Raw genomic sequence first — 72,089 nt, forward strand, 5'->3', positions numbered from 1 at the left:
CTTTGTGGACACGGATATTAGAAGAGAAATTCGCAAAAAAGAATGGCTTGGCACGAAAATTTTTGATGTACGACTTAAAACTAGACGTTAACCCCCATATGGTACCGGTCGGAGAACCAAAGGTGCTACCGCCGATGGGTAGACCACCTACCAACATGGATAGGAAGGAAGAAAGAAAAATTTTAGGTTGCAATGAGTACCGTAAAAAAACCGTTATTGAGTCATAAAAGAGACTTTTCTCAACACGAGTATCAAGACGCTAAATATGAAGAGGCGCAGGTTCCAAAGAAAAGGGGCCGACCAAAGAAGGGAAAAGCGGGACAAGTAGCGCACAAGCTAAGACAAATGTTCCAAATGTTCCTTCACAAATTGAGCATGAAGAAGCACCGGCTAATAGGAAAAGGGGTCGACCAAAGAAGGGAGAAAGCGGGACAAGTAGCGCACATATGGTCCTTTCAAATGATCCAGTCGCTCCTTCGCAACATGAGGATCCAATCGATCCTTCTCAAGAAAGTCAAGCGCCAACAATAAACGATGAACCAAACGATCTAATCGTTCCTTCTCAAGAGAGTCAAGCGAGTACAACACGAGTATCAAGGATACGTGCATGGAAGGGACAAGCAAGACAAATGGGTTCTATGGTGACTCTAAGGGCCGCTCTTGGTGATGGAAGCACGCCTAGGGATGAACGAGGTAGACCCCATCGAACGTGTTACACCATATTCGAGGAGTTTTATTCGAAACTTCTTGAATTCATTAAGCCCTATGTTTTATCTACCGACGATGTGGATGCGAATGGGAATTGTGGTTATCACGTTGCATCGGAACAAATAGGTCATATAAGTTTGGCGGACGATGAGAACCTAACCCAATGCCAATATTTTAGAAAGACGCTGGCCTTGCGCCTACAAGAAGACAAGGATTTTTACATTTCAATGATGAAGGAATGATCAAGAAAGGATAAAGAAGTGATATTTGATGAAATGGTTGCTAGTGTACAAGGGACAAATGGGAATGGACCAATTACCTCGGAGTATTGGATGAGCATGCCTCTATGTGGTCATCTTCTGGCGAAAACGTGGAGTTGTGTTGTTCATTTATTTGTTCAGGGAACATATTATACATACGCCCCCAAGTACACCATTTGGGATGAATCACTTAAGAATTGGAGAATTGTTTTATTCAATCCTAACAACATACACTATATCGGCCTTAGGCTACGTGAAGATTGTTCATTACCACCGCTGTGTAGGTTTCATCATGACTCAGAGCTCACCAAGAAATGGATTGAATACGATCCCAACATGAAGCGTTGGGAAGAGTTAGTCTAGCCGGATCAAATGAAGGGTCTTCAAGTGTTGGAATGAGTATTTTCCTTTTGTTAAGAACTTGAACTATCGGATGTTTATATTTTGTCGCTTTCATATATTGTATGTTGCAAACCGAACCAAGCTTAATGAATGAAAGTGATTTGTCTTTTTTGGGTACGTTGGACTCATTAAATTTGTTACATAATCGGTCTTCTAATACGTTTTTAACGTCCGATTGCGGAGGTAGTTTGTTGCAGCTTTACAGAAACGGTTTATACTACAACCGTTATAAACCGATTCTGAATTCAAACAAGAATCGGTTTACGCAGAAACTATTATAAACCGATTCTGAATAAAAACTTGTGTGGGATTCTTTCAGAATCGGTCTTTGAGGACGATAATGTAATCCGATTTTGGAAAGAAAAAGTTACAGAAAAACACACAATTTTTAACTCGGTAATCGGATTACATATGGTCCAACATGATCCGATTGTCTTCCATAATCGGTCTTTTTGAATGACAATGTAATCCGATTTTTGAAAGAAAAAGTTACAGAAGAACAAATAATTTTTAACTCAATAATCGGATTACATATGGTCTAACATGATCCGATTGTGGACCATTTCCACTTTTCATAAACTCTTAAAATTAAAACTAGCACGGTTCTATTTCTTAGTGTGAGCTTCAACTATCAATGCCGCTTCGAAATGATAAAACCGCTCTCCTCTCCAAGCGGTATATTCATCATGTGCCGCGAACCTATGTGTCTAGCGAGTTGTACTTGAGGCATAATTTCCTAACATGAATCGTCCTTGAACAAACGTGGTCTGGTTCATAATCATATCGTGGTTTCTTGCTCGTCTGTTTAACGAAAGGACCCCAACCAACTTGAAGCCAAAATATACTCTCACGTTGATGTTCTTTGGGAAGATCCTTGACTATGTAATAATTTTTAACCCATTCAGTCTCTTCCTCAACATCTTTCATTCTTTCCCTTAGTTGGAATTTCTCTTGACCTCGTTTCTTTGCCTTGAGTTTCTCTTCATATTTTGTCGCAACCGATGATGATGATATGGTTTATTTTGTAGTTATTTGTGTGCTTAACACTTCATCCATTACACTAATATATTTGTTAGGTGATGAAGACGAAGTTGCGTTTGTAGTTGTTTGTTCGCTTCTTTTGCGTATCTCTTTTTCCATTACCGTAATTGATTTGGTTGTTCGCTTGCATCTTCTAAGTATGTGTTCGATTGAATTGGTAGTTGATAGTGATGGACTTGACATCTTCTAAGTAGTGTATGACAGAGAATAGTTATCCTCTTTATATACACAAAGTACCAACGGCTATAATTTCAATTTCAAAAAATAGCCGTTAACATTCACAATCGGATTATATAGATGCAATAATAATCCGATTGTTGATTTCTCTACAAATCCGAACTTGAACCCGAAATCGATTGATGTGTGCATTAACGTAAACTGATTTTGGTTGATGTTCACCCAGAATCGGGTTATGTAGGTGCACAATAAAAACTGATTGTTTGTAACATCAACCACAACCGGACTAATATGGTGCACACATAAACCGATTCTGGGTGGATTTTCAGAAAATTTGATGAGTGAATTTCAAAGAGTTAGAGGTAAATCATTGTAGAGTACCTCTTAGAAGGAATGGATTAAAGGGATTTAACTCAATCACTTGAATTGTTTGTTTTTGGGTTTTTTTTTTCAAAACCCAAAAAGAAATTAGATTTCAATTGTTGTTTGTGATTGATTAGGTTTTAGTTTTGATTTTGATGGAAATTGGAAAAAAAAATTGAGTTTTGATTACTGATTTTTGTATTTGTTAATTAAGTGATTATGATTTTGTATTAGAATAATTAAAGTTTCTTTCAAGGTTAATTTAGTATTTTTACCATCATTTAGACACCCCATATCCTACTCTTTAGGTTAATTGAAGTAATTGATAGGCCCAAATTAATCACAGTAGACCCCAATTTATCTAGGCATTATAAGGTCATGAATTCCTAGCGAGCAATAAAGACATTATTGCCGGGTGTAATGATAATATCGCTTTATTGTCGGGTATAATGATAGTATCGCTCGATTTAATGACTAGCGTCAACGACTAGTTCTTTCTCGTCTATAAATAGTAATTTTCATATTAATATCTTACACCAAAAATTTTACACAACTTTTTTTTGTATTTCCCTCTTTGTCAATTTAAAAATTTTCAAATGGCCGAGTTACAACCCCAACTTGATTTGGCAACATAGCTTGACTTTTCTGAAGTAGTACTTGAAGGTGTTGTTAAGAAGATATGTGATAATTATAAAGAAATAAGTAAAAAACAAAGAAGTCTTCAAGTTTGGGATATTAACCAACTCAAACCTGCAGCTAAGAAAAGGCCAAGAAGAGTTCAAGGTAAGGAAAATCAAGGCAAAGCAAATTTGAAGGCAAAGAAGAAGATAAACAACGGAAGTTTCGTTCATGAGCGCATTGGAAGTTATGTGAAATGCAAAAGATGAACAAGATGAAGAACATTGTCCTAGATTTTATGTTTAAAGTCTATATATTAAATTATTATTGTCTAGTTTTATGTCTTGTAAAATGACTATTAATGATTAATTCGAAGTTTATCAAAAAAACTCACTTGTTTATGAATTCGAAAATTTGACTCATATTGTTGACAATTAAGCTTATATTTTATTCTCAATTCATTCTTACATTAAAGACTTACACTTACAATTTATTAAACTAAGAAAAGTATTAAACTTTTTCTTTGGCTTAAGTTGACAATTAAGAAATTAAAACATAAACTTTTGATTATATCTGGGCAACATTTTTGAAATCTCAAAACAACTTCCATATTGTAAGTGTTTTCCGTAGATGTGAAGCCACTCGCCCTTACATTTTGCTTCAATGTCCATCATGGTTTCACCACTCCTCATGTTTTCAGCCTCGAGCATTACTAAAGCAACATACTTACTAATTTCCTTACTGATTGTATTGAAGCGATGACTCAACAAGTGGGCATCGCGATTGTTGAGGTTAATTGTTTGTTCTTGAAATATTTCAAATATGTTTTACGAAAATGGTTGGGCATGGAGTGCTCCACCGATGATAGGACGATCAGTAAAAAAAAACATAATTCCTGCAAATACATTCATTTTCCGCAATAATAAATTTTGGTAATCGCCTTCTTATTGGGTTGGATTGGGTTGGTTAACAACTCATTGATTTTTGACAATATGTTGGTTTTCTATGAACTCAGTGTTCATATTTTCATCTATGCTCTTTGAAGAATTGGAAGAGTGATGAAAAGTATGGAAGATGTGTGAGATTGAGAAATTCTATAGAGATTTAGAAATTCTGGTGTGAGTTGAAATTTGAACTTGAGTATTTATAAGAGGGGGAATTCCTGGCTGTTGGATGGAAAACATCTGAGCGATGATCTAACCAACGAGCGTTATTAAGACCATATAGAGGTGAACATCGCTTGTGGAAACTCCATCGTGTATGCCTATGTGGTATATTTGACACGTCGACACATATATCTGCCACTTTGACATACCCATAGTGGGTGCAAAAGTGAAAAATTCCGGTGTTTGACATGTGCATAGGAATAGGCCTAACTGAGATCTAGCAATTTAAGCTGGGTTTGATAATGTTTTTAAAGCAAAAAAAAAAACTTTTAAAACGTATTACGGTAATAATTTTTGATAATGATGTTTGGTAAAAGATTTTTAAAGTGTTTTTTTTGTGAAAAACACTTCCAACAATCCCAAATTTTTGAAAGTTGGGAGGAGGAGCTTTTAAAATCTACAAAAATATACTCTTTTCTAAATATTATTTTTTTTCATTCTTTTTTTCTTTTGCATATCACGTAATTAAGAATGCTCCACTAGAGCAACAGAATTACCTGAGTTAGAATTGTGGCACGCACCTCACTGTTTCATGGTACTCCCTAAAGGGATCGAGTACACTACACTACTGAGGTATAGCGTCTAGTTAGTAATTTGGGGTACGAAGAATAGTTCGGGACGATAAATGTTCGAGTATTATACGGATTCGGATAATTCAAATCGATCTAACATTCGGTAAATTATTTGTTGTTCGACAGTAACTCGAAAAAATATAGTACGTTTATAATTTGTTTTTGAGATATGAATTTGGTACGCAAAATTCAGCATATATATATATATATATAATAATTTGTAGTAAAACATTAGGGAAAGAGATAAGATGCAAAGACAAGAAGGAGAATATCTTATTAGAGAGATAAGGGTAAATGCATTACATAGTTTCCTTTATATAAAACCCTAGGAATCTAGTTGGACCGCACCCCCGTGGGCCGTAGGCCCTGTAACACTCCCCCTTGTGCGGTTCAATAATAAAACTTTATACATAGTGCTTCACACATAGTTCTTCAAATGTCAATCTCTCCTTGATGACTTGTGCCGAAATCAATTGCCTTAGTAAAACTTTGACAAGGAAAACCCAGTGGGATAAAACCTTGGTACAACTCTTTACATGTAGTACTTCACATGTTGTCTCTCACTTTACATGTAGTTCATCACATGCAATACGATCTTCAAAGATCGATGAGTCTATGTTAATTGCCTCGTTAAAACTTTGTCAAGGAAAAACCCAGAGGGACAAAACCTTAACTAAAGAAAAAGAATACAATATTAAGTGAACCTAGAACATAGTTGGATATGTATACGTTGCCTCATTAATTAAAACCTTGACAAGGAAAACCCAGTGGGATAAAACCTTGACGAAGGGAAAAGAGTACAACGTGACAGATGCAAGTAAGGGTGATCCGTTGCAGATGATCACTTTGCTCCGTTGAAGTTGACTAGTCGCTTCACAACTCCCGAGGAAGAAAATACTTGTAGGAAAGACAATAGTCTTAGCTGGGGAATTACATTCTCGGTGGTTGTTGTTGTCTCATTAAAAACATTGCCGAGTAACAAAACCCTGTGGGAAAAAGTAACCTCGGTGGAGGAAAATAGTTCAACACACCATTAGATGCTCCCCCTGATGTCGGATAATTTTCATTAGTCTAATGCAGTCAGAAGAAGTTTATCACACTTTACTTTAGTGACTTGAATGTTTATAAGACTTTGTTGTTGATTCTGGAAGTTACATTGCTTAACAGACTATCGCGTTTCATTTCTTTGATTTAAATATTTTCAGTAATATCAACGCGGTCTTCATGTCTTCAACGTTCAACATACTTGATGCTTTTAGTATTGTCTCGCTAAAAACCTTGTCGAGTAACAAAACCCTTTGGGAAAAACTATTCTCGGTCGAAGGGAAAAAGAGTACAACACAACTTCAATTTCGAAGTAAAATATGTCGACATCATATCCTTGGATCCTCCCCCTGATGTCGGCATCTTCCCATGATTACTTTCAGAGTTGTCCCAGACTGTTCCTTTAGTCATGTACTTTTCGAAACTGAATATCGGTAATGACCTAGAAAATAGTCTACCGTATCTCCCCCTGATTACTTTCGTTGGAGAGGAGATTATTGTTCCTTCATAATCAACAACCTTTGGATTGCAGTTCCTTTAGCATTCCTTTTATGTCTTTGCAGGGATAAAACAAACTCATGTCAATGGTTAATTTTAAGTACATGATTACATTCACTGTACCGTTCCAATGACGTTGCATTGGCGTTGAGCTATATCTAGCTAACAAGTTCCCTGAGGATGTAAAATTCTATCGAGTACATTATTATACTAAGTACAACAATGCGTCTATTGTACTTAGATATGGGAATTTCATCTCCCAACACATCTTCGTCATATTCCTTTGGACGAAATGGTTACTTACTTACATTTGAACCTCGACTAATCATGGGAGTGCTATCAGGATACATGTCTTTGTTAAATTTCCTGACAACTTTAGACATATGCAAACTGGTGGAATAATATACCACAAGCTCAGTATTCGTTCGAGCTTTCCCCAGATTTTTCATCTCAAATTTGGATTTCAAATAGCTTTTAAGGTCTCTTATTACATCAAGAGTACCCATCATGTTTGTACCATCGATATAGATAGCTACAGTTCCAAATCAGGAACTTTCTTGTGAATACGCAAGTAAAAATACCTTGCTTGTCTATCCCCTCCAAATCAAATAGTCACTCAGACAAGTATACAACATCCGCCTGATTGCTTCAATCTATAAGTGAGCGTTCTATCTAAATGTAAACGCACTCTGTGGTTTAGAGTCACTTGATTTGGTCAACAAAAGGCTTATCAAGTACTTTTGTAAATATCTTTTATCTCTTGATTCTTTCAGAGATTAGTAACAACCACATACATATGCTGCATTTCAAGTCCTTTTGAAATTACCAAGCTAACTAAGTAGCAGAACGCTATACCGTTCACTACAAGAGAACAATTCCAGGGTTTGTGAGAAACCTCGTGCCACAAGGTGAGTCTTTATACTTTAATACTCTTTTCTTCTCATTATGATTTGTGAAAAATTAATCATGTATGTGCAATAGGTTTTACACTTGGTTGGTTAGCACTACCACACCAAATGCCTATATATTTGTTAAAGAACCAAGTTCTACCTGGATTGTATAGGCCAAATATGCTCTTCATTGACATTAAGCAACAAGGAGTTTGGTTCGATCTCATCTTGTTATATTTTCTTAAGCAAGTATATATAAAATTAATCATCAATATGCTCGCATGATCTTTCCATTGACTCGTGCGCATTCTCATAATCCACTTGGGATGTCATTGTTATATGGAATCATTAAACTTCGGAGCGTCCTCCAGTTTGATTTATCGACATATTCAGAGACAATATTATGAAATGATTTCTGATGATATAAATAAGTTGTTCCTTACTCACTTACTTCCTTTCTAGGCGAGCATTGATCGAACCAAGTGGTCTCTCCAACTTCCTTTATGGAGCCACGGCCTCAACCACACTTCCACTAAGTGTAGTTGCAACACCTAAGTCTATGGTGTATATCCCGTATTGAGGATTTGTAACTTTGCAGATAGGTTTGCAGCTGGTATGTGTGATCTCATCACTTTTGCAACATCAGTGTACATTCTGAAAATCGAATATTCTTTATCACTTCACATTTACATTTGTGGAGTACAAGAATCAATATGAGACACAGTGGGTACACATCACGACAATTCCTGGCGTTCCTTTAGAAAATACTTTTTCTTATCTACCCCTAACGACGGTAAGACTTTCTCGTTAAAGTGATAACCCGCAAATCTAGTGGTAAGAGATCTCCTGCCAAAGATTTTAAAATACGGATAATTGTTGGAAATTCTTGTCCAACATAATCACTTAATCATTTTGATGACCCATCATAGTACGATGTGGAGTTGTAAGGGCACATATATAGTGCAACCAAAAATGCGTAAGAACACAAAATGTCAGGCTTATATCCAGTTACCAACTGGTACGCAAAGAATGGTTGACCAATTGTCGGTCTAAAACGAATAAGTGAAGTTGCGTGTAATATTGCATATTCCCCAAGCAGTCAAAGGTAGGTTTGTACGCATAACCATGCCTTAGGCACCATATGTAACCTTTGATGATAGCCTTTGCGAGACCATAGGGTATAGGATGCTCTACATTGATCCTATTAAACATATTATTCACGTTCCTAGTATGGGATGTGAATGTGTCAGATGTATTATTAGTTTCCGAATAATTCGGTAAAATTCGTGAATCATACATGAGTAATACGACGGTTTATGGTCTAGCGATCCTACAAAAGTAACAAACAAATATTTTTTTTTGTTGTTGTAAGGCGTTTGGTCCATGTGTTCGGGGCCCATCTATATGTAATCAGGATTCACCTAGCATATAAATAAAGGCTTATTCCTATGGTTCAGAGGAAAGAATTTATCGTGAGAATACTGTTTTAGAGTCCAATGATTTAAAAATAATATTCTTACAGGGGTGTATTGAATAAGGAATTATAAAGAAAATAAAGATTCCCGAAATTTCCATTGTATTCAATTCGGAATTATTTGGATTCCTTAAGTTTCTGAGGTATTTAATTTTATGAATATTAGACTCCATAAAAACCCGAAGCCTTCAATTGTTAGGGACCCAAGACTTTTGTGGAATCTTATGGAAATTACAAGGCAAAATATGTACATTATTTTCTTCCATAAATCTCAACCCAAGACATAGGACTTGCGGAAACTTACGGATTCTCATATATTGCTTATAAACTAGCACCACAACCACCCCTGCTACCATCACCCCTACCTCCACCAGCTGTCATACCTCCAACATCACCCTTCCACCAGTACCGCTATCTGTACCACCACCACCACCACAGTCAGCATTCCCGTCGCCAACATCTCCTTTACCACCACCACCACTACTACTACCAAGATCATCTCTACCTCCACGAGCATCGCTTCCACTAACACTGCCCCCACCAAAACCACCACCATCACCACCGTCATCCCTTCCTCCATCACCATTGGTCCACCGCCACAACCAACATCACTTCTACCACAACTACCGCCGCAACCACCATCACTAGCACCGCCGCCAACTCTACCGACAATATATCCCCATCAAAATAATTTTTATATTAGAAATTTATAATATTCGTTACTTTCCCATAAAAGAATCTAATATAATCTATTATATTCCATGAGACTTTTCTAGTTTCTGGCAAAACCAAAATACATTTTTATCCATATAATTCCTAATCCAATATACCCCTATTAGAGAAAGAAAATCGATTCTCAGAGATTTTAAATATGAGTGAGGATGTACAACCTTATTATAACCTAGAAGAAGCAATTGATCATTTTCAGGAATCGGGCGATCTAGAAATTAGGGAAATTGTGACTAGTCTATCTAGAGAGATTGAAAACTCTAAGTTTTGGGGTTATTATCATTCTTCATGTGTTTTGTCGTTGATTTTTAAGAAGATCCCTCACTTGGAACTTGAAATATTTGCCTCTTATTGTAGGGCTTAGAGCCCATAGGTGTGCGGTCCAAAACAAATGTCTTTTGGTTTTCCCATCTCCATGTATATACATGTAATATATCCATGTAACCTAAGATCTCGAATCAATAAAAATTCTTCTCTTCCTTGTCTCTTTGCTTTTCCCAATGATATACTGGAAAACGTTATCATGCAGAGCTCTAATCCTGTCACAAAATAGAGAATTTTTTGTTTGTTTGTTTTGATCATCGTCAAACAGTGATTTTTTTTTTTTTGGAAAGGCTCCATCGTAATCTGATTTTGGTACGTTTGTCCATTCATCCGTTTGTGTAAAGGTAAACGGAGACAATCTATCCTTTTCTTATTTTATTTTAATCAGTGAACTGTTACTGTGATGCTATAATTGAGATCCTAGTTGTGTACTATTGGCGATTTTGGTATGTATATGCTATGCTCTAATTTCTAAACCAGATGATGTGTGATTGGTAGTCATAAATTTTTTTATCATGTTTTGCTTTGTCTCACATACATTATGATACGAGAAATTTCCTCTTTTGACTATTTTCTCACATGATGATTCTGGCATATGTGAAATCCCATAATCATAATTGGGTGATTAACATTTGGTTAGTAATCTGTTTTCCCTGATTGGCATATGGGAAATCCTATAATCACAATTGAGTGATTAAACATTTGGTCAATAATCCGTTTAATTTCATAATATAATGATGATAATGATGTATTTCGTGCGTGATTGGTGCGTGATTGGTGCGGCCGTTGGAATCCTCTGGGAACGAGGAGAAAGGAAATCTCTGAAATATGTCCAGTGGGAAACGAACGTTTGTGCGAGAGAAAGAAGACGGATCCGATCCGATCCAGGCAACATGACCTGATCCAACTCAGTCCAGTCAACTCGGTCCAACTCGGTCCGGACAATCCGACCCGGTCCTGTCCTGTTTTAGTTTTGGGACGTGTGCGACTAAGTATGTAGCGGTTCTGTCTATATACGGTGGGAACCAAAAATGTGAGGTATGTAACTAAAGACCGAATATTCGTTGGGCTTATTTATTTGTTTCTACAACATTTTTTTTTCTCAAGATAAGTCCACATGATATAAACGGTCAATTTAAGAATTTTGGTCTTAATGCTATTTGTTCTCTTGAATATGATATTTGCTATAGTTGAATGGTGCATTTTGTTTAATTGGTTGTACCAATTCAATTCCGATGTATTTATTTGGGGTTTAGAAGTACTTGAGCACCATTGTTGTGTACTTGATATTTTCTTCCCAAAATTTGAAATGTTCCGTGGGATGCAATCCACTGGATCGACTATTAAGAGTCGGTATTTTCAAAAGATACGTTGCAAATAAAATCACATGTATTCCAATTTTTGTGGAAGAACTCACAAAAGATGATATGAGTCAGAAAATTTCAATTTATCTACTTCATTTATAATACTAACGAACCGGTATATGTTGAAGTATGACGACAAGAGAATTAATTATTTTTAGTAATATATTCAACCTAAAGTAAGTGGTTGAGATTTGTAGTGAGATTCTCTTGGCCTATTGAGATAAAGAAATTTCTCAAATAAAGCTAAATGTAGCAAAATTGAAAATGAAAAGTACCCCGAAGTAATAAGGGTTAGACGTAATGACTCATATAAAGCGTGTGAAAAGGGTCTTATATATCATGAGACAAAAATGTATTTTTTTTTCCCAACAGTAATGACACCAAAGCATAGGTATCAATTGAACATGGGATCAGCTAAAATGTAATGCTAGCTCCCATCATAAATAAAAGAGATGGAAATGCACCTGGTCATAGATGTTGGTATATATAATGTAATATGTACATGTATCATAATAGCAACCAATTTTCACATCAACTTTAATGACAACAAGAATTTTGCCTGGCCAATTGACTATCTTATCGAGCGCAGCACTGCTCATTTTTTTCAAGATAGAACAAAGACGTCGCAAAATCTCTAGATGTACCAAGAGATAATCACACCTTGTTAAACTCCCAAGTAATCCGTGCAAATGGATATCATGTGGAACATCAAAATGATGAGAATGTAATTGATTGCATCTTTTATAGTTTCTAATATATTTGGAAGGAAATATATTTTAGAGAAATGAATGAGTCAATCTAGTGCAATATAATTCACTATAATATTTGGATTATTGAATCCATATTGACTCCGACTATGAAATGTTGGAAACTGACTCATACGGGCTTTGGGTATAACCATAAAGAAACTTTGGTTGTGACATGATGATTGTTTTGAAAGAACTCATACAAATATCACTTTATTTGAGTGAACGAAAATGGGAAAAAGATTGACAGAATGCAAGGTGACGGCATATCTCTCAATAAGTGTTTTCTAAATTACTAGATGCACAACCCCCCTTCCCATTATGCTTTTAGGTAAGAAAGCATATCAGTCACTTTTACAATGTCTTCAGTAAAACAGGATCGAGACCATCCTAAGATGCAAATGGTAAAAATTCCATATTACAAAGAAAACAAGGTGAAATTTAGAAAAATATTCATGCAGAATGCAGACCATAAAAGTGACTTATGGCTCTGGTGAATGTTTTGACATTTTGGACTAGTTACAGTTCCCAAGAAATTTGCGTTTGGAAAACTACTAGCACATATTTTATATGTAAGGGCTCACCACCCCTTGTAAATGCGAGTGAATGTACATCAAAAGGACTTGATGGTTATTGCATGTTTAATAGGATCAGTTCATAGCATCCTATTGTAGATGGGGAAAAACGATTTGCTGGTTTTTAAGGAATTGAGGAGACGACCGTACGGAGGAGACTCCTCAAACCGAGCGAAATGTTAAACCTCACACAGATGCACTGCTGCAAAGGGGGTGCTTTATATTCGAGAGATCAATCTGTAGTACTCCGGCCTAAATCAAGACAATGACCGTTCCAGAGTAAATTCGGTCACAAGAGAGGATGGGTTGATCTGTAGGAGGGAAGCTGGGAAATGTGTGGAATCAATGGTAATCAAAGATTGTGGGTGTGTGAATTATGAATATGATAAGCTTTGAATGATTGAAATTGCTCAATTGAGAGTAGTTGCTCAATTGATGAGTTGATGATCTCGTGTTGTCGATGAGACGTGAGATTGATGATACTGTTGATGCTTCAATCATGATTCAGAAACTTATTTATATTGCTGGAATTTTAGACACCATGATCCCATGAAGTGTGACAGTTGATGGAATCAAGGAGTGGGAAAGTGGAGATCGTGTTTGAAACCAGTTGCTCAACATGTGGAGACTTGGTCGATTTTCCACCCACTACCTCGTGAATTCCTTCAACTGACTGCACGACTTTCTCACATTCCATCACGTGTTTGAACACACGTGCCGTAGACCGCCAGACCAAAACCCTAAGTGATATCCCCCCAAAGTGACACGATTGACGTCTCGTGGTATATTAGTCAATTGATGACTTCGTGGTTTGATGGGACGATGAGTCCATGTAGTTACTGAGTTGAACATGATGTTCTGAAACTCATGAGTTGAACATGTCATGAGACAGAGGTATAGTTCTTATGATGAAGTGAGCAAGTATTGCTCATTCGATGGATCGTTGAATATTGATTGTTGAACCAATATTCCTTGGTTTGAGAAAATATTTATCATCTGATCAAGTGTTGCTCATGTGATGAATTGTTGAATATTTGATCGTCTGAGCATGTGTTGCTCATCTGATGGATTATTGGCAGTGTACCAAAAATATTAATTAGAATACTGGTCGTCGAACCGAGCATAATTAATAAAATTAATGACCATGAGGCCGTCGTAAAATTATTAAGGTTGGAATCTGGAATGATGATCCTTGGATTCAGAAACCCTAATTTGATCAATTGATGATCAATTCATGGATCGTCATAAGTTTAACCATAGGACGAAGGAGGGAGCGACTATATGGGACCGTGGATAAACCATGTAGTGTCCATACGCTCACGTGAGCAAATACGAAGAACTCCTGAAGAGTTGACGATTTGTTGGTGGAAGAATGATTAAATGCTGGCTTAATCATTTATTCAAAAATGCTCATCTGAGCCTTAGGTGAGAAAACCTAATTAATTATGACGAGGCGAGGGAACGACCATGGAGTCATGAAACTGGCCCTGGGTTGTCACGTGACTGCTTGACGATCACTTCATGAAAATGCAAAGTGTTTGGAAGAGTTTTGGACCTAATACGAGCAATTGTGCAAATTAGGTCAAAACTGTGAAAATTGATGGGACCGGCTTCCGTGAGCCAAAGAGCCAATCTTGGTCGGTCAAGATAGAATGCTCGTGTCCCCAAGGCGTCCGCGTCTCAGTCCTGGGAATTTTGATATTTTCTGGCGTGCAATTGATCATCCATTCAAGAAAATATGCCAAAATTAGGGTTTCGACGAAACTGAGGAAAACACCATGAGATGATGAAAAATAATTATAAAATAAGGAATGAGGAGGCGTGAGACCGCCGTGGTCAAGGCATGGTCGTCCGGTCGTGACCACGGTCCCTTGGTGCCTTTTCCTTAATTTTATAATATTTTGATGATTTTATGAAAAATTCATGAATTTTGAGAAATTTGATGAATTTAGGGAGTTTCCATGAATTGAAGGAGTTTTCATGAGTTCATGGAAGCAAAATATTAAAATAATAAAAACACGGGCGTGTGGGGCCATGGAGGCATGGTCGGCCGGCTATGGACCGGTCCCACGAGTTTTTCATAATTTTTTAATATTTTTAGGTATTTTTGATGATTTGAGGGAATTTTTCCTAATTTGAGAGAAATCCATAAAATCAAGGAATTTGATGAATTCAAGGAAAAATAGGATAAATAATAATAAAATAATAAAGCAAAGGGCGTGTGGGACTGGCTAGGGCATGGCCGGCCGGCTAGTGGCCCGGTCCCACAAGTTTTCATTATTTTATTTTATTTTATTATTATATGATGATTTGTGCAAAAAATACCATGAAATCAAGGAGTTTTTTCATGAAATTAGAGAAATAATAATAATAATAATAATAATAATAATAATAATAAAATAATAAGGAACCGTGGGGTGTGGGGTCGGATGGGACCAAGGCATGGACAGTTGGCCAATGGTCACTCCCCACACTCCTTTCCTTAATTTTATATTATTTTTTATGGATTTATGGAAGTACCACGAAACCGAGGAGCTTCCTCGAGACGAATGAGATTTGATCAGATGAGAGAATTTTCATCAAATCATGGAAAATAATAAAAATGTATTAAAAATATAAAACTGGCGATCACGGCACGGTCGGTAGGTCGTGTGTCCGTGTTCCCAGCAGCTTGGTCAATATTTTTAATTATTTATTATTTTCTTCCCTATTTTGCATAGGTTCATCGTTTCGTTGTATTTTGAAATACTCGTTCGTGCGGTGACTATTAGTGTATCGTCGTTGAATACACTTTCATCATTTGGATCGGGGCTTACTTAGAGGTAGCTCAGACACCCGGTTGTTGATTATTTATTACTAATTGTGGAATTCAGTGGAGAATAATTCACAAAACGGAGTAATAAGATGTTTATTATTAATTTATAGGATCAGCTGAGGATTCGACTACGAATTTAGAATAATAAAGTGAGCGTTACCATTCCATGGGATCGTAGATTCGACCATAGAATCGGAGTAATTAAGATTTATCTATTACCATTTATGAGACCAGTTGTGGATTCGATCATGAAATCGGAGTAATGAGATAATATAGTTAATGCTATTCTATGAGATCGAGCCGTGGATTCGATCATAGAATCAGAACAATTGTTTATTGACATTCCATGGGACCAGTCGTGGATTCGACCATGGAATAGGAGCAATTGTTATTGCCATTCCATGGGATCAGTCGTGGATTCGACCATGGAATAGGAGCAATAATAGATTATTCTGGGAATTCAATAGTGAATGTCACGGCAGAATTAATCTTAATTAGGAATAATTAACTTTGTGGCTCTATACTAGCAGAACAAGCTGTCTAGGAGCATTAATTATCCCGATATGAGCTTGTCGGTAAGTCATATCCTTTATATATTCAGGGTAAACTCGTTGTTTGTTCCTGAAGACGTTATCGCTCTATACTAGCAGAGCAAGCTGTCTAGGAGCCGTCCATCTCGTGATACTATATAGAAATAATCACTGAAAGTGTTCAGTATTCATGAGATATGCCGTTGTCCAGTCGTGAGACTACATATCTACATGTACTTTGAGAGAAAGTACTCTCCGTTGAGAATTCATGAGAGACCCGTGCCTCGATACTCACGTCTGATTGCTGGATCATAGGCTCGTATAATCACGAGTTTACGATTTTATCCCTTGTTGAAAATCCACCATCTACATTAAGTCCCCTGCTTACTGAGGAAAACCATGTTCCTCAGTCAGCATTAAATGGTGATTTTCCGGCCATAAATTATACAAGTAATTGAACTTAGTCGTAAGTTAGGACATTACCGAATTTCGAGAATATGAGAAAACCATGACTTGATGAAGGCTTCAGTGCCATGATTAGAGCATCATTTGATGAGCATAAATTGGTGTAAACCGCTGGTTTGGACGATGGAACCTTGGTCGTTTAGGATTTGCGGGCCGGGCCCAATAAGGAAATCCTTGTGAAATTAGGTTTTGGAAATAAAATTTGGTATAAAAGGAATTAATCCTTTTCTTTTTTTTATTTCTTCTTCACACACACGGCCAGCACCTTCTTCACCTCTCCATCACCTTCACGTCAGCAGCGAGTGGAGGAAAAAAAATTGCCGGAGCTTCGCCGCCGTTCGACCGCCGCCGATCGTCCGTTCGGCCAATTCCGGCCACCGACCAGGTAAGCCCGTTTTTTTTTTGTTTTTTTTCTGATGTCCATGAGTATCATGGGTTGTTCATGCTTTGATCATGATGAAGTTATATACATGTGTGTATATTAGTGTGAGTTTTATGAAAAAAAAACCATCGTTTTTGAAAACGTATGTCCGTTCGATCGTTAGTTTTGAAAACTAACTATAATCCCCGATTTAGGAGAGATTTTTTTCTTTAGTATATGAACCTAGGTCCAGTGATAAAACTTAGTGTATGAGCTTTCATGTGTACCACGATTTTATCATAAAAGGAGTAAATTTTCACGAAATCGAAATAATCCTTCGTTTTAAAGGCAAATTACGACGACTCGAAGGGAAATTCATATGATGAACTTGTGTCCAATGATAAAATTTTTCTTATGAGATTTCATGTAAATACAAAACTTTATCATATGTATGAGATGTGAGCTTTCACAGTATTTTGAAATAAACCTTCGTTTTAAAGACAAATAACGACGATACGAAGGAAAAAAATAGTTTGTTTTTTTTACATATATGCAGCCGTGACATATATTGTGCAAAATATGATGATATATTTTATTTTCATGAGTTTGTTTTCATTAAATAAAATCCTTGAGAGTTCATGTATGCAAGTTGCATTAATTGCTGCTTTTTTCGAAAAATCAAAGCGTGTGTTTTGAGGAACCTTCGAAGATAGACGATATATTTATGATGAAATATTTTATTGCTATAAACTTTATAGGTCAGTTGTGTGAATGCTCACATTATGAAAATTTTGTCTGTGATTTCATGAAAAATCAATTTCGGAAATTAAATAAAGTTTCGTTCGTTTTTGCAGTTTCGAAGAGGCGAACGATTTTGAGGTGTTAACTCTTACGACATAACTACTACCATTAGTAGAATTGTAAAGAGGTAAGAGTTCAGAGTTACCTTTTTTGCTGATGTTGGTTTGTTTACATAGTAGTAATATTTGATCTTCCGGTTCCAGAAAATGTCGACCAACAATAATACCAATTACTATTACTGGTATTCCTCTTCTTCTTCCTCTGGCTCTTCTGATGAGGATTACGATGCTTCTGTAGCGAAATCAAAGGCTAGGGTTACCCATGAAGGGGCGAAGCCTAATGTTCCCTTGGGTGAGCGAAGAGTCTCTTTTGGTGAACTCAAGAAAAGAGGAGCTGAAGACAAAAAGGAGGATGCCCGTCAACGTGAGAAAGATCTCACCTGGCGTAAGAGACAGAGGGTTGAGGAGAAGCATCGATTCTTGGATGGAGTGCCTTATGATTCTGATGCTGATGCTTCTTAAGAAGATATCACATGGGAACCATCCGAGCGTTACATCAAGCCTGACCGACATGAAAGAGAGCATCAGAGGATGATGAAGAAAATTGAAGCTGAAGCTGCAGCAGAAGATGACTCGGATTCAGATGATGATGATGTTATCTTCCGTCCGCCGGACTTCACCAATGATTCTGACAGTGACTCTGAAGAAGATGATTCCGAGAAGGATAGTGACGATGAATCTGACAATTCGGATGAGTTCGACGAGTAGTTTTACTTCCATCTTCTTTAGACGTTAGAGCATTCCCTTTTAGTCTTCATAGTGGATATCTTTCTTTTGACTGTTTAAATGACTTTACTTCAATTAGACTTTTCTTCTGAATGATGAACATTTTGTTAACGTCGATTTCTTCTAATCCATGACATGGACCAATGTCCATACATCCAAATTCATCATGACTTGTCGATTTTCATGAGAAGTAACATAACACACGGTTGAGAATTTCTGACGTGTACAAGGATGCGTGGCCTATCCTTTTACCCGTGATGTTCAGTCCCCAGTGCGTTATTTTCCTCAGCGTCTTCAGTATCGATCTTTGAAGCCTATGGTTTCAGTGAAACTCGTAACTGAGTCGACTATTCGCGAGTGATGACTATCGCCTGATATATATATCTTCAAGACTCCAAATCTATGATCCACGCAAATATTTATTCCATTCCTGAGTCAGTTTCATCGTGCAGAGAAGTTTTTGATCCTACCTCCTTGCCGTCATGTCGAGCAATAGCATTTCTTCTCAAGATGATCTTCAGTCGAAGCGTGAAATAGCAAAGTCTATCTTAGTAAGTTGTACATTTCTTCTTCTTCTTATCCTTTCTTGTCCCTGTTCGATCGAGATTGTTGATCACAAGAGAATGATTTGACATAGGACTGTAAGAAGAATGCTACTCCTCATAATGCTAGGCCTAAGCGGACTGTTAGATCTCCTGCCCGGTATGGATCGGCTCGTGCTGAAGCTGGATCGTTTGTAAGTAAACCTATGACTCTTGAGATTGTACTGAGTCCCGGGATTAACACTCCTTCGTTTCATCATAGGCGGATGTCCGTGTCGTCGTCGATGCTAAACGAAGAAAGAGTGGAAAGTCCGTGACCGTGGTTGAGGTTGAGGAAAGCAGCAACCATGCATGTGAAGATTCTGCAGGATCCTTGGAGACTGGAGACAGTGTCCATGTTCGTGAATACCCAACCGCTGGACTCTTATTCTAAGCTCCATTGATTAATACCTTCCCAGACAATGAAGTGGTCGGTGGATTCGTGATTCCCAAATGTCATGCGCCTCTGTACACCAAGATTTGGAAGAGGTATGGTCACATTACTACCACAGAAGTGTGGAAAGGTTTTCTTCCAACTCTTTTAACCACGGTAGCGGGGCTATTGCCGATCATAGAGGAAATGAACCAGATGTATTTGCGAGACGTCAAAAACCATGAACTGCACAAATGGGATGAAATGATCTCGAATTGTGAGATATTGCGATTCAATGTAAGCTGGATCTGTCGTCGTCTTGAGATAATCAAGGTTCATAAGGCGGCAGAGGCTGCCGATGCAATTTCCATGAAAGCTGCTTTACTGGATGAGGAGAGGATACTGTCTCTGGAGTCAGCAAGGGTTGAGAAAGCGGTCGAAGACTTGAAGGCAAAGACTAAGATTTTTCAGAAGAAGCTTGACGAGGCTTCTTACAGGGATTATCTGTTGCTGGGTGGTTTGCTCTGAGTGAGCATTTGTGGTTGTTGCTTTTTAAATAAATCTGTGTTTCTAGTTAGGTGAAACAGTTGATCATGGTATGAACGAATTTTGCTCATTTATGAAATGTTTAATGAACAAAGGAGCATTCGCATGCTCTTTGGAGGAATGAAATTACATTTTTGAAAATGCTTGAAATGATGAAGAGGTAGTTTGTTTCGTGGATCACGCATAATAAGCTTTGAGCCATTTACCATTGATGATGTTTCCTTCCTTTCCTCCATTGATTGCTAAAATTTTGTGGTATCCGCTAGACACTTCTTTGATAACCACATACGGCCCTTCCCATTTAGGAGAGAACTTAGGAGTAAATATGTCCTGTTGAATGTGCTTTGCCGTCTTTAATACCAAATATCCTACTTGAAATGTTCGAGGTCTTACCATTTTGTTGTAGGCTTTGGAGATCCTCTGTTTGTAAGATTCCACATATTTTTCCACCTTGGTTCTCCTTGATTCAAGCATATCTAGCTCAGAGATCCTTGATCTGAAGATTTCAGCCTCATCCCATTGTACACCACTGGATGCTGCAATCCTGGCTGAGGGAACTTTGATTTCTGTCGGAAGTATGGCGTCGGCTCCATAGACAAGGGAATATGGCGAAGTACCGATCGATCTCCTTGGTGCAGATCTGTAAGCCCATAGAGCCATGGGTAATTGCTCATGCCATGATCGAGGATTGTCATGAATCGTCCGACTGATAATCCTGATCAAAGTCTTGTTGGTACTTTCTGCTTGACCATTTCCTTGTGGATAGTAAGGTGTGGAGAAGATTTGTTTGACCCCATATTTATTGAGCAGCTTCTCAACATCTTGATTGGCAAAAGGAGTTCCGTTATCTATGATGATATGCTTAGGAACTCCGAATCTGCATATTATGTGCTCTTTAATGAAGGCGGCAATCGTAACTCCAGTGGTGCTTCGAAGAGGAATAGCTTCGACCAACTTGGTGAAGTACTCTGTCGCAGTGATGATGTATTCATGTTGTTTTGAAGATGCTGGATTGATCTTCCCAATGATATCTAGTCCCCAGTTGTAGAAAGGCCACGGACTATTCACAGAATTCAACGGGAGATAAGGAGTGTGGATGAGATTACCATGGGTTTGGCATTGGTGACACCTCTGAACATGTGCGGCTGCATCATCTTCCATGGTTGGCCAATAATATTTCTCATGAATTTGAACAAATAGTTTCCTCTTTCCTTGATGTTCTCCATCATGTACTTCCTTCAGGATTTTAGAGATTTCATGTTCGGCTAAGCACCTCAGTAAATTCCCACTAAAGCTTTTGCGGTATAAGATCCCATCGAGATAGACGAATCTCTTAGATTTCTGAATGAGTTTGACTGCTTGCTTCTTTTCCAGTGGTAGTTCGTTATCCCGGAGGTATTTGATGTAAGGCTCATTCCAGTCCCCAGTGCGGTGGACTGTCAAAACCTCCAGGTGATGAGGAGGTGTTTGGCAATCAGGACAAGATCCTTGTAAAGCTCTTGACTGAGTTTCCATGGATGGCCAGTAGTATCCCATTCTTCGAAGCTTTTTGTAAAGTGTTACCACTAACGTTTGCCCGCAGATTTCTTCATGTATGCGCTTGAGTTGTTATTCCGCTTCGTTGCTCCCAAGACATCGTGATAGAGATCCATTAGGGTTTCGATAGTATAGTCCTCCATGGAGCAAGAAGTAGTTCTTCAATTCTTTGAGGCTGATTTGGCCTTCTGAAACAGAGCTGCTCAATTCATGAATGATGGGTGCTCGCCAATCGTTTGCTGGAATGTCTTCTATCTGAGTGAGCCAAGTTGAAGATACGGTACGCCTATGTACAATGATATTTTTCTCTGCTCCTTCGAATTGCAGCTTGGAGGCGAGAGTTTCTAGGCAATCAACACGCCTATTGTTAGTCCGTCCAGTATGGACGATCGTTGCGTCAGCAAAATAGGTCAACAGTCGCTGAGCTTCGGTTCTGAATGGAGCAAGTGTTATTTTCTTGAGAGAACACGTCCCATTCATCTAGTTGACCAATAATTTTGAATCCCCCCTTATCTCAAGGTGTGTTGCTACTGCTTGCTTGGACAAGGATAATCCTAATAGGAAGGCTTCATATTCTGCTGAGTTGTTGGTGCAGTGGAAATCTAACTTGAACGAATGTGAGAAAACTTTACCAGATGGAGACACCAGTACTATGCCCGCTCCTCCGGTGTCACTACTAGGGGTGGCAGATCCATCAAAGTATAGAAGCCATGTTTCTTCCTTGATGACCAAGATGTCTGGGAATTCGCCGGGCACTTCTTCATGTAGTGTTGTTGTGTCTTCCCCTGGAAAAGCAGCGAGCAAGTTTGCGACCGCTTGACCTCTGATGGCTTTAGGTGGCGTGCAAGCTATGTCAAATTCTGACATCTGGAGTATCCACTTCGCTGGTCTCCTATCAAGGCTGGCTTTGATAGCAAGAACTTTATGGGATCAGCTTTGGAGATGAGTACGACCCTGTTAGATAGTAAGTAATGTCTGAACTTCTGGATTGCATGTACCAATGCCAGGCATGCCCTTTCGGCCTTTGGATATCGGAGTTGAGCATCTCTCATTGTGCGGCTGAAGTAGTAAATCGGTCGTTCGACGCCTTCGTCGTCTTCCTGAGCGAGGAGTGCGCCGATGGCGACGTCACTGGAGGCTGTGTAAAGAATCAGAGGTCGTCCCTGCACTGGAGACCTCATGAGGTACAATAATATTGTTGTATTTTATGGAAAGCTTCTTGTTGAACAGCTGTCCAGGTGAAGCTTGCTCCTTTTTCAGCAGAGGTGTGAAAAGCAATGAGTTGAGCTAATCCAGGAATGAAGCGTCGAATATAATTTACCTTGCCCATAAAGCTCTGTAGTTCCTTCACGGTACGTGGAGGAGGCATGGTGGTAATAGCTTTTGCCTTGTCTGGGTCGACTTTGATCCCTTCAGCCGTGACCAGGAATCCTAAGAATTTTCCGGAAGAAACTCCGAATGCGCACTTTAAAGGATTCATTTTTAATTTGTATTCTCTGCATTTCAAACACCTGCCTTAGAACTTCGAGATGAGATGCTCGAGTCTTCGATTTTACCACCACATCATCAACATAGTCTTCTACTTGCTTGTGCATCATGTCGTGGAATATGGCAGTCATGGCTCGTTGATAGGTGGCACCAGCATTCTTTAATCCAAAGGGCATCACAGTGTAGTGAAAATTCCCAATGGGAGTACGGAACGCAGTCTTGTTGGCGTCATGTTCATACATCTTGATCTGGTTGTACCCACTATAGCCGTCCATGAATGAGAACATACCGTGACCACTGGTTGCATCGACGAGCATGTCAATGTTGGGTAGAGGAAAATCATCCTTTGGACAACATTTATTCAAGTTCCTGAAGTCGACACAACATCTGATTTGACCATTTTTCTTCTTAACAGGTACCACATTTGCTAGCCACGTTGGATGAAGAATAGGCTTGATGAACCCTGCTGCCAACAGTTTCGAATTTCGACCTTGATTTGCTCCTCGACTTCGTGTCTAAATTGTCTGGGCGGTTGTTTGACAGCTTTGGAACCAGGGACGATGTGCAGGTGATGGGTGACGAGTTTGTCATCCAGACCCGGCATTTCTTCGTACGTCCAGGCGAAGACATCTTGATATTCTTTCAACAATTTTATCAGCTCGGTCCGCTCCTCTGGTGATAGTGCTGAACTGATCAGGATTGGCCTTGGATCGTCTTCAGTCCCAATGTTGATTGTTTCAAGATCGTCAGTGGTAGAGTCAGTGTCGTCCTGTAGTTTCGCGGGGCATCTTGGACTTCTTCTTCAAGTGATAGCTCACTCTGACACGATTCTTCATGGTGGGGAGACTTTTCATCGTTCTCCGCGATTAATTGCTAATCTTTCCGTCGGCGATAAATGACTCTCCCGTCTTCATCTCGATCGGTCGTGAAGTTTGACCCTGGAGTTGAGACTTGATCATTATGGCGTTTAGTCGGTGTGGTAGGTAACTTGATCATTTTAGCAGCTGAGGATGACGGATCGTTATCAGCCTTCTCGATAGTCTTCCAGCTTGGAAGTGGAGTACTGCGAATCCTGCTTGGAGGTTCCGGGACGCCTTTTTGAGATTCAAGGAACTCAGTATCATAGACGGGAGCATAAGGAGATGATGAAGCCGGAATGCGAACGATCTTGTTGTCGAGCAGGGCCTTCATGCATTGATGGTATGTTGAAGGAACCACCTTGTTATCATGGAGCCATGGGCGTCCCAGTATTATGTGGTAGTCAGGTTCTTGCTCGATCACATGAAACTTTGCTTTCGATCGAATCGGCCCAACCCTCAAATCTATGTATGCATATCCATATGTATGGCTTTGACTTCCTTCAAATCCTGTCATTAGGATGGGATAGCGAACGATTTTACCTTGTGGGAATCTGGCCATCCTGAGAGTATTCATAGTGACAATGTTGGTGGAAGCACCGGTGTCGACAAGAGCTCTTCTAAATTCGGTGCCTTTGATGAAACCAGTGACATACAATGCTCGGTTGTGTCCTTCATCCGTCATGCGATCTTCTTCTCCAAAAGAGATGTTGTCGCTCGAATGCCCAGCCACTAGGGAGACTTCTGATGGTGTTGGTGGCGTTATTTGCACGCTGGATGATATCTAGTTGAGTGCTGAAAATGTGTCTGTGTGATGATCCCTGGAGAAGTGTAGGAGTTCAAATAGAGTTCAAATAGGTTATTCAGAGAGTGGAGGTATTGATTGGGAGAGGATCTGTGTACTCCTTCAGTCCCTAGTTGAATCTTGTGTAGATAAACCTTCTCTTTGAAGATGTGCTTCAAAATATTGCAGTTACTTGTTGGATGATTGATGAATCCATGAAGATGATAGTACCTGCGGTTCTCCATCTTGCTTCAGTTGGCTCTGTTTGATGAACATAAAGTTGATTGTATCATCTTGCACCCAGACTTCCGGTAACTCGATCACTTCAGGGAGGTTTGAGTCTGTCCGATCATTTCCCGTTTGTTGATGCTAGGTCGAGGTTTGTGCATCTTGGTTATCCTTCCTTTTTGCTTTTGAAGGAGCTGAGGTATGCTTGCACGGCGGTTCGATTTTTCGTTTGCTCCCTTCTGCAACAGCGTTTGTGGAACGCTGGAGGTTGTACTGCTTGTTGATCAAATGTCTTGTACCTCGAGCGCGGTTCTTCAGCCTTTGTAGCTTTTGTTCTTTCCAGTAAAGCGGGTGCAGTAGTCGTCGATCTCTTCACCGCTTCATGAAGCTCTGAGAAGGTATGGAAACGTAGATTTTCCAACAAAGCTCTGTAAACTGGGATCATGTTGTTGATACAGAAGTCTACCAGTTGTTTCTCTGTGACGCTTGGATCATGACAGTCCAGGGCCTGGGCTCTGAATCTTTTCACATAATCATTGGGATGTTCATCGCTCCTTTGAAGCATCCTTCCTAGATCAGAGAGAGTGACTTGCTCTGACACGAAGAAGTATTTTCTGTAGAAAGCATTAATCATCTCTCCCCAAACGGTGATACTCCCCGGTGCGTTGTACCAGGTGTATGCTCTACCTCAGAGACTTCGAAAATTCCTTTAGACGGACGACATGGTTGTGCTCGTGTTTGCCCGAAACCGAGAAATGTGTTTTTGAGTATTGCACGTTCCATCATAAAGAATGAATGTTGGAGCGGTATAACCTTTTGGGAGAGGAATCCTCCGTATGGCAGCGAGATATGAAGGTTGACGAAGATGGACAGATGATATCTTGTCTTTTCCTCGATGTTCAAAAGAGTGCTCCAGGTCTTCACGAGTGATTGATGAAACTTGCAGGTTCCATTGCTGAAGAGTCATTTGCAGCTTTGCGGGATTCTTCATCATGTACAACATGGATTGGAGAGATTTCAGGATCAGCAGTTGAAGATGTTTCTTTAACTTTTCCTTTCTCGCGCTGAGGCTGAGTTCGTTCAGATGCAAGCTTTTCTGTGAGAGTTTTGGCATAAGTACACAACTCTTTCTGTGCTGCAGCCACGTCAATCTGAACCTTCATGAGATCAACAATGGCAGGCTGATTTCCTCTGGTTTCTTCAGGAGATCAACGAAGAGTAGATTGTTGATGGCGCAAGTGCCGTCACTTGCAGGGGTGATCACTGGAGCACCAGTCCTTGGAGCAGTAGTAGTAGCAGGTTGCGTCGAAGGAGCGGAATTAGCGGTATCACTAGAGCTTGCAATATTAGGATCGGGTTTGAACCCATATTGGTAGACCTAAGACCGTCCATCCTTGTGAGAATTGAGATTGCAACCGAGAGAATGATCTCCCACTGTGGTCGCCAATCTGTAGATGGGGAAAAACGATTTGCTGGTTTTTAAGGAGTTGAGGAGACGACCGTACATAGGAGACTCCTCGAACCGAGCGAAATGTTAAACCTCACACAGATGCACCGCTGCAAAGGGGGTGGTTTAGATTCGAGAGATCAATCTGTAGTACTCCGGCCTAAATCAAGACAATGACCGTTCCAAAGTAAATTCGATCACAAGAGAGGATGGGTTGATCTGTAGGAGAGAAGCTGAGAAATGTGTGGAATCAACGGTAATCAAAGATTGTGGGTGTGTATATTCTGAATATGATAAGCTTTGGGTCATTGAAATTGCTCAATTGAGAGTAGTTGCTCAATTGATGAGTTGATGATCTCGTGTTGTCAGTTTGACGTGAGATTGATGATACTGATGATGTCGATGATTCAATCATGATTCAGAGACTTATTTATATTTCTGGAATTTTAGACACCATGACTCCATGAAGTGTGACAGTTGATGGAATCAAGGAATGGGGAAGTGGAGATCGTGTTTGTAACCAGTTGATCAACGTGTGGAGACTTGGTCGATTTTCCACCCACTACCTCGTGAATTCCTTCAACTGATTGCACGACTTGCTCACATTCCATCGTGTGTTTGAGCACACGCGCCGTAGACCGCCAGGCCAAAACCCTAAGTGATATCCCCCCAAAGTGACACGATTGACGTCTCGTGGTTTGTTAGTCAATTGATGACTTCGTGGTTTGATGGGACGATGAGTCCATGTAGTTGCTGAGTTGAACATGATGTTCTGAAACCCATGAATTGAACATGTCATGAGACAGAGGTATAGTTCTTACGATGAAGCGAGCGAGTATTGCTCATTCGATGGATCGTTTAATATCGATTGTTGAACCAATATTCCTTGGTTTGAGCAAATATTCCTCATCTGAGCAAATGCTGCTCATGTGATGAATTGTTGAATATTTGATCGTCTGAGCATGTGTTGCTTATCTGATGGATTATTGGCAGCGTACCAAAAAATTAAAGTACTGGTTGTTGAACCGAGAATAATTAATAAGATTAATGACCATGAGGTCGTCTTAAAATTATTAAGGTTGGAATCTGGAATGATGATCCTTGGATTCAGAAGCCCTAATTTGATCAATTGATGATAAATTCACGGTTCGTCAGAATTTTAACCATGGGACGAAGGAGGGAGCGACTACATGGGGCCGTGGATCAACCATGTAGTTTCCATATGCTCACGTGAGCAAATACGAAGAACTCCTGAAGAGTTGACGGTTTGTTGGTGGAAGAATGATTAAATGCTGGCTTAATCATTTATTCAAAAATGCTCGTCTGAGCCTTAGGTGAGAAAACCTAATTAATTATGACGAGGCGAGGGACCGACCATGGAGTCATGAAACCGGCCCTGGGTTGTCCCGTGACCGCCTGACGATCATTTCATGAAAATCCAAAGTGTTTGGAAGAGTTTTGGATCTAATACGAGCAATTGTGCAAATTAGGTCAAAACTGTGAAAATTGATGGGACCGGCTTCCGTGAGCCAAAGAGCCAATCTTGGTCGGTCAAGATAGCGTGCTCGTGACCCAAGGCGTCCGCGTCTCAGTCCTGAGAATTTTGATATTTTCTGGCATGCAATTGAGCATTCATTCGAGAAAATATGCCAAAATTAGGGTTTCGACGAAACTGAGGAAAACACCATGAGATGATGAAAAATAATTATAAAATAAGGAATGAGGAGGCGTGAGACCGCCGTGGTCAAGGCATGGTCGGACGGTCGTGACCACGGTCACATGGTGCCTTTTCCTTAATTTTATAATATTTTGATGATTTTATGAAAAATTCATGAATTTTGAGAAATTTGATGAATTTAGGGAGTTTCCATGGATTGAAGGAGTTTTCATGAGTTCAGGGAAGCAAAAAATATTAAAATAATAAAAACAAGGGCGTGTGGGACCGTGGAAGGCATGGTCGGCCGACTAGGGCCCGGTCCCACGAGTTTCCCTAATTTTTTAATATTTTTAGGTATTTTGGTGATTTGAGGGAATTTTTCCTAATTTGAGAGAAATACCATGAAATCAAGGAATTTGATGAATTCAAGGAAAACTAATAATAAAATAATAAAACAAAGGGGCGTGTGGGACCGACTAGGGCATGGACGACCGGCCAAGTCCCGGACCCACAAGTTTTCATAATTTACTTTATTATTATTATTTGATGATTTGCAAAATACCATGAAATCAAGGAGTTTTTTCATGAAATTAGAGAAATAATAATAAAATAATAAGGAACCATGGGGTGTGGGGCCGGTTGGGGCCAAGGCATGGCCGGTTGGCCAATGGTCACGCCCCACACTCCTTTTCTTAATTTTGTATTATTTTTTATGGATTTATGGAAGTACCATGAAACCGAGGAGGTTCATCAAAACGGAGGAGATTTGATAAAATGAGAGAATTTTCATCAAATCATGGAAAATAATAAAAATGCATTAAAAAATATAAAACTGGCGTGGGATTGACCACGAAACGGTCGGTCGGTCATGTGTCCGTGCTCCCAGCACCCTGGTCAATATTTTTAATTATTTATTATTTTCTTCCCTATTTTGAATAGGTTCATGGTTTCGTTGTATTTTTTGAAATACTCGTTCCTGTGGTGACTGTTAGTGTATCGTCGTTGAATACACCTTCACCATTTAAATCGGGGCTTACTTAGAGGTAGCTCAGACGCCCGGTTGTTGGTTATTTATTACTAATTATGGAATTAAAAGGAGAATAATTCACAAAACTGAGTAATAAGATGTTTATTATTAATTCATAGGACCAGCTGAGGATTCGACTACGAATTCAGAATAATAAAGTGAGCATTACCATTCCATGGGATCGTAGATTCGACCATAGAATCGGAGTAATTAAGATTTATCTATTACCATTTATGAGACCAGTTGTGGATTCGATCATGAAATCGGAGTAATGAGATAATATAGTTATTGCTATTCTATGAGATCAAGTCGTGGATTCGATCATAGAATCAGAACAATTGGTATTGCCATTCCATGGGACCAGTCGTGGATTCTACCATAGAATAGGAGCAATTGTTATTGCCACTCCATGGGACCAGTCGTGGATTCGACCATGGAATAGGAGCAATAATAGATTATTCTGGGAATTCAGTAGTGAATGTCACGGCAGAATTAATCTTAATTAGGAATAATTAACTTTGTGGCTCTATACTAGCAGAGCTAGCTGTCTAGGAGCATTAATCATCCCGATATGATCTTGTCGGTAAGTCATATCCTTTATATAGTTAGGGTAAACTCGTTGTTTGTTCCTGAAGACGTTATCGCTCTATACTAGCAGAGCAAGCTGTCTAGGAGCCGTCCATCTCGTGATACTATATAGAAATAATCACTGAAACTGTTCAGTATTCATGAGATATGTCGTCTTCCAGTCGTGAGACTACATATCTACATGTACTCTGAGAGAAAGTACTCTCCGTTGAGAATTCGATGAGAGACCCGTGTCTCAATACTCACGTCTGATTGCTGGATCAAAGCTTCGTATAATTACGAGTTTACGATTTTATCCCTTGTCGAAAATCCACCATCTACACTTGGATTCAGAAACCCTAATTTGATCAATTGATGATCAATTCATGGTTCGTCAGAAGTTTAACCATAGGACGAAGGAGGGAGCGACTATATGGGACCGTGGATCAACCATGTAGTGTCCATATGCTCACATGAGCAAATACGAAGAACTCCTGAAGAATTGACGATTTGTTGGTGGAAGAATGATTAAATGTTGGCTTAATCATTTATTCAAAAATGCTCGTCTGAGCCTTAGGTGAGAAAACCTAATTAATTATGACGAGGTGAGGGACCGACCATGGAGTCATGAAACCGGCCCTGGGTTGTCCCGTGACCGCCTGACGATCACTTCATGAAAATCCAAATTGTTTGGAAGAGTTTTGGACCTAATACGAGCAATTGTGCAAATTAGGTCAAAACTGTGAAAATTGATGGGACCGGCTTCCGTGAGCCAAAGAGCCAATCTTGGTCAGTCAAGATAGCATGCTCGTGTCCCCAAGGCGTCCGCGTCTCAGTCCTGAGAATTTTAATATTTTTTCTGGTGTGCAATTGAGCATCCATTCGAGAAAATATGCCAAAATTAGGGTTTCGACGAAACTGAGGAAAACACCTTGAGATGATGAAAAATAATTATAAAATAAGGGATGAGGAGGCGTGGGACCGCCGTGGTCAAGGCATGGTCGGCCGGTCGTGACCACGGTCCCGTGGTACCTTTTCCTTAATTTTATAATATTTTGATGATTTTACGAAAAAATCATGAATTTAGGGAGTTTCCATGGATTGAAGGAGTTTTCATGAGTTCAGGGAAGCAAATAATATTAAAATAATAAAAACAAGGGCGTGTGGGACCGTGGAAGGCATGGCAGGCCGGCTAGGGCTCGGTCCCACGAGTTTCCCTAATTTTTTAATATTTTTAGGTATTTTGATGATTTGAGGGAATTTTTCCTAATTTGAGAGAAATACCATGAAATCAAGGAATTTGATGAATTCAAGGAAAACTAATAATAAAATAATAAAACAAAGGGGCGTGTGGGACCGTCTAGGGCATGGCCGGCCGTCCATGGTCCGGTCCCACAAGTTTTCATAATTTATTTTATTTTATTATTATTATTTGATGATTTGTGCAAAATACCATGAAATCAAGGAGTTTTTTCATGAAATTAGAGAAATAATAATAAAATAATAAGAAACCGTGGGGTGTGGGACCGGTTGGGATCAAGGCATGGCCGGTTGGCCAATGGTCACGCCCCACACTCCTTTCCTTAATTTTGTATTATTTTTTATGGATTTATGGAAGTATCATGAAACCGAGGAGTTTCCTCGAGACGGAGGAGATTTGATGAAATGAGAGAATTTTCATCAAATCATGGAAAATAATAAAAATGCATTAAAAAATATAAAACTAGCGTGGGACTGACCACGACACGGTCGGTCGGTCGTGTGTCCGTGCTCCCAGCACCCTGGTCAATATTTTTAATTATTTATTATTTTCTTCCCTATTTTACATAGGTTCATCGTTTCGTTGTATTTTTTGAAACACTCGTTCGTGTGGTGACTGTTAGTGTATCGTCGTTGAATACACCTTCACCATTTGAATCGGGGCTTACTTAGAGGTAGCTCGGACGCCCGGTTGTTGGTTATTTATTACTAATTGTGGAATTCAATGGAGAATAATTCACAAAACTGAGTAATAAGATGTTTATTATTAATTCATAGGACCAGCTGAGGATTCGACTACGAAATCAGAATAATAAAGTGAGCATTACCATTCCATGGGGTCGTAGATTCGACCATAGAATCGTAGTAATTAAGATTTATCTATTACCATTTATGAGACCAGTTGTGGATTCGATCATGAAATCGGAGTAATGAGATAATATAGTTATTGTTATTCTATGAGATCAAGCCGTGGATTCGATCATAGAATCAGAACAATTGTTATTGCCATTCCATGGGACCAGTCGTGGATTCGACCATAGAATAGGAGCAATTGTTATTGCCACTCCATGGGACCAGTCGTGGATTCGACCATGGAATAGGAGCAATAATAGATTATTCTGGGAATTTAGTAGTGAATGTCACGGTAGAATTAATCTTAATTAGGAATAATTAACTTTGTGGCTCTATACTAGCAGAGCCAGCTGTCTAGGAGCATTAATTATCCCGATATGAGCTTGTCGGTAAGTCATATCCTTTATATAGTCAGGGTAAACTCGTTGTTTGTTCCTGAAGACGTTATCGCTCTATACTAGCAGAGCAAGCTGTCTAGGAGCCGTCCATCTCGTGATACTATATAGAAATAATCACTGAAAGTGTTTAGTATTCATGAGATATGTCGTCGTCGTCCAGTCGTGAGACTACATATCTACATGTACTCTGAGAGAAAGTACTCTCCGTTGAGAATTCGATGAGAGACCCGTGTCTCAATACTCACGTCTGATTGCTGGATCAGAGCTTCGTATAATTATGAGTTTACGATTTTAGCCCTTGTCGAAAATCCACCATCTACATTAAGTCCTCTGCTTACTGAGGAAATCTGTGTTCCTCAGTCAGCATTAAATGGTGATTTTCCGACCATAAATAATAATACCAGTAATTGAACTTAGTCGTAAGTTGAAACGTTATCGGATTTAGAGAGCATGAGCAAACCACGACTTGATGAAGGCTTCAATGTCATGATTAGAGCATCACTTGATGACCATGAATTGGTGCTGAACCGCTGGTTTGGACGACGAGTCCTTGGTCGGTTAGGATTCGTGGGCCGGGCCCGGTAAGGAAATCCCAGTTTTAGGAATAGATTAAGGAACAAACAAAATAGACATGAGTCTAATGATATAAAACTTTGTCTATGAGCTTTCACAAAAACCGAAATTTTATTTTTAAATATGTGAAATTTCACAAAGTAGAATAAACTCTCGTTTCAAAGGTGGATGCTCGTATGAGAGAATTTTTTTTTTTTTGTTAATAAAATTTTGTCTATGAGCTTTCATGAAAATTTTTATTGATATGTGAGCGTTCACAAAGTTTTGAAAATATACTCTCGCTTCAAAGACAGAAGCTCGGGTGAGGGAGTAAAAATATACAGATATATTTTTCAAATTTACGTGAGTTTCACGTTCAATATTTACGTATTTTGTAAAATCAAGTTTTGATTTTGAACAACTGTTGAAAGTAAACAATTATACATGGTGAAATAATGTCTGTGGGTTTTTACAATTGTAGAATGGACGTCTGTCCAATTTTTGAAAAACCAGTGGATGTTCACTCAGTAAAATTTTACGTGGGTTGTTCACGGTTTTATGAAAATCAAGTCATGATTTTGAATAATGATATTTGTTCGTCTTTGCAGGTTTGAAGGAGCGAACGAATTCTCGAGATTGTAATCACCATAGCTAGTGAAATTGTAAATAGGTAAGAGTTGGATGGTTACCATTTTCGTAGACTCTGAAGTGAGCACATTTATCCCATTGATTCATTGTTCTGTCGAAGCCTGCACTTTGTATGAACAATGTGCTGAAGTATCCACTTTGCGAGAATGACTGACTCCCAATGATACTTCCAAAGATAGTGTTTCCATAGTAAGAAATGGTACTTCTGGAACCTCTCGGTGATGGTGAGAGATCCTTTATACTGAGTTGTACTCCTGGTTATTTCATTAGCTTTACCATAGAATGATAATGTAGTGAGATCCTGGATCAATGTAGACTCCATGGAAATGGAATAAAGTCTACGGGAGTGGAGAACCCAGAAGTAAGGACTACATGATGTTAGCAAATGACGTGTAGTCCCCAACCGTTTCTTTGGTGAGCTGTTAGCGCTCCTTGTGTCATGACTTTGCCCGTGAAATTAGGATCATGAGATCAAGGTTTGTTACTTCTTTTCGTACTTTTTATCCATCGATTGACTATCTTCAACTTGCTCCCGGGTAAACAATTCATGAATCCAGCACTGATGGAGAAGTCGATGTAAGTACCCTTTTTCGTGCAGGTGATCGTGGCATCTCCTTGAATAAAATAATAATAATTTTTGTTGATGCCCAAGAAGAAATCATTGTATATAAGCATTATGTTGATGAAGCGTGCTCTTCTTTGGGATATGAGAATATGGAGAGTTCCCGAAATCCCGAACCGAATGAAGATAATGTAGTTGCCAACGGAGATTCTAACATTGCCGAGCCCTCAAACGGTTTAGAGAATCCCCTAGTAAGTATATCTCCTGTGACCTCTTCATAGAAGTATGAAATTGCTGATTCGTGAGTGAATGAATGAAAACCCATGTGAATACACGAGTAATTTTTCCGAAATACGTCACCAGGAAATTTCAGACTTCAGCCTTTTAGTAAAACGCTATAGAATCCTCGTTTGGGGTCAGATTTTCGACATATGCATATGTATCCTCAAGCCCAGGAAATTTCCAAGCTTAACCACAGAAGATTTTTGAGTTTCGAGCATGTTTAGGATCCGAAATCGACGAAACAGTAAACTTCCAGGAGACCTTCAGAAAATTTACAGCTGGCATGTGGTCCAACGTTTTGACCACAACTCTTCGCTCGTTTCTCCAATTGTTGTGAATTTTGGATATGTTGTAGAGGACATCCATACGAATAGAACGGTATATGACTTATACCTAGATTCTTCACCAATTTCTCCCAGATCGTCGGTTTGTACAGGACAGTGTAAAATTATCTCAGACGTCATGTTGTAAAACACTCTTGTTGCGTCTTTAGACCATTCGCTTGTGTCTTGAACGGTTGATGAAGGATTTTAATGTCATTGATTCGTTTGAGATCAGGACCCCTTGATTTATATATGAGCATGGTGCTTGCAGTGCCATCTTGCTTCTATCAGTCGTAGAAATATCACTTCTGAAACCCTGGTCACGGGACCATAGCCGAGGTTGCTTTCGAGAGGGGATGATGCAATGACCATGGTTTCATGTCCCGGTGGTAGAATTACCTTTATGATGAATGATTAGTACATGAGAGTCTGGTGCCACGAGTCTTGGACTGTGAAGATGATCGTCATGATCAGTGGACCGTCAGTCCCCAATATTTTGTTAAATCTCTCTCTTTCGGTTTCCTTTCTTCTGTAGATAGAGGACCCTGGTAGAAAAATAGATGTAAAGACCTAGATGGTCGAAATTGGAGGTACCTTGATGAAGGACTTAGCGAAAAGACCTGGTGGACACCGATCGACCGTGGAAGTTATGATTCCCGTCTACGAATCTCTGGTGGCGCGTTGTATGCTCTGGAAGCTGTAGAAACCTCATACGACGTCGTAATTCGATGCTTGACCCCAATTTTTGAATCTAAGAGACTGAGTTATCCCAGGAGAAAAGAATCACTCAATTTGGAGTTGTATAGGTCATCTAATGAAGCGTGCACATTTGTAATTTGTAATCCCGTACAAATTTTTCAGATTTCGTAGACCTGACGGTAAAGGCCGTATCTTTCAGCTCGTATGTCCGATTGATGCGTCCTTTTGGTATGTTGTAGAAGAGACATAGAAAAACATCTTTCGTCAAGGAATCATTTTCTCATTCCTCACCCATTGGTACGTTTTTGCAAACCCATGGCCTGGAGTGTGTTGTATATCATTTGTAAAGGTGATGAGAACATCTTGTGGAAGACTTCGGGTTATGCCCACCAGACGTGCCAGCTTTGGGAAGACTTTCATGTGAGCATGTTATCAGGTATTCACATCTTGATATGAATCATTGGTTCTTAGAGAAGTCCGCTTCATGTGTAACACTTCGGAGAATGATTAGTTGGTGAAGCCCTGAGGATGTTGCTCCTGAGACCGTTGTTGGTGCTGAGACCATGAATGACTATGCTCCAGAAATCCTTGTCGATGATGAGATCATGGATGGTGTTCCTCTAGAGATTATTGTTAATGTTGATACCGTGGTTGAAGTTTCTCCAAAAACCTAAAAGGCTAGAACCATGATTATAGATATAATCCTTGCTCCTTCATCCAGTGAGCCTTTTACATTTTCGAACTAGTTGATGAGTTGAGCGCCCGTAAGATGAAGGTGTACTGAGAGTTCAACATGAATTCTCCTGAAAGCATAACTTTACCACGAACTGGCTTTGTCAGTGAGTCGACATTGTTGTAGTAGATAGCATCAGCAGTCTTCATATTGTATGTGATTGGTGAAGAGAAAAAGTTCCTCAATCATGCGGGGCTTGTGATGTAGAGAAATCCCGTTGATGAGGCTTCATGAATCACCTCAAGTTATCCATTGTGTATTGGAGTAGTTGGTGACATTCATGCATGAATGATGTTGCATCTGCTTCAGAAGTCTTATAATGATATAATGAAGACTTATCGAATGTAGTGCCGATCGTGCTGGTGTTGAATCAGTGTCGAGATATTTGTGTTGAATCCAGAGGCGCCATTATCGAAGGTGTACTCTTTGATTGGGAGTACAATTTTGAAGGCTTCTTAGATGCTTGGGCGTTGAAGCTTCATACCCCTTGAGTATATCTTAGGTTTGATCGTCTGGGCCCGACTATCTTCTGTTGATTCAGCATTCCTTTCGTTGTAGCAGTGGGATTCAACACTTGTGCAGAAATCAGAGCTTTCTAATTTTGTGGCACATATGGACACTCCTTCAAGGCTATGTAGAAACTCCCAAAGTGTTCTTTGCCGTGTTTGGACATCATCTCAACAATGAACGTTCAGTGCTCGATTCGGAGAAATGTCAGATTCAACCACTTGGAAAAATATTGATGCGGTGAAGTTACCATTCATAACGTCTTGCAGAGTTGCTAGAAGATTTAAGTCCCCATGCTAGGATAGCATGTGAGGAAATAAATGACGTAGACACGGGAGGAGTGAGACTTTCCTAAGTGTGGAACCTCTTGATGAATGTGTATGCATCTTTTGCAGGTTCTTGCTTCTATCTCGTCAAAAAATTCCTCCAAGTGCTCTGATGATGGGTGTCCGTAAAATCTTCTGGATCAGAAATTTCTTCGTTGGAGAGATTTGCAACCAAAGACGCTTTGTCAGCATGGATCCACGCACGTCTGAAGAACATGTCATATTCTTGGATCATCCTGATTATGTGAAAATTGGTTCCTGTCCAGGTTAAGCTTATGTCCACCTTGAGAGTAATGTAGCCATAAGTATTTCCGAGCGTTCCTTCAAGATCTCTGATTGAGATGGGATCATGAGTAGCTCCTTTTCGAGTGATGCCTGTGGATCCGATGGTTTTCAGTCGAATGTTGTTGATGGCGGTGCCAGCATCGATCAACGTTCTCCCAAATTCGTTTATTCTGAGATTGAGTGTGGTAAGCAGTCCCCAGTCGAACATCTCTTAATCTGTGGACGGAGGCTCAAGAAGTATTTCCGGAATGAACTTCTTGACACGATGTGGTTCAGTGCTGTGAACATGTCTCTCCTTTGTTCCTTCGACAGATAGAGCAATCCACGTTCGACCAAGGATTGAACTGCCTCTTTGATAGGTTGTTCAGAGAGTCGAGGTATTGATTGGGAGAGGATCTGTGTACTCCTTTAGTCCCCGGTTGAATCTTGTGTAGATCAACCTTCTCTTTGAAGATGTGCTTCAAAATATTGCAGTTACTTGTTGGATGATTGATGAATCCATGAAGATGACAGTACTTGGGGTTCTCCATCTTGCTTCAGTTGGCTTTGTTTGATGAACATCAAGTTGATTGTATCATCTTGCACCCAGACTTCCGGTAACTCGATCACTTTAGGGAGGTTTGAGTCTGTCCGATCATTTCCCGTTTGTTGATGCTAGGTCGAGGTTTGTGCATCTTGGTTATCCTTCCTTTGTGCTTTTGAAGGAGCTGAGGTATGCTTGCACGGAAGTTCGACTTTTCATTTGCTCCCTTCTGCAACAGCGTTTGTGGAAGGCTGGAGGTTGTACTGCTTGTTGATCAGATGTCTTCTACCTCAAGCACGGTTCTTCAGCCTTTGTAGCTTTTGTTCTTTCCAGTAAAGCGGGTGCAGTAGTCTCCGATCTCTTCGCCACTTCATGAAGCTCTGAGAAGGTATGGAAACGTGATTTTCCAACAAAGCACTGTAAACAGGGATCATGTTGTTGATACAGAAGTCTACCAGTTGTTTCTCTGTGACGCTTGGATCATGATAGTCCAGGGCCTGGGCTCTGAATCTTTTCACATAATCATTGGGATGTTCATCGCTCCTTTGAAGCATCCTTCCTAGATCAGAGAGAGTGACTTGCTCTGACACGAAGAAGTATTTTCTGTAGAAAGCATTAATCATCTCTCCCCAATCGGTGATACTCCCCGGTGCGTTGTACCAGGTGTATGCTCTGCCTCAGAGACTTCGAAAATTCCTTTAGACGGACGACATGGTTGTGCTCGTGTTTGCCCGAAACCGAGAAATGTGTTTTTGAGTATTGCACGTTCCATCATAAAGAATGAATGTTCGAGCGGTATAACCTTTTGGGAGAGATGATATCTTGTCTTTTCCTCGATGTTCAAAAGAGTGCTCCAGGTCTTCACGAGTGATTGATGAAACTTGCAGGTTCCATTGCTGGAGAGTCATTTGCAGCTTTGCGGGATTCTTCATCATGTACAACATGGATTGGAGAGATTTCAGGATCAGCAGTTGAAGATGTTTCTTTAACTTTTCCTTTCTCGCGCTGAGGCTGAGTTCGTTCAGATGCAAGCTTTTCTGTGAGAGTTTTGGGATAAGTACACAACTCTTTCTGTGCTGCAGCCACGTCAATCTGAACCTTCATGAGATCAACAATGGCAGGCTGATTTCCTCTGGTTTCTTCAGGAGATCAACGAAGAGTAGATTGTTGATGGCGCAAGTGCCATCACTTGCAGGGGTGATCACTGGAGCACCTGTGCTTGGAGCAGTAGTAGTAGCAGGTTGCGTCGAAGGAGCGGCATTAGCGGTACCACTAGAGCTTGCGATATTAGGATCGGGTTTGAACCCGTATTGATAGACCTAAGACCGTCCATCCTTGTGAGAATTGAGATTGCAACCGAGAGAATGATCTCCCACTGTGGTCGCCAATCTGTAGATGGGGAAAAACGATTTGCTGGTTTTTAAGGAGTTGAGGAGACGACCGTACAGAGAAGACTCCTCGAACCGAGCGAATGTTAAACCTCACACAGATGCACCGCTGCAAAGGGGGTGCTTTAGATTCGAGAGATCTATTTGTAGTACTCTGACCTAAATCAAGACAATGACCGTTCCAAAGTAAATTCGGTCACAAGAGAGGATGGGTTGATCTGTAGGGGAGAAGCTGAGTGATTGAAATTGCTCAATTGAGAGTAGTTGCTCAATTGATGAGTTGATGATCTCGTGTTGTCAGTTTGACGTGATATTGATGATACTGATGATGCCGATGATTCAATCATGATTCAGAGACTTATTTATATTGCTGGAATTTTAGACACCATGACCCCATGAAGTGTGACAGTTGATGGAATCAAGGAGTGGGGAAGTGGAGATCGTGTTTGAAACCAGTTGCTCAACGTGTGGAGACTTGGTTGATTTTCCACCCACTACCTCGTGAATTCCTTCAACTGATTGCACGACTTGCTCACATTCCATCGTGTGTTTGAACACACGTGCCGTAGACCGCCAGACCAAAACCCTAAGTGATATCCCCCCAAAGTGACACGATTGACGTCTCGTGGTTTGTTAGTCAATTGATGACTTCGTGGTTTGATGGGACGATGAGTCCATGTAGTTGCTGAGTTGAACATGATGTTCTGAAACTCATGAATTGAACATATCATGAGACAGAGGTATAGTTCTTACGATGAAGCGAGCGAGTATTGCTCATTAGATGGATCGTTTAATATCGATTGTTGAACCAATATTCCTTGGTTTGAGCAAATATTCCTCATCTGAGCAAATGCTGGTCATGTGATGAATTGTTGAATATTTGATCGTCTGAGCATGTGTTGCTCATCTGATGGATTATTGGCAGCGTACCAAAAAAATTAATTAAAGTACTGGTTGTTGAACCGAGCATAATTAATAATATTAATGACCATGAGGTCGTCGTAAAATTATTAAGGTTGGAATCTGGAATGATGATCCTTGGATTCAGAAACCCTAATTTGATCAATTGATGATCAATTCACGATTCGTCAGAATTTTAACCATGGGACGAAGGAGGGAGCGACTACATGGGCAGTGGATCAATGATGTAGTGTCCATATGTTCACGTGAGCAAATACGAAGAACTCCTGAAGAGTTGACGGTTTGTTGGTGGAAGAATGATTAAATGCTGGCTTAATCATTTATTCAAAAATGCTCGTCTGAGCCTTAGGTGAGAAAACCTAATTAATTATGACGATGCGAGGGACCGACCATGGAGTCATGAAACCGGCCCTGGGTTGTCCCGTGACCGCCTGGCGATCACTTCATGAAAATCCAAAGTGTTTGGAAGAGTTTTGGACCTAATACGAGCAATTGTGCAAATTAGGTCAAAATTGTGAAAATTGATGGGACCGGCTTCCGTGAGCCAAAGAGACTATCTTGGTCGGTCAAGATAGTGTGCTCGTGTCCCCAAGGCGTCCGCGTCTCAGTCCTGAGAATTTTGATATTTTTTGGTGTGCAATTGAGCATCCATTCGAGAAAATATGCCAAAATTAGGGTTTCGACGAAACTGAGGAAAACACCACGAGATGATGAAAAATAATTATAAAATAAGGTATGAGGAGGCGTGGGACCGCCGTGGTCAAGGCATGGTCAGCCGGTCGTGACCACGGTCCCGTGGTGCCTTTTCCTTAATTTTATAATATTTTGATGATTTTATGAAAAATTCATGAATTTTGAGAAATTTGATGAATTTAGGGAGTTTCCATGGATTGAAGGACTTTTCATAAGTTCAGGGAAGAAAAAAATATTAAAATAATAAAAACAAGGGCGTGTGGGACCGTGGAAGGCATGGCCGGCCGGCTAGGGCCCGGTCCCACGAGTTTCCCTAATTTTTTAATATTTTTAGGTATTTTGATGATTTGAGGGAATTTTTCCTAATTTGAGAGAAATACCATGAAATCGAGGAATTTGATGAATTCAAGGAAAACTAATAATAAAATAATAAAACAAAGGGGCGTGTGGGACCGACTAGGGCATGGACGACCGGCCAAGTCCCGGACCCACAAGTTTTCATAATTTATTTTATTTTATTATTATTATTTGATGATTTGCAAAATACCATGAAATCAAGGAGTTTTTTCATGAAATTAGAGAAATAATAATAAAATAATAAGGAACCATGGGGTGTGGGGCCGGTTGGGGCCAAGGCATGGCCGGTTGGCCAATGGTCACGCCCCACACTCCTTTCCTTAATTTTGTATTATTTTTTATGGATTTATGGAAGTACCATGAAACCGAGGAGGTTCTTCAAAACGGAGGAGATTTGATTAAATGAGAGAGAAATTTCATCAAATCATGGAAAATAATAAAAATGCATTAAAAAATATAAAACTGGCGTGGGATTGACCACGACACGGTCGGTCGGTCGTAGAGCTGGCAAACAAGCCGAAACCCGCGGGTTAACCCGTGCCCGGACCGTGAAAGCCCGAACCCGGACCGGCTGGTTTCTAAACAAGCCGGGTTCGGGTTGTAGAAATGGTGACCCGTCGAGAAACGGGTTAACCCGTCCCGGACCGCAAAACCGCGGGTTAACCCGTAAACCCGTACTTCCAATTTAATTTGGTCTTATCACCAAAACGTGTCGAGCAGGAGTCATTTCTCTTATTCTTTATCCTTTCTTCTTCTTCTTCGTTTTTATTTCTCCTTCTCATCTCTTTCTTCTTCTTTTCTTCCTGTTCTTCGTCTGTGAGAGGCTTACGAGATGAGAGTGAGAAGTGATTGAGTAAAATCAACAATGGGTTTTTACATATGATGAAGGAGCTGAGGTAGTTGTCGATACAACTCAGAGTGAAGAAGAAGGGTAATCGAGAATTAGGGATTTTCTGTAAATTTAATTGGAAATCGAATTAGATGATGATTAAGAATAAATTAGAGATGGGTTTGTTTAATTGAATATTTTTATTTTTGATTTGGGTTCGAATTAGGGATGTATTGATCTGAGGATTACTTTAGGGTTTTTGAGATTCCGAATTCGTTGAAGTTTATGATGAATTGAGGGTGGAATCAAGTATTTCATAGGGGGTTGCTGTTTAATCGATGAGGTGAAGCTGTTCTCGTGAGAAAGGTAATTTAGGGTTCTTGTAATTTGAATTTATCTTGAGTAAAATTGAATACGAATTGATGAATCTTATATGGATTTGTTCAATTAAAGTTGAATCGGTTATATGGAGGTTTAATTTGAGTTATTTGTAAAATTATGAATTCACTGAATTAGGGTTTCTCTCATGTTCTTCCCCATATTATAAATTAAGGTTCCTGAGTTGGAAGTTTAAATGAATGTAAATATAACTGAGGTGATGATATGGCTGGTGGTGTTGGTGTATGAACTGATAGGGGTTTTGCTTTAAGATGGTAGCTTTGTGGTGTTAAGGGAGGAGGTAGTTGTCTGGAAGATGAGTTACTTTGAATTGCTAGTAGGAATGGGTAATGTTGGATGAACTGAACTGGTGGTTTGTTGATGTGCAAGATGATATGTTGTTGAGTCATGAGATGCTCCTACAGGTGGCTGGTGGTTGTAACCCGTGAACCCGCAGGTTGACTCACCATAAATCGGTTTCTGGCGAGTTGACTCACCATAAACGGGTTAACCCGTGAACCCGCAGGTTTAACCCGTTACGGGTGCGGGTTGATGAAATGACCACCCGTGAAGAATATCAACCCGCGGGTTTTGACCCGTGTTAACCCGAACCCGTGTAACCCGTAACAAGCCAGCCCCGGCCCGCCCGTTTGCCAGCTCTAGTCGGTCGTGTGTCCGCGCTCCCAGCACCCTGGTCAATATTTTTAATTATTTATTATTTTCTTCCCTATTTTGAATAGGTTCATCGTTTCGTTGTATTTTTTGAAATACTCGTTCCTGTGGTGACTGTTAGTGTATCGTCGTTGAATACACCTTCACCATTTAAATCGGGGCTTACTTAGAGGTAGCTCAGACGCCCGGTTGTTGGTTATTTATTACTAATTGTGGAATTAAAAGGAGAATAATTCACAAAACTGAGTAATAAGATGTTTATTATTAATTCATAGGACCAGCTGAGGATTCGACTACGAATTCAGAATAATAAAGTGAGCATTACCATTCCATGGGATCGTAGATTCGACCATAGAATCGGAGTAATTAAGATTTATCTATTACCATTTATGAGACCATTTGTGGATTCGATCATGAAATCTGAGTAATGAGATAATATAGTTATTGTTATTCTATGAGATCAAGTCGTGGATTCGATCATAGAATCAAAACAATTGTTATTGCCATTCCATGGGACCAGTCGTGGATTCGACCATAGAATAGGAGCAATTGTTATTGCCACTCCATGGGACCAGTCGTGGATTCAACCATGGAATAGGTGCAATAATAGATTATTCTGGGAATTCAGTAGTGAATGTCACGGCAGAATTAATCTTAATTAGGAATAATTAACTTTGTGGCTCTATACTAGCAGAGCCAGCTGTCTAGGAGCATTAATTATCCCGATATGAGCTTGTCGGTAAGTCATATCCTTTATATAGTCAGGGTAAACTCGTTGTTTGTTCCTAAAGATGTTATCGCTCTATACTAGCAGAGCAAGCTGTCTAAGAGCCGTCCATCTCGTGATACTATATAGAAATAATCACTGAAACTGTTCAGTATTCATGAGATATGTCGTCGTCCAGTCGTGAGACTACATATCTACATGTACTCTGAGAGAAAGTACTCTCCGTTGAGAATTCGATGAGAGACCCGTGTCTCAATACTCACGTGTGATTGCTGGATCAGAGCTTCGTATAATTATGAGTTTACGATTTTAACCCTTGTCGAAAATCCACCATCTACACTTGGATTCAGAAACCCTAATTTGATCAATTGATGATCAATTCATGGTTCGTCAGAAGTTTAACCATAGGACGAAGGAGGGAGCGACTATATGGGACCGTGTATCAACCATGTAGTGTCCATATGCTCACGTGAGCAAATACGAAGAACTCCTGAAGATTTGACGATTTGTTGGTGGAAGAATGATTAAATGTTGGCTTAATCATTTATTCAAAAATGCTCGTATGAGCCTTAGGTGAGAAAACCTAATTAATTATGACGAGGCGAGGGACCGACCATGGAGTCATGAAACCGGACCTGGGTTGTCACGTGACCGCTTTACGATCACTTCATGAAAATCCAAAGTGTTTGGAAGAGTTTTGGACCTAATACGAGCAATTGTGCAAATTAGGTCAAAACTGTGAAAATTGATGGGACCGGCTTCCGTGAGCCAAAGAGCCAATCTTGGACGGTCAAGATAGCGTGCTCGTGTCCCCAAGGCGTCCGCGTCTCAGTCTTGAGAATTTTGATATTTTCTGGCATGCAATTGAGCATTCATTCGAGAAAATATGCCAAAATTAGGGTTTCGACGAAACTGAGGAAAACACCATGAGATGATGAAAAATAATTATAATATAAGGAATGAGGAGGCGTGGGACCGCCGTGGTCAAGGCATGGTCGGCCGGTCGTGACCACGGTCCCGTGGTGCCTTTTCCTTAATTTTATAATATTTTGATGATTTTATGAAAAATTCATGAATTTTGAGAAATTTGATGAATTTAGGGAGGTTCCATGAATTGAAGGAGTTTTCATGAGTTCATGGAAGCAAAATATTAAAATAATAAAAACACGGGCGTGTGGGACCATGGAGGCATGGCCGGACGGCTATGGACCGGTCCCACGAGTTTTTCATAATTTTTTAATATTTTTAGGTATTTTTGATGATTTGAGGGAATTTTTCCTAATTTGAGAGAAATACCATAAAATCAAGGAATTTGATGAATTCAAGGAAAAATAGGATAAATAATAATAAAATAATAAAGCAAAGGGCGTGTGGGACCGGCTAGGGCATGGTCGGCCGGCTAGTGGCCCGGACCCACAAGTTTTCATATTTTTATTTTATTATTATATGATGATTTGTGCAAAAAATACCATGAAATCAAGGAGTTTTTTCATGAAATTAGAGAAATAATAATAATAATAATAATAATAATAATAATAATACGGGCCCTGGCTCAGCTGGTCAACCCCGTTCTTCAAAGGTGATGCGTTCCAGGAGGTCCCAGGTTCGAGTCTTCGATGGCGTAACATTACAGGAATTAACATGGAAGGTGTTGTTAGCTTTCCCCCCTTGTGCCACAATCTCGCCCCCCAGTCCGCCGTTTCGGCTCCCCTTGGCAAGGTTACCCATGAGGCCCGCTGGTAGGCTAGCACAACAACCTGTTCAATTAATGTAGTAGTATGTCGTTGGAGCCTAGCTTGTTAGGCTTCCAACTAGTTTCATGTAATCATCGTTCTCCCATTAATAGAAAAAATTTATAATAATAATAATAATAAAATAATAAGGAACCGTGGGGTGTGGGGACGGATGGGACCAAGGCATGGTCGGTTGGCCAATGGTCACGCCCCAGACTCCTTTCCTTAATTTTATATTATTTGTTATGGATTTATGGAAGTACCATGAAACCGAGGAGCTTCCTCGAGATGAAGGAGATTTGATCAGATGAGAGAATTTTCATCAAATCATGGAAAATAATAAAAATGTATTAAAAATATAAAACTGGCGACCACGGCACGGTCGGTGGGTCGTGTGTCCGTGTTCCCAACACCTTGGTCAATATTTTTAATTATTTATTATTTTCTTCACTATTTTGCATAGGTTCATCGTTTCGTTGTATTTTGAAATACTCGTTCGTGCGATGACTGTTAGTGTATCGTCGTTGAATACACTTTCACCACTTGAATCGGGGCTTACTTAGAGGTGGCTTAGACGCCCGGTTATTGATTATTTATTACTAATTGTGGAATTCAGTTGAGAATAATTCACAAAACTGAGTAATAAGATGTTTATTATTAATTCATAGGATCAGCTGAGGATTCGACTACGAATTCAGAATAATAAAGTGAGCGTTACCATTCCATGGGATCGTAGATTCGACCATAGAATCAGAGTAATTAAGATTTATCTATTACCATTTATGAGACCAGTTGTGGATTCAATCATGAAATCGGAGTAATGAGATAATATAGTTATTGCTATTCTATGAAATCGAGCCGTGGATTCGATCATAGAATCAGAAAAATTGTTTATTGCAATTCCATGGGACCAGTCGTGGATTCGACCATGGAATAATAGCAATAATAGATTATTCTGGGAATTCAATAGTGAATGTCACGGCAGAATTAATCTTAATTAGGAATAATTAACTTTGTGGCTCTATACTAGCAGAGCAAGCTGTCTAGGAGCATTAATTATCCCGATATGAGCTTGTCGGTAAGTCATATCCTTTATATAGTCAGGGTAAACTCGTGGTTTGTTCCTGAAGACGTTATCGCTCTATACTAGCAGAGAAAGCTGTCTAGGAGCCGTCCATCTCGTGATACTATATAGAAATAATCACTGAAAGTGTTCAATATTCATGAGATATGTCGTTGTCCAGTCGTGAGACTACATATCTACATGTACTCTGAGAGAAAGTACTCTCCGTTGAGAATTCATGAGAGACCCGTGCCTCGATCTCACGTCTAATTGCTGGATCAGAGGCTCGTATAATCACGAGTTTAGCCCTTGTTGAAAATCCACCATCTACACTTATACCCCATGGACTCGCAAAGGCTATCATCAAAGGTTACAGATGGTGCCTAATGCATGGCTATGGGTACAAAACTACCTTTAATTGCTTGGGGAATATGCAATATTAACGCTTCTTTACTTAATTCATTTTAGAACCCAATATTAGTCAACCTTTTATGCGTACCAGTTGGTAACTGGATATAAGCCTGACATTTTGTGTTCTTACGCATTTTTGGTTGCACTATATATGTGCCCTTACGACTCCACATCGTACTATGATGGGTCATCAAAATGATTAAGTGATTATGTTGGACAAGAATTTCCAACAATTATCCGCATTTTAAAACCTTTGGCAGGAGATCTCTTACCACTAGATTTGTTGGTTGTCATTTTAATGAGACAGTCTTCTCGTCGTTAGGGGGAGATAATAAAAAGTATTTTCTTAGGGAACGACAGGAATTGTCGTGGTGTGTTCCCACTGTGTCTCATATTGATTCTTGTACTCCACAAATGTAAATGTGAAGTGACAAAGAATAATCGATTTTCAGAATGTACACTGATGTCACTAAAGTGACAAGATCACACATACCAACTGCAAATATTCCTGCAAGGTTAGAAATCCTCAGTATGGGGTACACCATAGACTAAGGTGTTGCAACTACACTTGGTGGAAGTGTAGTTGAGTCCGTGACTCCATAAAGGAAGATGGAGAGACCACCAGGTTCGATCAATGTCCACCTAGAAAGGAAGTAGATGAGTAAGGCACAACCTAATTTATATCATTAATGAAATCATCTCATTTGATTGTCTCTGACTATGTCCATGAATCAATACTGGAGGACGCTCCGAAGTTTTAAATGATTCTAGAGAACAATGAAATCCTAACGGATTATGAGAATGCACATGAGTCAATAGAAGGATCATGCGTGCACAGTGATGATATAATCCATAAATAGTTGCTCCAGAAGTAGAGCACAATAACATCGAACCATGATTTATTTTGATTAATTTCAAATAAATAACATATTTGGCCTATACACTCCAGGTAGAACTTAGTTCTTCGGCAAATATACAGGTATTTAGTGTGGTAGTGCTAACCAACCAAGTGTAAAGCCTATTGGACATACACAATTAATTTGTCATAAAGCATAATGGGAAGAAAGTAGTCTTAAAGTACAAAGACTCGCCTTGTGGCGCGAGGTTTCTCACAAAGCCCTGGAATTGTTCTCTTGTAATGAACGTTACAGAGTTCCACTACTTAGTTAGCTTGGTAATTTCAAAAGGACTTGAAATGCAGCATATGTATGTCGTTGTTACGTATCTATGAAAGAATCAAGAGATAAAAGATATTTACAAAAGTACTTGATAGACTTTTGTTGCCCAAATCAAATGACTCTAAACCACATAGTGCGTTTACAGTTAGATAGAATGCTCACTAATAGATTCAAGCAATCAGGCGGATGTGGTATACCCGTCTAAGTGGCTATTTGATTTATAGGGGATAGACAAGTAAGTTATTTTTCCTTGCGTATTCATAAGAAAGTTCCTGATTTGGAATTGTAGCTATTTATGTTGATGGTACAGACATGATGTGCACTCTTGATGTAATAAGAGACCTTAAAAGTTATTTAAAATCCGAATTTGAGATGAAAAATCTAGGGAAAGCTCGAATGAATACTGAGCTTGTGGTATATTATTCCACCAGTTTGCATATGTCTAAAGTTGTCAGGAAATTTAACAAAGACATTCATCCTGATAGCACTCCCATGATTAGTCGAGTTTCAAATGTACGTAAATAACCAATTCGTCTAAAGGAAGATGATGAAGTTGGGTCGGGAGATGAAATTTCCTTATTTAAGTATAATAGACGCATTATTATACTTAGCATAATGTACTCAACCAAATGTTACATCCTCAATGAACTTGTTAGCTAGATATAGCTCAGCGCCAAAGCAACGTCATTGGAATGCTTAAAAGTAACCATTGACATACTTTTGTTTTATCCATGCAAAGACATAAAAAAGGAATGCTAACGAAATTGCAATCCAAAAATTGTTGATTATGAAGGAATAATAATCTCTTCTCCAACGAAAGTAATCAGGGGGAGATATGGTATACTATTTTCTAAGTCATTACCTATATTCAGTTTCGAAAAGCACATGAGTAAAGGAACTGTCTGGAACAACTCTGAAAGTAATCAGGGGGAGATGCCGACATCAGGGGAGGATCCAAGGATATGATTTCGACATATTTCACTTCGAAATTGAAGCTGTGTTGTACTCTTTTTCCCTTCGATCGAGAATAGTTTTTCCCAAAGGGTTTTTACTCGACAAGGTTTTTAGCGAGACAACACTAAAATCATCAAGTATGTTGAACGTTGAAGACATAAAGATCGCGTTGATATTACTGAAATATCTAAATCAAAGAAATGAAACGCTATAGTCTGTTAAGCAACGTAACTTCCAGAATCAACAACAAGGTCTAAACATTCAAGTCACCAAAGTAAAGTGTGATAAACTTCTTCTCACTGCATTAGACTAATGAAAATTATCTGACATCAGGGGGAACATATAATAGTGTGTTGAACTATTTTCCTTCACCGAGGTTGCTTTTTCCTTCAGGGTTTTGTTACTCGACAACGTTTTTAATGAGAAAACAACAAACACCGGGAATGTAATTTCCCAGCTAAGGCTATTATCTTTCCTACGAGGATTTTCTTCCTTGGGATTTGTGAAGCAACTAGTCAACTTCAACGGAGCAAAATGATCATCTGGAACAAATCACCTTTACTTGCATCTGTTACGTTGCACTCTTTTCCCTTCGTCAAAGGTTTTGCCCCACTGGGTTTTCCTTGTCAAGGTTTTAATGAGGCAACATATACACATCCAACTATGTTATAAGTTCACCTAATAGTGTACTCTTTTTCTTTAGTCAGGTTCTGTCCCTCTGGGTTTTTCCTGACGAAGTTTTAACGAGGCCATTAACTTAGACTTGTCGGTCTTTGAAGATCGTATTGCATGTGATGAACTACATGTAAAGTACGAGATAACATGTGAAGTACTACATGTGAAAAGTTTTACCAAGGTTTTATCCCACTGGGTTTTTTCCTTGTCAAAGTCTTAATGAGGCGATTTATTTCAGCACAAGTCATCAAGGAGAGGAAAACATTTCAAGAACAATATTCGAAGTACTTTATATGAAGCACTGTATACCGAGTTTTATTGGAGCGCACAAGGGGGAGTGTTGTAGGGATTAGATCCCATTGGTGTGCGGCCCAAAACAGATGTCTTTTGGTTTTCCCATCTCCACGTATATACATGTAATATATCCATGTAACCTAAGATCTCTAATCAATAGAAATACTTCTCTTCCTTGCCTCTTTGCTTTTCCCAATGATATACTGCAAAACCTCTATCATTTTACAATATTATCTTCAAACAAGTTTTCCCAGACCTAATTATATTCAGAAAGAAGTTCAGTTGTTAGAAAACCCTCCTATGATTGGTGCGGTTTACCCAGGCGATGATACCAAGATTAACTTTGTTTCTTGTATTAATAACATTTTTTCTTAGGATTGTTGTGGTGTATAAAAGGATTGTTCTCTTATTTCATTAAGATCACTTGTCTAGGCTAGTTGTTGATTCCCCTCCTATGAGGGATAACTTTCCTGATGAATAAAGGTTGTTTGCTTCCGATTACCCTGGTATGCATATACAGTGAACTATCTTGTTACTGGTCAAATGCCACAACATTGGGGTAAACAAAATCGTTCTCGGTTTTTAGCCGAGGTTAAGCACTTCTTTTAGGACGATCCTTATCTGTTTAAGTATTGTCCATATCATATTATTAGGAGATGTGTACCTGAGAGTGATTAGTACAATATTATTTCCTTTTGTCATGATCATACTTGTGGAGGTCACTATAGTGCTAAGAAAACTGTTGTTAAGATATTGTAGCGTGGATTCTGTTTGACTTTGTTGTTTAAAGACTCCCACAATTGTTGTGTTACTTGTGAGTGTTGTCAGAAGTTAGGAACTATTTCACGTAGAAATATGATGCCTTCCCTATTTTAGTTATTGAGGTCTTTGATGTGTGGGGTATTGATTTTATGGGTTCATTTCATATTTCTTTTGGTTACTTTTACATACTTGTCGCGCGTAGACTATGTGTCTAAGTGGGTTGAGGCGATTCCGTGTTAAACAAATGACCACAAGGTCGTAGTCCACTTTTTGAAAGATAACATACAAGTTTTCGTACACCGCGATCTATAATTAGTGATGGAGAGACATACTTTTGTATTAGACCGTTTGCGCTTATAATGGAACAATATGGTATTACCACAAAGTAGCTACCCCATATCACCCACTGCCTATTGGTCAAGTAGAGGTCTCCAATAGAGAATTTAAGCATATTTTAGAGAAAACAGTTAATCCTAATAGGAAAGACTGGTTTTCGAGGCTTACTGATGTGTTATGGGTTTACCATATTGCATTTAAGATCCCCATTAGAATGTTACCTTATCGTCTAGTATTTGGATAGGCATATTACCTTATTTTTGAGTTAAAGCATGGAGTCTATTGGGCTATTAAGCAGGTTAATTTTTCACTTGACAACGAAGGAGCTCGCAGACAGCTCCAGCTTAATGAGTTAGAGGAGATTCATAGAGATGCATACAATAGTGCTAAGGAGTATAAGAACAAAATGATATTTTATAAAAGTCATTTTCTCTAGGTTAAAAAGTTTTTCTGTATGATACTCGCTTGCATCTATTTCCTAAGAAGTTACGTTCTCGGTGGACGGGTCCTTTTGCGGTCCGTACTGTTTTTCCTCACGACGTTGTTGAAATTGACACACCATATGGTAGTAGTTATTTAAAGGTTAACGGTCATAGATTAAAGCCGTTTTTAGAGCCTCTTCCTACATGTGATATTGAGGAGGTCCCTATGAGGACCGTGTTTACCTTGATTTTGACCATCGGAGTTGTATGTGTATTCTATGCAGGTAATGCATCGAGTATAATCAGCATGTGTGAAGCATCGCTGTTTTAAGGCTTAACGGAGTAAGTCACGATTAAGCGTCTTAAAATAGATGCATGTCTAGCCATCTTCGAGTGATCGTTTGGAGGCTGTACAGGTAAGTCCTGACTTGGTCGGTCACTTTGTGTGGAAGAGAGGTGGACGGTGATCGTGGTGATGCCTCACTGGTCGCCTAACTCCTGTCTTAGGTTGTCCCTTCAAGCTGGTGAAGTTGGATGGACGAGATGGATTGCGACCCACATCTGCGACCGTTGGATTAGGGTTTAGGAGGTGCTCAAACACCAACCTTTAGCTTGGTCGAATCCAAGCATGAGAGACATATTTGGCAGGGCCGACCGGGCATGCGTGTAGACGGCATGCTGGTGTAGGCGCCTATACCTCACTGTCTGATGAAGGTGCAATCTAGACCACTGAATTTGTCAGGCAAAGAGGAATGTCTGAGATTGATTTGCGATAGAAATCTCATGCCGCAAAGGCCGCGCATCATGCCTACTTCGGGCGCGCATTTCGAGACGACCAAGCCTGGTCGGTCTTGGCCGATCAGTCAGGCGTGCATATAGTGGGCTGGGGTACACCTTCGTACCTCATTGTCCCATAGAAACGTGTTCTAAGCCACTCAATTTGTTCAGTGAAGTTGAGTGGTCGAGATTAGTTTGCGATTGGGAAGTGTGACCACGCCTAGTTTAGACGTGCGAATCGAGGCAACCAGCTATGGTATGCCTTGGTCGATCGGGTGTGGAGATAGATGGGCCCACAGTGATTGTTTTGATACTCACCGGACCTGCTTATGTATATATACAAAACTGGAATAGACTTGGTCGCGCACATCCCAAACAAAATGAAAACAGAACGTAACAGACCACGCCTAGAACTGGATCGGAACAGAACAGGCCACAGGCTGGAACAGGTCAGAACATAACATGTTCGAGTTGGACGGGACCGGTTGGGGTTGAACTAGACCGGGTCGGCTAAACCAGACCGGCGATTTTTCATTCACCGCGAACAGACAATGCAGAGATTTTCTCCACAGATTCACAGCATGGGATGGAAATCCGTGATGAAACAACACATATACATATCACAAACAGATAAAAAAAAATTACATTATTTACAAAATATATATAGGTCAACCATCATGGCATTGCAACCTATTAACTATACAATCCAAATTAAAATATTTGAAAGGTATGTCAGACAAACATATGTGACGGTGATAGGTGATGACTTATTAAATCCTAGGCTACTTTTTATTTTAGAGAAGCATGCGAAGGAAAAACTGTGATAAATATTGACACGTGTATCAAAAGGACATAAGAAAAGTCAAAACATGATATCATGCTCAAATCAGGCGTTGCATTGGTTTAATAATAAAAGGGAATAAATAGTAGTTAATACGAATAAACACTAATTAATTGCTAAACCGTACGTTTTTTTTCGGTAAAAAAATTATATCACACATAGATCGGAGAAAGAAAAATAAAATAAAATAAAATAAAATAAAAATAATAATGATAATAATCAAACGGCAAAAATACGATATGTACTAACAAAACAGGATTTTATATATATATAGCATGTGATTAAGTTATACCATAGCGTATATATATTAGTCACATGATGTTCAATCAATATCAAATAGACATGTATAAAGAAGAATCATGGCAGTTAACTAGGTATACAGACAAGAGATTCACATCAGAAGTTAAAAAAAAAATTATATTATATTCCAAAGGTACATGGATTAGTCATCATAATATTGGCAGACAAAGAAATCTATGTATAAAACACTCATGGCTTAAAAATAAATAAGAAAATATAATAAGAATAAGACAAAATAAACCATAGAGACAATCACTCGTGACTTGTTTGTTATAAATACAACGGAAAAGTAAAAGGAGATTTAGTGTACCTTTTGGATGTTTGATTGGGAATCAAGAAAAAGAAAAGAAAAAGAGATACCGACGTAACGAAGTGAGGTGGGGATCTTCGAGATTACACAAAATCAGATGACGACGACGGTGCTTTTCCACTGTTTTGGTGATGATCAGGAAAAAAATAATATTGCAGCGGGGTTGGAGCTCGTGTATGATAACGTTTTGTAGTAAAATATTAGGGAAAGAGATAAGATGCAAAGACAAGAAGGAGAATATCTTATTAGAGAGATAAGGGTAAATGCATTACATAGTTTCCTTTATATACAACCCTAGGAATCTAGTTGGACCGCACACCCATGAACCGTAGGCCCTGTAACATAATTTGATAAGTATTTATATTCTTAAGGGACTATCAAACAGCGTATCATACGAAGAATAGATAAATTATCAAATAAAAACCAACACATATAACGGTGATTGCATGGTCTTTCTATGAAATTTTAATGGCACAAATATATTAAATACGTAGGTTATTGAAAACAAAACAAATTAACCGCATCACAGAAATAGTTGGTTAGACCATTACTCTTGAAAGCAGGAGATTTCGAGTTCGATCCTCACTGATACAAGGTTTTTATACTAATTAATATTAATGTCGGGAAGGGATCTTGACGGTGTTACCCGAGCGAGAATCTGAATAATTCATGTATTATTCGTGAGGAACATATTATTCACGTTCTTAGTATGGGATGTGAATGTGTCAGATGTATTATTATTTTCCGAATAATTCGGTAAAATTCGTGAATCATGCATGAGTAATACGACGGTTTATGGTCTAGCGATCCTACAAAAGTAACAAACAAATCTTCTTCTTTTTTGTTGTAAGGCGTTTGGTCCATGTGTTCGGGGCCCATCTATATGTAACCAGGATTCACACCTAGCATATAAATAGAGGCTTATTCCTATGGTTTAGAGGAAAAGATTTATCATGAGAATACTGTATTAGAGTCCAATGATTTAAAAATAATAGTCTTATATGGGTGTATTGAATAAGGAATTATAAAGAAAATAAAGATTCCCGAAATTTCCATTGTATTCAATTCAGAATTATTTGGATTCCTTAAGTTTCTGAGGTATTTTATGAATATTAGACTCCATAAAAACCCGAAGCTTTCAATTGTTAGGGACCCAAAACTTTTGTGGAATCTTATGGAAATTACAAGGCAAAATATGTACATTATTTTCTTCCATAAATCTCAACCCAAAACACAAGACTTGCGGAAACTTACGGATTCTCATAAATTGCTTATAAACTAGCACCACAACCACCCCTGCTACCAACACCCCTACCTCCACCAGCTGTCATACCTCCAACATCACCCTTCCACCAGTACCGCTACATGTACCACCACCACCACAGTCAGCATTCCCGTCGCCAACATCTCCTTTACCACCACCACCATTAATACTACCAAGATCATCTCTACCTCCACCAGCATCGCTTCCACTAACACTTCCCCCACCAAAACCACCACAAGCACCACCGTCATCCCTTCCTCCACCACCGTTGGTCCACCGCCACAACCAACATCACTTCTACCACAACTACCGCCGCAACCACCATCACTAGCACCGCCGCCAACTCTACCGACAATATATCCTCATCAAAATAATTTTTATATTAGAAATTTATAATATTCGTTACTTTCCCGTAAAAGAATCTAATATAATCTAGTATATTGCATGAGACTTTTCTAGTTTCTGGCAAAACCAAAATACATTTTTATCCATATAATTCCTAATCCAATATACCCCTATTAGAGAAAGAAAATCGATTCTCAGAGATTTTAAATATGAGTGAGGATGTACCACCTTATTATAACCTAGAAGAAGCAGTTGATCATTTTCAGGAATCTAGCGATCTAGAAATTAGGGAAATTGTGACTAGCCTATCTAGAGAGATTGAAAACTCTAAGTTTGGGGGTTATTATCATTCTTCATGTGTTTTGTCGTTGATTCTTAAGAAGATCCCTCACTTGGAACTTGAAAGGCAACTTTGCTAGCTTTCCCAAAGCTTTCACCTTCTGATACAAGTCAAGTACTACTCTTCCAGAACTGTTCTGGTCTCAACACTCTCTTCGCTTCCCTCCCTAAACCAGCCCTTCTCCTCCTCTTTGTGACCGAAGAAAATCCGGAACGGTCATTTCTTGGTTTAGGCCGGAGTTTTACAGATTGATCTCTCGTATCTAAAGTACTCCCGTGCAGTACATTTGTTTAGGGTTTAGATTTGTTTCTCACTCACCTACCGAAAATACCAAAATCGGCAGAAACGATTTTCACCCATAACAATTGGCGACCGCTGTGGGAGATTAATCTTTTGGTTGCAATATCAGATCCTAGATTTCATTCTCCATTCTAGATTTCAGAATATGGTCGGTTTTCGGACTGTCTCTACAAACTCAAATCCCACTCAGGCGAATGAAGATCTTTCCGCTCTAGCTAATGGCGCAACCAAAGGAGAAATACCAAGACTGGTCGATCTGGAACGAGCTCAGGAGATCCATACCAAGAACATGGACCTGATGAAGGAAGCAATCAACACCATACTTGACTTCCTCATCAGTTTGACGTCGGAATTAAGTGACTCACGCTTCCCAGAAGATAAAGGATCGGGGACTAGTATCCCAAACGAACATTCTCAAATAAATGGTTTTGTCACTAACTGGAAGCCAGTCGACCAGGAAGCAACCTCACTGGTGGAGAACTTATGCGAACTGCTGCACCTCTCCAAGGATCAGCGGGTAGAGACATTCTCCGCTATCAATCAGATAACATTGAATGCGTCTCTGGTTCCTTCACACGTGGGGACTTCGAGGACACGAGAGATATCCATCAACAATATTGTGTTCACTGATGATGACATGATGGTAGAAGAAGGTCATAACCGAGCCCTACACGTCACGGCTCTCGTCAGGAACACGGAGTTCCGAAGGGCACTCATCGACACAGGAGCATCCTCCAATGTCATCACTCTTGGAACGCTCAAGGATGTCAGAGTGCGGCCTGGCGAAGTCATACCACAATCTACTGCGATGACAGATTTCAAAGGTAACCAAACCAGCACGTACGGGTACATCAACTTGGAGTTGAAAGTAGGACCAATCCGATCCAATGTGAAATTCGAAGTGATCGAGAAAGAACCAGATTACCACATGATACTAGGAAGACCGTGGCTACACGACCACAAAATCATTCCTTCAACATACCACCAGTGCCTAAAAACTGTGCTGAACGGGGAAGTTGTTCGTATCTCCGCATCATTATCTCCCTACGCGTCGATCTATTGCGTAGAGACGTTTGAACCAAAGAAGGGTTCACGAGACACGACGGACAAAGTTCACAGATTCCTGCTGCCGAAATGGACGTCGCTCAAGGAAAGCGATAAGTAGACATCACTCCACGGAGAAGTACGCCCCCCCCCCCCCCCCCCACCACCATCTCTAAAAGGAAAGTCGCCAGTCTTCCTCTGCCAAGCCAAGGCATAACCCGCGCCCGCACCAAACGAGGATGCACTCCCGCCGCAGGTTATGACAGAAAAGAAAAGATCACGTATCGCCGCCACTGTTAGCAATTAGAAGGGGAGACCACGACTCGGTCTCTCCGCCCAACAGAATGTTTTCACAACAACCAGGAGGAAGTTCCGGACGCACCTCATCAGCTGCAGGACGGGACCAATTCGACCACGGACGGACTCGAAACTGCCAATATTGGGAGCGAGGAATCTCCACGACTCATCCTGATCAGCTCAACTCTATGCTCAGCGGAACGCTCAAAGCTGGTCGACCTACTCAAAGAGTATCAAGATGTATTTGCATGGACATATGAAGAGATGCCTGGCTTAGACGAAAAGCTAGTCACCCACCATCTGCACATAATACCCGGATCTAAACCGGTCAAACAATCCCCGAGACAGTTCAGACATGACGTAGAAGAACAAATTAAAGCGGAGATTCAGAAATTGCTAGCCGCTGGTTTCATCAAACCTATTCACCATCCCACCTGGTTGGCTAATGTCGTTCCAGTAAAGAAGAAGAATGGCCAGATCAGATGTTGTATCGACTTCAGAGATTTAAATAAATGCTGCCCTAAAGACGATTTCCCACTTCCTAACATCGACATGCTGGTAGACGCTACCAGTGGGCACGGCATGTTATCTTTCATGGACGGGTACAATGGCTACAACCAGATAAAAATGTACGAACACGATGCAAGTAATACCGCTTTCGGAACTCCTCTCGGAAATTTCTACTATACCGTAATGCCTTTCGGTCTGAAGAATGCTGGCGCCACTTACCAACGCGCCATCACTACCATCTTCCACGACATGATGCACAAACAAGTCGAGGATTATGTAGATGATGTGGTGGTTAAATCAAAAACTCGAGCAGCACATCCGGAAACACTACGACAAGTGTTTGAAAGGTGTCGCTGATACAAGCTAAAGATGAACCCTTTGAAATGCGCCTTCGATGTCTCTTCAGGGAAATTATTAGGATTCCAGGTAACAAACGAAGGGATTAAAGTCAACCCAATCAAGACACAAGATATTCTTACGATGCCACCGCCACGAACTGTGAATGAACTCCAGAGTTTCATGGGTAAAATAAACTACATTCACCGCTTCATACCGGGACTGGCGCAGCTTGTCACTGCATTTACTCCTTTAATAAAGAAAGGGGCGAGCTTTGTGTGGACCACGCTTCAACAGGAAGCATATCATAAAATCCAACAAACGCTGTCCTCCCCGGCCGCCATGAAATCCCCTGTACAAGGAAGACCGTTGTGTCTTTACACGGCCTTCAATGATACTGTTGTTGGAGCCCTCCTCGCTCAATAAGACGACGAAGGGATCAAACATCCCATGTACTACTTCAGTCGAACATTAAGAGATGCTGAACTCAGATACCCCAAAGAGAAAAAGGCATGTATGGCTCTAATTTATTCCATCCAAAAGTTCCGACACTACCTTCTCTCCAACAAGGTGGTACTGATATCCAAATATGATACTGTAAAGTTTCTCCTCTCAAAACCGGCCCTGATAGGGAAACCAGCTAAATGGCTCCTTCAGATGTCAGAATTCGACATAACATGCGCTTCTCCGAAGGCTATCAAAGGACAAGTTGTTGCAGATCTATTAGCAGCATTCCCAGGAGAAAATACTGCAAAGTTACGTGAGGATCTTCCTGGATATATTCCAGAAGTTTTTCTAGTCAAAGAAGAGGCATGGATACTATTTTTCGACGGCTCTTCCACCCCTAGTACTAACACCGGAGGAGCAGGCGTGGTTCTGGTATCCCCTGCTGGTGAAGTCTTCTCGTATTCTTTCAAGCTAGACTTCCCTTGCAGTAACAACTAAGCGGAGTACGAAGCCTTCCTCATAGGACTATCACTGGATAAACAAGCTGGGGCCACACGTCTGGAAATAAGAGGTGATTCCAAACTACTCGTCAACCAGATAAACGAAATCTACGCGCTAAAGGAATTAACACTGGCGTCATACAGAGCTGAAGCACAAAAACTGCTAAACTACTTCGCTGATGCAACCATCACACACATCGGCCGTAATAGCAACAAGCATGTTGATTGTCTAGCTACACTAGCATCAATGCTGCAGTTCAAAGGATTCGAAGAAACCTTGACAGTGAAAAGACGAACCATAGCTTCCACGTGGCTTTCGCAACCTGAGAAGGCTGGAGATGATGACTGGAGAACTCCTATTATCCAGGAACTCAACAGCTCACTTTCCCAGGGAAAGGTCAGTCTCAAGACTTTTCGAAGTTTCTTTATGCTTCAAGGCGTTCTATACCATCGAAACCCAGACGGCTCCCTGTCAAGATGCCTCGGAAAGGAAGAGGCGCAACAACAACTAGGCCGCGTCCATGCCGAGGTCTGTGGGATAACATCGGTAGTAACCCTCTATCGTCGTTTACAACGACTTGGTTACTACTGGCCAGAGATGGAGGCTCAATCCCGATTGCTTCAGAAAACATGTTCCAATTGACAAGCACCACCGCATCAGTCAGAAGTCTTCAATAGTAATCACGCTGGGGACTGGCAGAGGCCGTACATCAGCTACCTCTGTGATGGCATACTCCCTACCAACAAAGAAAACGCGTCCAAGATAAAACAGGGATCCAAAAGGTTTGTGTTCCATGACGGGATATTATATTACAAAAGTTTTGGATGAAGTTTACTGCGATGTTTGAATGAGGCGGAAATCCCGGTCATGCTCTGAAAAATGCACGAAGGCGAACACCAAGGGAAACAGAAGTTGTTTCTTCAAATACATGAGAAATACTACTGGCCGACCATGGAAGATGACGCAACTGCTTTCGTTCAGAAATGCCGGGAATGCCAGGTCCACGGGAACCTTATCCACACGCCTCCAACACCCCTGCACTCGATAAGTAGTCCATGGCCCTTTTACAGCTGGGGACTCGACATCATCGGGAAGATCAATCTGCCATCTTCAAAGCAGCATGAATACATAATAACCGCGACTGAGTACTTCACCAAATGGGTCGAAGATATCCCCTTGAAAGGAACCACTGGAGTCACAGTCGCGGCGTTCATCAAGGAACACATCATATACCGTTTTGGCATACCTAAACACATCATCACCGACAACGGCACGCCTTTTGCTAACAAACAAGTACATGAGTTAATCGAGAGGTACGATATCAAACAAGTCTTCTCTACCGTATACTACCCCCAGGGAAACGGGAAATCCAAGAGCACCAACAAGACCCTGATTCGAATTCTCATCCGAACGGTACACGACAATCCCAGAACTTGGCATGAGCAGCTGCCAATGGCCCTATGGGCATACCGAACATCTCCAAGAAGATCCACCGGCGCTTCTCCCTACTCTCTCGTCTACAGTGCAGACGCAATCCTCCCAGATGAAATCAAAATCTCATCTGCCAGAATTGCCGCAGCAAGTGGAATTCAATGGGATGAAGCTGAAACACTTAATGCCAGAATAGCGGAACTAGACACCATAGATTCCAGAAGATTCAGGGCAGAAGAACACGCAAAGGCATACAGAAACAGGGTTTCCAGAGCATACAACAGAACTGTGAAACCCAGGGTTTTCAAAACAGGAGATTTGGTGCTGAAGACTGCTAAACACATCCAGCAAGACGTATCTGCACCAAAGTTTTCCCCAAAATGGGAAGGGCCATATATAATTACGAAGGCGTATGACAGTGGGTACTACAAGATTATCAAGGAAGCTGGAGGAAAGCTAGAGGCAGTCATCAACGGGAAATGGCTCAAGGCATACTATGCCTAACCACTATCTCACAACGTGCTACATCAGGGCGCGGAAATCCAGGCACACTTTTCGCTTTCTTTTCATTTCCAATTATCAAGTTTCGATGCAACCTCAACAGATCAATAAAATTTCTTTATTTCTTCAAAAAACAAGTAAAAAAAACAAACCTACATCTCGTAACACGAGTCAGAAAAGCCCATCCAATAGATTGTAATCCCTAGAAAGCATCATCTTTAATCGACTCTGATATCTTTCAGTCCTACTCTTCAAATTCCGGGTTAACTCTTCAACCTTCTGTGACTCCATAGCCAAAGCTTTCTCCTCTTCCATCATAGCTTTTGTAGCAGGGACCACACCAGCAAGGATACCGGCCTTGTCGACTTTCACAATATCAAGACGATGTCGCAACCAGCTGACATTGAACTCCAGAGATTCACAGGTAGACACCATATTCTCCCACTTTTGAATGGCTGACTCCACAACAGCACAGATAGACATACTCTCCATTTCGGCGACCATCGGCAAGAGGCAATTCACTATGGAAACTAGCGCAGACGAACAATACTTCACCACTCTCCTGGTAGCAATGTGACCATATATTTTCCATATCCTCGTGTAAAGAGCCACGAATTCTTTCTGCACCAGGAACCCACCGACATTCCGGTAGTTGGAGGAAAGACACCTCATACGGGTCCCAAACGACAAACCTGCATTGGGATACTCGTGACAAGAAATCCCTAAATCGGCATTCTCCAGATCTGCAGCAGTCAATGAGATCAGGCTTGAAGAAAGAGGCGTGACCAGATCATCTTCATCAATGATGGTAACGCATGCTCCGGTAGGATATCTCTACACAGAAGAAAACTTTTGTCATTTATCAACAAACAGTGAAACATATGTCGATCAGTAGAAACATACCGGTATAATCTTCTTGACCCGAGTAACCCTGATCGGGGTGTTGTTGCAAGAGTAAAGCCTCACACATTTACCCGGAGAATCTAGCCGGTTCGAAGATGATTCACCTCTGGTCGACATGAAGAGGAGAGGTAGACTCAACAAGAAAAACTTTTTTGGGAAGACGGTGCAATTTCACTGGGCATAAATACTGGAGAACCTAAAAAAGAAAGGAAAGAAGAAATGACGGGTGTAACGCTTCCGGATTTTGAATAAGGAAAGAATGCCTTGATTAAAGCCGTGCGTGAAGGAAGGCAATCGGGCCCACAAGGAAAAATCTCGCCACTCCCAAAGCATAAGCACCTCCCTTGCTCACACCGGCTTTACCAAGCGCCTACTTTCCAACGCCATCCATGTTCCCCTTTGCCAACGCCATGACATCCAGATGGCCCACACCCGCTTCAAGCTCCTTGATGCTGACAAGTCCCTCTCACACCAAGTCTATGCTAGCAGCTCCGCCTCGCGTTCCAAAGCCAGGCCCCGAAGGCACCTGGTCACACTGGGAATTGTGCAAAGCTACCAGATGCAAGGATTGCTAATTCTACTTACATCTCGAAAAAGGTCAGACAAGTCTCCTTAGCCCTCTTTCACGAATTACTGTCTCAGTTCTATCCTCGTCTGTCACCATCTTATGCTTACCTTGCAACAAGGCCCCTGTTCCAAGCTAAGCAGGGGACTTAATATTGATGGTGGTTTTTAGACAAGGGGTAAAATCGTAAAACCTTACGCATAGCATGACGTCACCGGTGACGCTAAACACATTTATTAGAACATTTAATGCACTTATGTAAAAAATTACCAGGGTATCTTTTTTCAAATGCTAAACTAGGGTTTCGACATACAAAACCCTAAGCCGCACAATCGCTACGCATCATGGCAACTATGCCAAAACCAAAGTCGCACAATCGCCGTGCATCATGGCAACTATGCCAAAACCAAAGCCGCACAATCGCTGCGCATCATGGCAACTATGCCAAAACCAAAGTCGCACAATCGCTGCGCATCATGGCAACTATGCCAAAACCAAAGCCGCACAATCGCTGCGCATCATGGCAACTATGCCAAAACCAAATCCGCACAATCGCTGCGCATCATGGCATTTATGCCAAAACCAAAGCCGCACAATCGCTGCGCATCATGGCAACCATGCCAAAACCAAGCCGCACAATCATTGCGCTTCACGGAAACAGTGCCAAATTCGAGCTGCACAATCATTGCGCCACACGCGCCATTGGCACATGCCAAGCAACGCTTGCGACCTAGCATGCCAAGCCGTGCAAACCTAGGGCCAAGCCTCCACACGCGCCATTGGCACATGCCAAGCGACGCTTGCGACCTAGCGTGCCAAGCCGTGCAAACCTAGGGCCAAGCCGCCACACGCGCCATTGGCACATGCCAAGCGACGCTTGCGACCTAGCATGCCAAGCCGTGCAAACCTAGGGCCAAGCCGCCACACGCGCCATTGGCACATGCCAAGCCGTGCAAACCTAGGGCCAAGCCGCCGCACTCTCCATTGGCACATGACAAGCGACGCTTGCGACCTAGCATGCCAAGCCGTGCAAACCTAGGGCCAAGACGCCACACGCGCCATTGGCACATGCCAAGCGACGCTTGCGACCTAGCATGCCAAGACGTGCAAACCTAGGGCCAAGCCGCCACACGCGCCATTGACACATGCCAAGCGACGCTTGCAACCTAGCATGCCAAGCCGTGCAAACCTAGTGCCAAGCCGTGCAAACCTAGGGCCAAAGCCGCTACGCGCGCCATTGGCACATGCCATGCAACACTTGCATTTTGGCATTACCAATTGCACTCGATGTGTAACCTACAGCCAAGGCATTCCGCACAAGCCATTGGCACATGCCGTGCAACCCTTGCACTTTGGCATGCCGCGCCTACATCAAAAGCCACGATTTCTCTTAAGATGCAAAATCTCGACCGTCGAAGGTCGCCACTGAGCCGGCACATCTCTCAAGCTCAACTTATCAAACACCAACGACATGCTACACGTTTTCCACGAAAACACTCGAGACATCAATACATGTCACAAACTGGGGGATGCTCTTTAGGGTTTTGGTTTGGCGGTTTATAGCGTGCGGCATACACAGATGCCCGTTTCAAGACAGTGTATTAAGAATAAAACGGTTAGTAAATGCAGGAAGTAATGGTGAAACGCTCTTTCACTATGGAACATCAATTCCATCAAATTCCATCAATACCAGGCGTTACCACCTCTTCCAATTTAACTCATCCGTTTCTTTTTCTTACGAGGCCAGAGTACGTTTCACTTAGACTTGTATAAATAGGTCTTACCTATTTCCACCAAGACACAAGTTTTTGGTCAAGGAGAAATACAACACTCAGAAAGGCAACTTTGCTAGATTTCCCAAAGCTTTCACCTTCTGATACAAGTCAAGTACTACTCTTCCATAACTGTTCTGGTCTCAACACTCTCTTCGCTTCCCTCCCTAAACCAGCCCTTCTGCTCCTCTTTGTGACCGAAGCAAATCCGGAACGGCCATTTCTTGGTTTAGGCCGGAGTTGTACAGATTGATCTCTCGAATCTAAAGTACTCTCGTGCAGTACATTTGTTTAGGGTTTAGATTTGTTTCTCACTCACCTATCGAAATTACCAAAATCGGCAGAAACGATTTTCACCCATAAACAATAACAAAATATAATGCGGAAAAGAAATAACACAGACACCAGAATTTTGTTAATGAGGAAACCGCAAATGCAGAAAAACCGGGACCTAGTCCAGATTGAACACACACTGTAATAAGCCGCTACAAACACTAGCCTACTACCAATTAACTTCGGACTGGACTGTAGTTGAACCCTAATCAATCTCACGCTGATTCAAGGTACAGTTGCGCTCCTTACGTCTCTGATCCCAGCAGGATACTACGCACTTGATTCCCTTAGTTGATCTCACCCACAACTAAGAGTTGCTACGAACCATAGTCGAATACTTGATAAACAAATCTGTCTCACACAAAAAAGTCTATAGAATTGAATAAATCTGTCTCCCAAAGAAATACCCAAGAGTTTTTGTTTCGTCTTTTGATAAATCAAGGTGAACATGAACTAATTGATAAACCGGGCTTATATTCCCGAAGAACAACCTAGTATTATCAATCACCTCACAATAAACTTAATTGACTAGCGAAACAAGTTATTGTGGAATCACAACCGATGAGACGAAGTTTGTTTGTGATTACTTTTTTATCTTGCCTATCAGAGATATAAAATCTCTAGCCAATTATTTCAATTGCACTCAACACGATAGAAACAACAAGATCAGATCACATAACTACAAAGAGAATAGTTGGGTCTGGCTTCATAATCCCAATGAAGTCTTCAAGTCGTTAACCTACAGGGTCTCGAGAAGAAACCTAAGGTTAAAGGAGAATCGGCTCTAGTTATGCAACTAGTAACACACAAGAGGTGTGGGGATTAGGCTTCCCAGTTGCTAGAGTTCTCCTTTATATAGTTTTCAAATCAGGGTTTGCAATCCAAGTTACCTTGGTAACAAAGCATTCAATAATCACCGTTAGATGAAAAACCTGATTCAACCAAGCTAATATCTTTCAACCGTTAGATCGAACTTAGCTTGTTCCACACAAATGAAATGTACCCTGATTTAGGTTTATGTAACCGTACCTAAATGTGTACACCATGTTGGTTCACAAATAGTTAACCGAGGTTAGCCATATGATTACTCCCATATCAACCTTATTCATCTTAACCATAACTAGTTCAAATGACTCAAATGAAACTAGTTAAAGAGTTGTTCAATTGTTATATTTTCATGGATTTATACAAGAACACAATTGAAGCAAAATCGGTTTGATTCACTCGAATCAATACATGAACATTATAGCCACGGTTTACAAAGATTACATTCCTTATTGATAAATGTTTTAGTTCATGAACTGGCCGATTTGATAAAGTAACCAGCTTAAGTATGTGTACGGGTATGCGTACTTAAGCAACCATATTTGAGTTGGTTTAGTTTCCAAACTCAGCAGAAATTTTCGGTTCGAAAACTTCCGCCAGTATGCGTACGGGTACGCATACTTAAGGTGACTAGTTAAGAGCTTGTTAATTCCCAAACTCAGCAGAATTTTTCGGTTGGAAAACTTCCGCCAGTATGCATACGGGTACACATACTTAACCTGTCTCCTTCACCAATTTCGTATACACACATATGCATACTCTTGGTTCCCGGTTTATGGATTTATACACTAACGTGCGAACACACTATATATGCTTATATCCAAAGATGGTCACATAATCTCAACTATTCATTTCAATCATTGAAACATTCTTCTATAATAATAATAGCCGTTTTCACACACTATTAGCATCAAAGCAATTTTCAAGATATTGAAATAATCATTATCGAAACATTCTGAGTCTTACACCAAATGATTGTATCACACGAACCATGTAAGATGTTACTCGGCAATTTTCTCATGATATAAGATGAACTTGGTCGAAGCGAAAGCTTACCAATACATATTTCGAGAAATATGTAAGCGAGATATACTTAGCTCGAAATCTCAAATGTGTATAGAGAAAACTATATCGTAACACGACTTACGTCTCAATATAGGAGATAGAGTAGAAATATACTTTCCAAGCGATAGATGAGTTTAAGTCTCCACATACCTTTTGTCGATGAAGTTCCACAAGCTATCCTTAGTAGTTCTTCGTCTTCAAGTGATAATCACCGTGAAGTCTAAGCTTAACTACACAAACTATGTCCTAGTCCGAGACATCTATAAATAGGCTAGAAATCAATACTTATAGTTTTGATCACTAACATTGGCAAACATGTTTGAGATAGAAACGCATGCGAGTTCGACCGAGCAGTGCTCTAACACAAGTGATTAATATGAGGAACTAAACCCCATTGCTGAGGGGACAGAGGAAGCCATTTTTGCAATAAAAACTGGTATATTTCTATTTAATTATTTTTTGCAATTTTTTAATGATTTTTTTGCATTGAACTAAAATTGAAAAAATGATTTTTATTGAATTATTGTGATTTATTTTGATGGAGCATGCTTTGTTTAAGACTTTTGGTGTTCCATACTTGAGATTTACAATTATTACTTTGAATAGGAAATGATACTTGAGATTTACAATTATTACTTTGAATAGGAAATGAGATAGGGAGCATTGTAAAAAAGGCATGTCCCTATCTCAACCATTCGTAATTTGAGAAACTATATCTGAAGCATTATATGTAAAGCACTACGTATGAAGCAGTACTATTGGACCGCACAAGTGGGAGTGTTGTAGGGCCTTGGCCCATGTATGCAGACCATCTATATGTAACCAGGATTTGCACCATAGCCTATAAATAAAGGCTTACTCCTATTTAACACCATATCGAAATCTAATGAACAAGGTCTCTCTCTTCTCTCTCTACTGGACCAATATATCGTGTTTACTTTCAATAGTAGATAACAATATCGGTAAGGATACAAATATATGTATTAACAATGTTTTGTCTTTTTGTTTTAATTTTTCTTCGCATACAAATTTTATGTTTGTGGATGTTATGTTATAAAGTGAAACTAATTTAATTGATGTTTATACATTATAAATGCTTTCTATTAAAACTTTAAATAATATAATACACCTCTACCTGTACATTATAAAATTACAAAGTTAATTGTGTATCCTCAATAAATCTGATATAATCATTTGTCTAAGTGTATCACACCTCGCCTGCACGTGACCGATACACGAAATTAATAACTTTGACATAGAGTAAATAATATAAACGTGAAAAAGGAGAGGGTACCAAGTGCACCACCAACTTTTTCGTTCGTGAACACATAAGACAAACTTGTTATAATTAATAATGTATATCAACAATTGAGATCTTGTACCTGAATTGTGGTCTGTTGTCAGCCAAGCAAAATTATTTTAAGTTTTTTCATTTCGTAATTATAAATAATAGTATAGCTATAAGAACAGATTCGATCCACATGGATATATGAGGTTTTAATTCTATTTGAAAATTTAAGTAAATGAGAGGAATTTTGTTGTTCAAAAGTAATTTGAACTAAAAACTGTAAATGCTTAAGAAAATATCATAGAAGAAAGTTTGTTAAAGATTTCACCGTCTATCACTATACATATTACTCAATCAAACATCAATATCATTATTTAATCTCTCTCGTTACCAATAACTCTAAAGTATCCCCAGTCGGTGTAATACTTCGTTACGCTTCCTAGTACCAATAGTAATACATGAATTATTTTCCACTAAATAACCTAATGTTCATTACTAATAGCACTGCGGACCGAATAATGGGTTTCTTCTTTTATTCATTTGTTCCACAAACAATTGAGGTCACTAGCTTTTAAGAAAAAGTCTGGTTGGCAGTAAGAGATTTTTCTCTTTTGGGAATTTTGAACTCAAGGTGGCAGTTCAATTTATGGTGTAAAAAGAATTGGCTAGAATGGAGCTCGTGTTGGACGTTGTCATGCTAAGAAAATTATAGTGCACTTTGAGGAGTAAAGTTTTAGAATTGGGATCTTGTGTGAACTGTAAAGTGGCAGCTAGTTAATGGATATATGTTGGGGCACCTATCCAAAATACAGGTGCATATAGTAACTGGGGCGCTCTTATCCAATTTGTGGGTACCTTTAACACTTTATGGGGTGCCTTTAGTAATTTTTCCCAGGGTGTGAGATATCACTTTTCGAGCCAATTTTTTCGTAAGAGTTTACTTCTCAAAAAACACATATACACATATAAAAAACACCATCTTAAGTACAAAATGAGCACTTATAAAATAGAGAAATGAGATCAAATCAGATACAAAAATATGTCTATCAAATACCCCCAAACTTATTATTTGCTAGTACTCGAGCAAATCTAGTCTAGAAAATAAAATCCTAACTCACTGTTGCAGGCAACGCGATTTCACTTAGCATGTGCAACAGGCTTTTGAACCCCTAGGTGGCCCTAATGGCCGAGTTATAGTCTCGGGAGGGTTTACAAGAGGTGTACCCACAAAAACTTTTACTCCAAACTCTAGATACATGTGCAGAATCCAGGAACAACACTATACAATCTCCTTAGTTTTCATACTTTCGTTGACTACAAGAGGAAGTACCCTAATGCGAATCCAATTGTCATACTAAAATTCATATGTATATAAGTGACAGAGCTCTGCTCAGATAGTTGCACTATGACATCTGTTAGAGCATTGCTCGGTCGAACTCGCATGCGTTGCTATCTCAAGCATGTTTGTCAATGTTAGTGATCAAAACTATAAGTCTTGATTTCTAGTCTACTGTAGCTAAGTCTCAGACTAGGATAAAAAGTGTAGTTGAGCTCAAGAAATCCATGGCAATCATCATACAAGACGAAGGACTACTCAAGGAACTGGTGGAACTTCATCGACTAAAAGGTATGTGGAGACTTTAACTTATCTATCACTCAAAAGTCTATCTATTATATTTCCTATCTTGAGACAAAAGTCGTTTTGCTATATAGACTTTGATTATACACATTTTCTATTTCGAGCCGAGTTTATCTCGCCTATCTGTTTCTCGAAATATGTGTTGGTAAGCTTTCGCTTTGGCCAAGTTCATCTTTACCTAGTGAAGAAAGTCATGATATGTTTCAATCACTTTGAAAATTGCTTTGACGAAAAATGGTTTGTGAATAACAACTATATAACGTCCTCTAAGAATGTTTCAATGATTGAAATGAGAGTTTAGATTATATAACCAATGTTGGATATAAGCGTTGTGTGGAAACATACACACACACACACACACACACACACACACATATATATATAAGTCCTTTTTCCTTGAACCTAAGTTTGCGAACTTTGTTGATCAAGAGAACCGGAACAAGAGCCGTGAACTCAGTCTGCGAACCCAGTCCGCGAACTGGCGGAAGTTCTCGACCCGAGAATATCTGCTGGAGTTTGAGAACTCCTTCCGGGAACTTAAGTATGCGAACTTAAGCTGGTTATATCTAAAGACGATTGTTTGTGAACTTATTTATATTAACTAAAGAATGCTAATGCAAACCGTGGCTATAAGTTCATGAACCGATTCGATTGAATCAAATCGTTTTTGCTTCGATTGTGTCTTGTGTAGTTACATAAGATTTCCTTGCAATTGAACAACTATATAACTAGTTCATTTGAGTCATTTGAACTAGTTATGGTGAAGAAGAATATGGTTGATATGAAAGTGCTCATATGGCTAACCATTTTGTTAACTATTGTTGAACCAATAAATGTACATGTTTGGGTACGGTTACACAAACCTAAAATCATGCATTTCATTTGTGTGTAACAAGCTAAGTTTTCGATCCAACGGTTGAAACATATTAGCTTGAATCTAAATCAGGTTTTCATCTAACGGTGAATATTGAATGTTTTGTTACCAAGCTAACATTGATTGCAAACCCTGATTTGAAAGACTATATAAGGGAAACTCTAGCAACTGGGAAACCTAATCCCCACACCTCCTGTGTGGTACTAGTTGTATTAGATATAGTCGATTCTCCTTTAACCTTAGGTTTCTTCTTGTAAACCAGGTTAACGACTTAAAGACTTCATTGGGATCGTGAAGCTAGACCGATACTACTTTCTCGTAGTTGTGTGATCTGATCTTGCATCTTCTATCGTTTTGTGTATAATCGTAACGATTGACTTGAGATTTATATCTCCGATAGGCAAGATATAGAAGTAATCACAAACATCTTCGTCTCATCGTTTGTGCTTCCATAATATCTTCTTTCTCCGCGTCGATTAAGATTATTGTGAGGTGATTGATAATACTAGGTTGTTCTTCGGGAATATAAGTCTGGTTTATCAATTGGTTCATGTTCACCTCGATTTATCAAAAGACGGTGTTAGAGCATTGCTCGGTCGAACTCGCATGCGTTGCTATCTCAAGGATTTTGTCAATGTTAGTGATCAAAACTATAAGTCTTGATTTCTAGTCTATTATAGCTAAGTCTCGTACTAGGATAGAAAGTGTAGTTGAGATCAAGGACTTCACGGAGATTCATCATAAAAGAAGAATAACTGCTCAAGGAATCGGTGGAACTTCTCGACAAAAAGGTATGTGAAGACTTGAACTTATCTATCACTTAAAAGTCTATCTATTCTATCTCCTACTTCTTGAGACAAAAAGTCGTATGCTATATATAGAATTTGATTATACACAGTTGGTATTTCGAGCCGAGTATACCTCGCCTATCTATATCTCGAAATATGTGTTGGTAAGCTTTTCGCTTCAACCAAGTTTATCTTTACCTAGTGACGAAAGTCATGATATGTTTCAATCACTTTGAAAATTGCTTTGACGAAGAATGTTTCAATGATTGGAATGAGAGTTTAGATTACATAACCAATGTGGACATAAGCATTGTTGTGGAAACACATTTATGTATAATTCCTATTCCTTGAACCAAAGTTTGCGAACTTTGTTGATCAAGAGAACCGGAAGAATGGCGGAGCCAAGTCCGCGAACTGCCGAAGTTCTCAAACCCGAGAATTTCTGCTGGAGTTGACAAACTAACGGAGTTGACACGTACTTGTTCGTGGAACTGAATTCAAAGATACCAAGGTATTTGAATTCTGTGACGAACTGGGGTTCATTCAACAATACTCTCCACCTATTACTCCTCAAGCTAACGGAGTTGCTGAAAGAAAAAATAGGAATATTCAGGAAATGGCCAGGGTAATGCTTCATAACAAAAACTTACCATTGAGATTTTGGGGAGAAGCTGTTTTTGCAGCATGTTGTTTGATCAATCGTGTGTATTTACGGTCTAAAACCCTTAACACTCCTTATGAGTTGTGGTACGGAAGGAAACCCAACCTACACTATCTCAGGGTGTTCGGGAGTAAGTGTTATATTCTGAAAGATCAAGAACAGAGAGGGAAATTCGACACCAAAAGTGATGAAGGTATCTTTCTTGGCTATGCTTCTGATAGTCGTGGTTTTCGAGTGTTTAATCTCAGAACACAAATCATGATGGAATCTGCTAATGTTATCATCGACGA

General features: G+C 39.9%; 1 protein-coding gene across 1 annotated transcript; it reads right to left on the bottom strand.

Annotated features, from left to right (window-relative positions):
• Positions 1-9,590: 9,590 nt before the first annotated feature.
• LOC113295205 (protein FAM98B-like) lies at positions 9,591-56,546 on the bottom strand. The gene is made up of 3 exons (XM_026543549.1): positions 56,459-56,546; positions 55,130-55,291; positions 9,591-9,787 (listed from the first exon to the last, which is right to left on the bottom strand). Exons 1-3 carry the CDS (start codon positions 56,544-56,546, stop codon positions 9,591-9,593), a joined length of 447 nt encoding a protein of 148 aa, XP_026399334.1.
• Between the last annotated feature and the right edge of the window lie 15,543 nt (positions 56,547-72,089).

The sequence above is a fragment of the Papaver somniferum genome, chromosome 7 (assembly GCF_003573695.1).
Source record: "Papaver somniferum cultivar HN1 chromosome 7, ASM357369v1, whole genome shotgun sequence".
In the NCBI taxonomy this organism is placed as follows: domain Eukaryota; kingdom Viridiplantae; phylum Streptophyta; class Magnoliopsida; order Ranunculales; family Papaveraceae; genus Papaver; species Papaver somniferum.

What these genes read in the sequence shown, in the direction of transcription:
- LOC113295205 (XM_026543549.1), bottom strand. Translation starts at nt 56,546, where the DNA reads ATGTCTCTACCCGCTGATCCTTGGAGAGGTGCAGCAGTTCGCATAAGT. An exon ending in TCCTGGTCGACTGGCTTCCA is followed by an intron (nt 55,292 to 56,458) that starts GTTAGTGACAAA and finishes ACGGTGGTGGAG; the next exon opens with GAAGGGATGACGGTGGTGCT. An exon ending in TGGTGGTGGTACATGTAGCG is followed by an intron (nt 9,788 to 55,129) that starts GTACTGGTGGAA and finishes ATGGTGATGGAG; the next exon opens with GAAGGGATGACGGTGGTGAT.